At 38.2% G+C, this 60,985-nt stretch overlaps 6 protein-coding genes across 7 annotated transcripts in view; 3 read left to right on the forward strand and 3 right to left on the reverse strand.

Moving 5' to 3' along the window:
* Positions 1–14,830, reverse strand: part of LOC108668137 — a 21,037-nt gene extending 6,207 nt beyond the window's left edge. Inside the window, exons 1-2 of the mRNA XM_018155293.2 lie at positions 14,575–14,830; positions 185–3,039 (exon numbers count right to left, since the gene is read on the reverse strand). Coding sequence (XP_018010782.1) covers positions 185–3,025 — 2,841 coding nt within the window. The 5' untranslated portion in view covers positions 3,026–3,039; positions 14,575–14,830. The remainder of the gene's footprint in view (positions 1–184; positions 3,040–14,574) is intronic.
* Positions 14,831–23,489: 8,659 nt separating this feature from the next.
* LOC108668143 (probable glucuronokinase 2) lies at positions 23,490–30,965 on the forward strand. Its single transcript, XM_018155299.2, has 14 exons — positions 23,490–23,689; positions 24,269–24,331; positions 24,932–25,038; positions 25,247–25,472; positions 25,759–25,898; positions 26,145–26,325; positions 26,842–26,996; positions 27,305–27,445; positions 28,185–28,298; positions 28,574–28,802; positions 29,058–29,241; positions 29,564–29,656; positions 30,080–30,249; positions 30,610–30,965. The coding sequence occupies exons 1-14, from the start codon at positions 23,687–23,689 to the stop codon at positions 30,700–30,702; spliced, it is 1,899 nt and encodes a 632-aa protein (XP_018010788.1). The 5' UTR covers positions 23,490–23,686; the 3' UTR covers positions 30,703–30,965.
* A 1,606-nt stretch (positions 30,966–32,571) lies between these two features.
* Positions 32,572–46,326, forward strand: LOC108668136 (acylamino-acid-releasing enzyme-like). The gene is made up of 14 exons (XM_047880296.1): positions 32,572–32,585; positions 33,243–33,399; positions 33,756–33,877; positions 34,417–34,480; positions 35,146–35,371; positions 36,000–36,154; positions 36,496–36,673; positions 37,397–37,529; positions 38,031–38,040; positions 38,265–38,421; positions 39,874–40,102; positions 41,680–41,770; positions 42,210–42,289; positions 43,552–46,326. Exons 1-14 carry the CDS (start codon positions 32,572–32,574, stop codon positions 43,658–43,660), a joined length of 1,725 nt encoding a protein of 574 aa, XP_047736252.1. The 3' UTR covers positions 43,661–46,326.
* Positions 43,700–47,961, reverse strand: LOC108668138. Its single transcript, XM_047880328.1, has 3 exons — positions 47,896–47,961; positions 46,740–46,838; positions 43,700–45,745 (listed from the first exon to the last, which is right to left on the reverse strand). Exons 1-3 carry the CDS (start codon positions 47,959–47,961, stop codon positions 43,913–43,915), a joined length of 1,998 nt encoding a protein of 665 aa, XP_047736284.1. The 3' UTR covers positions 43,700–43,912.
* A 227-nt stretch (positions 47,962–48,188) lies between these two features.
* Positions 48,189–51,556, reverse strand: LOC108668141 (DDRGK domain-containing protein 1). 2 transcript variants are annotated; one of them, XM_018155296.2, is made up of 6 exons: positions 51,358–51,556; positions 50,955–51,059; positions 50,244–50,545; positions 49,821–50,003; positions 49,438–49,543; positions 48,189–49,158 (listed from the first exon to the last, which is right to left on the reverse strand). In XM_018155296.2, the coding sequence occupies exons 1-6, from the start codon at positions 51,449–51,451 to the stop codon at positions 48,992–48,994; spliced, it is 957 nt and encodes a 318-aa protein (XP_018010785.1). In that variant the 5' UTR covers positions 51,452–51,556; the 3' UTR covers positions 48,189–48,991. The 2 variants fall into 2 exon arrangements, with proteins under 2 accessions (XP_018010785.1, XP_018010784.1); XM_018155295.2 differs by having other exon boundaries at positions 50,955–51,068.
* A 1,382-nt stretch (positions 51,557–52,938) lies between these two features.
* Positions 52,939–59,769, forward strand: LOC108668142 (transmembrane emp24 domain-containing protein eca). The gene is made up of 5 exons (XM_018155297.2): positions 52,939–53,236; positions 57,156–57,271; positions 57,594–57,698; positions 57,974–58,120; positions 58,364–59,769. The coding sequence occupies exons 1-5, from the start codon at positions 53,107–53,109 to the stop codon at positions 58,511–58,513; spliced, it is 648 nt and encodes a 215-aa protein (XP_018010786.1). The 5' UTR covers positions 52,939–53,106; the 3' UTR covers positions 58,514–59,769.
* The last annotated feature ends 1,216 nt before the right edge of the window (positions 59,770–60,985 follow it).

A 60,985-nucleotide genomic window follows, 5' to 3' on the forward strand; every position in this document is an offset into this window, starting at 1 on the left:
AGGAACGGGATCTAAATAATCTAGATACAGTGCAGTTATAGTAAAATAAAATTAAAATAAAATTGTCATGGTCTACAAAGTGAACTAAAACGATGGTTATTTTTTGCATTGGTATATGAAAGAGGCGTGTCAACAAATTTTTTCCTCGTGAATAATGCACTTAAAAAAGTAGCATCGAACTCACCTCATGAAAATTCCTCCAGCCATCGAAAGTATACCTCACAACGACATGCTTGTGGAAGTCCAAGTTCAAGACGCGAACGTATCCCCTTACACTCATATCGTCACCAACACTGATTGTTTCCAGAGAAACTTTATTGGCACGAACTCTGTCCAAGAATCCAGGTAGCACACATGGTTGCTGAAACAGTGGCATTAGCATTTTTTTCTGGGCTATAGCAGTATATCTGTTGGAGTTACAGCTGCTAAGGAACAGTTGTGAAGAGCTTGGTGAATTTTCGCTTTCGTCCTCTGCTTTTGCAATTCGCAAGTCTCCGAATGCGGATTTGGGAACATTAGGAACACCCTCCAAGAATGTCCGGCATTCCGCCAAATCAAGGCCGAGTGAATCGGCAAATCGGACAATTTTCTTGGTGCCAGGAGTTCCCGGGGGCGTTTTGCCACATTTCAAAGATGAAGATCTCTTAATACGAAGACTAAGATCTTCCTCCACGGGGTCTGCAGACGAATCCCGTGAAGATTCATCACTCGGCTGTTGAACATTCATTTCAGGCGTTTCAATTTGTAGACGATTCAATTTTTCATCTAATTCGTGCTGATCGACTTCATCGTGGAGTGATACGTCTTCTTCCGGTTCAGATAACTCGTTTTCGTCTAATTGTATAACAGTGGTAATGCTAGGGTCATACGCATCTTCAGCGGCGTATGATAATTTTCTAACAGTTTCCTTATATTGAAGTAAATGCTTAAATTTTCCCTCAACGACTGCTGGAACGTCTTCCTCGTCCTGTGCGTCATCGTCAGCGTTACTAACTTTGCCAGCTTCGTCATGATTTTCGTCGACTGAAATAGGCACACTGCACGCACCAGACGCGCTAGAAGCGTTTTCTGTTTCAGCGACAGGCCAAGAATTTGGAAGATTTGTTTCTGCGTTTAACGGACTTGTCGGTTCTGAAGAATCACAATCTCTCATAGACCCTGGAGAACTAGGTTCACTAGAATGTTCACTTGCACTTAATGGTGTCCCATCGTTCACTTTTGCATTAAGAGTGTCAACATTTGAACACGAAGCGCCACTTGACTTTGATTGACCTTCTCTGACCTTGTACCGCCGTCTCCTCGAGAAACTAGGCACCGAAGGCTCGCACTCATCTCGCATTGTTGCAATTGTAGGTTCACTAATATCAGGACCCGACAACTGAGCCCTTTTCAGACTGTCGCACACAGGCTGTGATTCAGGGGATGGCCGGGAGTCGCACTCACTGCTTGAGAGACTAGCTTCGTCTCGCTGTGCCGGTTGACCACACACTGCCGCTGTTATCAGCTGAGGTTGAATAGCAGCCGCAGCAGAGGTAGCGGCGGCAGCAGCGTCAAAAGAAGCAGTCGAGGTCGTGTGCCAACTATGAGCTGTGGTGCCAAGCGTGGCATCGATGCTAGAGGAAGCTCTCAAGTCACCCATTGCTGTATGGTCATGGTGCTGCCATTCTGTTGACCACGCCTCGTGGTCTGGTGATCCTAGCATGCAGCTCGTGACACATGCCGGGCTAGACAACTCGCGCTTGTCTGATTCGGGTTCTGAAGTCACGGGCCGATTTGACTTACAAAGCTGGGTCCTGAAAGCACCGAAACCTCCGGATGAGCACACCACTTGAGATTCGTGCTTTTTAATAGGCTCTGCGACTTGGCGCTTGAATGACAATGTTTCGGTGGTAGGTGCCCTGGCAGGCAGGAGGGCCAAGCACAAGCCTCCGGGTAAAGTTAGACCTGAGCGGTAACCAGGAGGCGAGCTCCAACGCAGGGTTTGCTGCTGATATATTTTAGGAGGTAAGTCACAGCTCCTGCGGCGCTGATCTTTTGGAAAATTCTCTAAGATGGAAGGATCAAGTGCTTTGGGAGGTACATTACGAAATCCTTCGGGGGGAGTTACTTTGCCGAACTTTTCAGCATCATCAGAAGTCGAATCGCTGAACTCATGCACAGGGTTGATTTTATTGCAATTCTGCGACGACTTGTCATCTGTGTCAGGCCTCACATCCCTAGAAAAGAACTTTACGGAGTCAGGAACGGAATCAAGATCTGTGTACAATCCTGAATCTGCCCCAGATAGTTCACAATATAGACCAGAATCTACAGCTGTAAGCTCACTCAATGAATACGTCATGCCTTGGATACCTTCAACAAATGATGTAAAAGATAATATTTCTCGTACTGCCTTGAGGTCAGTGGAATTAGTGGGAGATAAAACATCATCGGACGGCGAAGAGAGAGTGCTTGACATCATATCGTCCCTGAACATCACCGGTGACGTCACAGACGTGACGCAACCACTCTCAGGTCTATCGCTAGATTCCCCTTTGCTGTCTGCCCATATTTTGCCCCTTTTCTCATGATCTGACAGTGATGATTTTTTAGAGATACTATCGCTAGATTGAGCAAACTCGACTGAAAGCCCTTGTCCGTCTTCGGGCGTAACTAAGCCAAAGTCATAGTGAAGATCAGAATCCTCCTCGGAACATTTATGGGTAGGAGAGTAATCAATATGCATGGTTGGTTCGGAAGTGACCACGTGCAACGGCTTGCTCAGCAACAATTGATCGCAAGTTGCGTCGACAGACACAGAACGACCTTCCATTCTCTGATGCAGAGGAACCATGTCATCCCTTGTGGCCGAGTACCTTATTTTCGCTGACACTGATCTAGCCAAGCCTTCTGCCCTCGCGCGGCAATTCATGTTAAGCAACGAAGTCAAGCTACACGGTAAGGGCCAGAGCGTCGATGCACTGCTGCGGCCGCTCTGTGAACTGCTGCCACATGACTTCTCCAGAGTGTCGCCGTGCCTCTCCATTCTGAGGTGTGGATCTGAAACAATGGATAAATAATTTAAAACATAACGATATATGTAAATGATTCAATCGATGGGCTATAAAAACAAAAAAAAAATGAATACAAAAATATGATAATTCGGCTCGAAGATCGAGCATACATGGATATCCGATTGCATGCCACCATTGCGTACGACGGAAAATTCAAAAAAAATCTACAGCTGAAAATAGAGATTTTAGAGACGCTCGTATGAAAATATCTCTCAAATATTTTGCGATTAACTCGATAAATATGTACGGAAATAATCTAGGGTGATTTTGGATCCAATAGAGTCAAACTATAACCATAAGAATAGGGCTAGTGAGGAAAGTATGACGAGAGCTTGGTAAATTGGCCACGACAACGCAGTTGAAAATCTGCCACGACCACGTCGTTGGAAACTTACCACGACAACGCCTTTGGCAAGCTAGCCACGACAACGCCTTCGGCAAGCTAGCCACGACAACACCTTTGGCAAGCTAGCCACGACAACGCCTTTGGCAAGCTAGCCACGACAACGCCTTTGGCAAGCTAGCCACGACAACGCTTTTGGCAAGCTAGCCACGACAACGCCTTTGGCAAGCNACTGGTAAGCTTGCCGCGACAAGTGTCGCTGTTCAACTATATTAATGGCGACGTCAGAGTTGCAGCACCGGTTGGCAGGGAAGGGCCGCGTAGCAACATGGCTCCTCCGGCCGTCATACGTGACCGGTTCTGCAGGAGCCCCTGAAGGGCATTCGGCGCCCGAATGTTAATTACCTAGACTGGGATAAGTGAAAGGTCACTGGTAACGCATTAGAGAGGATCGAATATTAGCCGCCAACATTTGGAAATTGAAGAATTATATTCTACTGACAGAAATTTAAGATTTCATTTTACGGACAATTCTAGATCCTGTTTGGGAGTCTGTTGAAATAAATGCCAACGAACACTTGAGAAGAAAAGGATAAAATTTAATGAAACGAATTCAGCTGCCTTGTAGTCATTATGCATGAAATATTCTAAGGTAAATTTTTGATCTATAGAAATAAACTTTTCACTCGCGCTCACACTCACTGCTCTCGACTAAGAAGAGCACCGCCTTCATATAGCTTCATGTTAAGAAGGTCCACGATATTTTAAATTCTTTAAACGTGCGAGTGTTTAAATGCGATGCGAAACAAGCAGAAATAATGCGAAGGACAAACAGTAGACATTTCATAACACGTGTTGCCTTGGCGCATTCGCTCGTGTGCAGGTAGCAGCGAGCAATAAAACAGGAAACTCTCCTAAAGAATGCTTTGTATGAGAACTAAGATTGCGTTGTCTCAAGTTAGTCTGACTCGTCACTCACTTGTTCGCTGCAGCAGTATACACGTGCCACTGCCATTACCCTATAAAATTGAGTGCTTTCTTGTCGCAAGATTGATAAATTTTCGATAATAAAAATTAAATACATGCAAATTACAGAAAAACAGTACATGTTTCATGCTATCAAAAATAAATAAAACTGTTTTATGTCGTGACATAAAATTGCGGTTACCCAAAGTAACAAGTGTATTTAAAGTTTCAGGTACCGAACACGTAATCCAATTTTTTTCTTCAATGCACCTATTCATTAAAATTCTACCTGACTAAAAAACGCTTCATGAAGACAAGAATAATACTTGGAAACTTCTTGTGGAATGAACCTGTCATACTATTGGAGGCAGAAATCATTTCTTGACGTATCTTTCACAGTTATTTTTTGGTAGCCCATATGATTAAGCCTTGAAGTTTCTGTCACTAAATAATACGCATGGGCGCAAGCTTTAAACCTATTAGTGTCCGATTCCCCAATCTTGTAGGGAATAACATTAATAATAAAAGCACAGATAATTTCGCACTAGCAATGAATAGGAGATAAAACTGACTCGAGTCTACGCTTTCATTCGTTAATGCGCACGCTGAGTCTAAATTCAGTCAGCACATTACTTGCACGGCGCATCACCCACATTGATAATCAAATGCTACACAACATAAAAAAGGGACTCAGTTGCTCTCGCCTTGGCAACAACGACCCGCCTCACGAAGCAACCAAGATATTTGAAAGAAATACTAATTAAGCGGAGATTTATCCACTAACTTAAGCTAAACCAGTCAAATACAAATAGATCTTAGTACTCCGTATTCAGTGTTGAAGAGTTGGGACGGAAGTAAAAAATCGTAACACAAATCAGAACACGACAACCAGGAGATGTTTATCATACCTTTATTGATTTGCACAAGCGGACTATAAATGCTCGAAAATTATAAATGCTCTGATTCACGAGGTTGTAATCGATATTAGAAGAGCGTGTAAAGGAGTGAAGAATACAGTTCAAGCAGATCCATTGCAGCCAAGTGCTAGCTTTACTGACGTTTTGACGAGTTCTGCCGTAGCAATAACGTACAAAAACGAGCGAAGGCTGCATTGCTAGTCTGTTGCAGCAGCTAGTGCTGTCAAGTCAAGGAATGATAAGAGCGTGTGGTGTGGTTCATGGTTCAGTGGTAGTAGCTGGGTCAGGTTCAGTGGTAGTAGCTGGGTAAATGAATAGAAGATAAAACTGACTCGAGTCTACGCTTTCATTCGTTAATGCGCACGCTGAGTCTAAATTCAGTCAGCACATTACTTGCACGGCGCATCACCCACATTGATAATCAAATGCTACACAACATAAAAAAAGGGACTCAGTTGATCTCGCCTTGGCAACAACGACCCGCCTCACGAAGCAACCAATATATTTGAAAGAAATACTAATTAAGCGGAGATTTATCCACTAACTTAAGCCAAACCAGTCAAATACAAATAGATCTTAGTACTCCGTATTCAGTGTTGAAGAGTTGGGACGGAAGTAAAAAATCGTAACACAAATCAGAACACGACAACCAGTAGATGTTTATCATACCTTTATTGATTTGCACAAGCGGACTATAAATGCTCGAAAATTATAAATGCTCTGATTCACGATGTTGTAATCGATATTAAAGAGCGCGTATAGGAGCGAAGAATACAGTTCAAGCAGATCCATTGCAGCCAAGTGCTAGCTTTACTGACGCTTTGACGAGTTTTGTCGTAGCAATAACGTACAAAAACGAGCGAAGGCTGCATTGCTAGTCTGTTGCAGCAGCTAGTGCTGTCAAGTCAAGGAATGATAAGAGCGTGTGGTGTGGTTCATGGTTCAGTGGTAGTAGCTGGGTCAGGTTCAGTGGTAGTAGCTGGGTCATGGGTCAGGGGTGAAACATGGTTCATGCTTCGATGGTAATAGCTGAGCACATGGTTCAATGGTAAAGCAATGTTCACGGTTCTGTGGTAAGTACACGGTTCGTGGGTAAGTGGTAAAAGCATGGTTCATGGTTCCGTATTAAGAACCTGGTTCAATGGTAAGGGCATGGTTCGTGGTTCAATGGCAATAGAATTATACAAAGTTCAGTGGTTCACATGCCATTTATTTCGGACCATTTATTGGTATTATCACGGAACCATACTTGAACCATGGAACCTTCAATATTGTGAATGGATGAATCAAACCATTGCAGAAAGTTGGACCATACATCAAAGTTAAAGAAAAAGCTTACACAAGATAAAGTCTCAATCAGCAATTTATTTTTGCATTAGGAGTTCAACCAATCAACAAGTTTAACTTGTGACGTTAAGTGCACGGCAAATAAAAATAAAAACTCGTGATCGAGCAGCCTGAATACCTAGCCTCGAGCTCTATATTTCCTGGCACAGATAAAACTTCTATCCATATTCTAGCAGTTTGTTTCAGCGTAGATATACGGTATATAAACTTATTTAACGAGTCATGTAGTATTTATATTACAAGACGGATTATTGTTTTCTCATCGCCTAGACCGCGATCGGCAAAAGTGTGCACAAGTAAAACAAATACACTAAACGTAAACCGTGCAAATATAAATAAGGAAAAATGTCTTGAATTTGCAATTAAAACCTGTAATGCCTAGGAAATGAAAAAAATGTCGTTTTTACACTCAGAAATGTAACATGCACGTGCTGTTTGGGACAATTTCATTTTTTTTATAAACAACAAAAGTCTTGAATCGTGAAAGAATGAAGACATAAATGCCTGCAAGCATATTTACAAGTTCCTGATAATATACGGTATATAAACTTATTTAACGAGTCATGTAGTATTTATATTACAAGACGGATTATTGTTTTCTCATCGCCTAGACCGCGATCGGCAAAAGTGTGCACAAGTAAAACAAATGCATTAAACGTAAACCGTGCAAATGTAAATAAGGAAAAATTTCTTGAATTTGCAATTAAAATCTGTAATGCCTAGGAAATTAAATAAATGTCGTTTTTACACTCAGAAATGTAACATGCACGTGCTGTTTGGGACAATTTCATTTTTTTTATAAACAACAAAAGTCTTGAATCGTGAAAGAATGAAGACATAAATGCCTGCAAGCATATTTACAAGTTCCTGATGACTGTGAAAATAAACACGAAAAGCTTGCCAAGCCTTGCAACGATCGCCTATGCGAAAGCGGCTCAGGCCCTCTCTTTAGATTCTGTATACATTGAAATATATTAAGCAAATTATAGATACCAAACTAAATAAACTGTAGTATTCACTCATTTCAACTTGCTTTAGGAACAATCATGTTTATTTGCCAATACTTGCACTTAACATACACAGCTTCAAGTGTATGCGCTCTAAATACATACATTAATACATCCATCAACTTTTGAGCTCTAAATACATACATCAAAATTGATGGAGTTATGAGCGGTATACTTTTTGATTGATTGATTTTTTATTCAAAAAAAATCAATCTTGATCAATCAATAAATTTTGATTTTTTATTCAAAATTGATGAAGTTATGAACGGTATACACAGCAATACGATAAGTATGAAAGGTATATTGTATACAAAAAATGTATATTGTATACAAAATTCGATAAGAATGAACGGTATATTTTTCATACCAATAAAATTAGTATGAACGGTATTTTGCTGACAAAACACGGTGAGTATGAAGGGTAGAAAGATCATAACAATACCGTAAGAATATACGGTATACTGTTCAAGAGTTCATAGCAAAACGATCTGTATGAACATTAATCTGCGCAAAATACGGTAGGTACGAAAGGTGTGTGTTCATTCTACGGTAGATATGGAAGGTGCAAAATTCATAAACTATACAATAGTATAAACTTCAATCGATTATTAACAGCAACAGAGCATGACTAGAAACAGATTTTGAACGAATAGTGTATCAATGACAATATAGAAAGAACAGCGATAATCATGGTTGATAAAATTTAAAGGAAAAATGACTCCATAAAAAGATTTAAAGGATAATTGAGTCCAATTAACATAAACTCCATAAGAGAATAAACACCTATTTATTATCGATAACCAAGAAAAACATCCAGTTTTCACGACACCGGTTAAGTATATAGGTACTAAAGTATTTTTGTTGACTTACAAATATGATCAAATGTGTTTTTAAAGATCATAGTACGCTTCGTTGAACAAGAAAGCGGCCGTTACCGAGAGATGTATAGAGAAGGGAACAATATGCATGAAGGACCAGTCTGAACGTTTCGTTGGATACCACTTTTTATAATCAGAAGGTTGGCGAATTTTAATTGCACACTTTCTTTGCTTAAAAATTTATTTCAAATAATTCGTTTTGATGGTTGAAAACTTAGTCGTCTTGATAAATGACACCGATATCAATAAGGATAGCAATGACGCACTTTCAACACAAGTGAGAAAGTCTCGTAAATAAGCGCTGATGTATACGCACACAGCTCCACTATCACTCGAAAACCTAACAAACTAAGCTATATCACATAAGGCACTAATCCTAAGAAGTTTATTCGTAACTCGTGTTCTCATTTCCGCATAATTCATCAATAAATTATTCATTACAGTTACAATTACGAACTCATTTCCGCATAACCAACAACGAGGACGCGTCGGATATGCTGTGCTACATCAGCACACTCCGCGGCTGACGCTGCCTGAGACGCGCGCTTCCTGAGGTTGGCGGTAGCACGTGATCACGCCTCGGGCAGACCCCGCGCCCGACGCGTGCGTGGACGAGATCACCACACACGCTTCTCGTGCTCGACCGAAATAGAGACACCCGCCGCGATAGCGACACGTGACTACGGAAGAGAAGTCGCAGCGACGACGCGGTGTATTTCAGTGAGTCATTGGGACGCTACATCGAAATGAAAACGACTGCTGAAATAGTAACTTATTTGGCACAAATTAGATGGTCGCGGTATTAAAAAAACGGTGAGGACGATTGCACGTGACTGGGTATTGGGTCACAGCGACGCGATGTATTTAACCGCGAGTGGCGGAGTCCTGATAATATACTGCGAAATAACTAGGACTACGGGGAACGCGATATGTGACTATACGCTCACGCACGGTTACGTTGCGGCTTGCGTCGTGACCGCGAGGGACGCTGATCAATAATCAAGTAGGTACTGTCAATCCAATGCAAATGTAAACCAGATTTTTCTTTGAAAAGTGCTGAAATTTACTAAATGATAATTTATCAGAAAAGTTAGAAAATTTCTACTTTTTTCCTACCTTCTATGATGCAGCTTTGATATTGGCAGCTAGTGGGAGTGCAACTACTTACAATCGGTGCCAAGCGTGAATGGAGGTATTGTTGAATGGAAGCGGAGACTGCTGATACTGCGTGTGCAATCGAGATGTAAAACCCAATGATGCGGTGAAGTGAATATGGGAGTTGCAGCCTGATGATCAATGTGTTTGGATGAGGGGAGTGAGGCTAATGGCAACGTGGATGAGAGGTGAGAGGCTGATGCCAATGTGGATGTGGGGCAAGAGGCTGATGGCATTGTGGATGAGAGGTGAGAGGCTGATGACAATGTGGATGTGGGGCGAGAGGCTGATGGCATTGTGGATGAGAGGTGAGAGGCTGATGGCAATGTGGATGTAGGGCGAGAGGCTGATGGCATTGTGGATGAGAGGTGAGAGGCTGATGGCAATGTGGATGTGGGGCGAGAGGCTGATGGCATTGTGGATGAGAGGTGAGAGGCTGATGGCATTGTGGATGAGGTGAAAGGCTGATGGCAATGTGGATGAGAAAATTGGATTAATGGGTTGAATTTTTAGAGGATTGTGAGGGCGAGTAACTCCTGGTATAATATAGAGTAAAAACGACCATGGAAGAATGAGATTGAAGGAAAAACAGGTGAGAATGGACACCTAGCTGGAGGTTCAAAACAACTTCATTTCGAAAACTGTATTAACCAAAGGTAAAACCTACCCAAGTAGAAGTAGTAACACCGTATATACGTGTTCACAGCACCAACGCAATATAGTACCTACTAACCAGACACCTGACGCTATAACTCAATCTTTAATTAAACGATGTTCCTATGTCATTTGTTTGGTGGGTGTAGGTACAAACCTAGCAATGAAATGAAGCCAAATAAATTTTAGCAAATAGGCAAGTTCTACAAACCCCTTACTAAATAATTACCTGAATCACCACTCTTATATTATAAAAGATTATTCCCGACAAAGGTCGTTCGACTTGGCGCGCTTTGGTTTCATTGATCGCAGGCAGCTGTAGCACAGATGCGGGATGGCGCTATATGCACTCACAGAAATGACGCGAATTTGTCCAAATATCGATGCACTTTTGGCCCTGGTATAGATAAGATCATCCTGAACCAGTTTCCCCCCGGCAAATTAGCGTATCAGTGCTACGTGCAGCAAGTGTCACTATTTAGACAATATGACATATTCATTATTTTGGGCATTTCCATGATTGTTATACTATACGAAATTCATAACAACCGCTATTAATAGAGTCCGCCATCTTTTGTATATAGAATAGAAAAAAATATGCGTCATTCTTTGCAGCAATTAACTGCTCCCACAAACAATATTACCCACCTATGGTCATCACAAAATTGTATGTAACACTTAAAATGAATTAAACAGAAAAATCGTGCCTTGAGCTAATGCCGCTGACTGAAAATTAAATTGGTTTACTTAAAAAAGATAATCTGCTAAGCTGAAAGTAATAAGACTGCAGGTAAGAAAGGTTCGTCTGAGCAGTGAAAGGGTGGTACTCCAGCGTGATGCAATCGCACTGTAAAAGGACCATATAATACAGTTCGTTTTATGGTATCGATTGCATGAAGAAACTCGAAATGAGCAGAATAACACACACCACCGTTGTCTAACTCGCGTGGAAAATTCCCAATCGTTTAATGACATGATAGTATCATTTCCACGACGAATGCCTTACTCTCACAAATGATTATATGTAATGTTATTCCTACTACAGTCGAATAATCAATCGTGCAGTAGAGGGCCGTGTTATCAACAATCGATTACATGTTACTAGGCGGAGCGACAGACGCGTTCACGTTCGTGACGTCAGGTGCTGCCTGTGACGTCACGTGAGCGTCATGAACGTTAGCAAGGTGAAGCCAAGGTCACACGTTTTCCAGTGCATGATTCGTGTCACGTACGCACCTAAGCATATTTAATTTTTACAGCATAAATATTTTATTTCATTAAAAGTAAATTCCATGTCAAATCTGCCCGGGGAACAGTCTCAGGCTACAACAAATCAGTAGATAAAATCGGAACAGTTGTCGCCCCCAATCTTGGGGGAAGCAAGAAGAGGGGGTCAATATGGGGGTTCGTTCACGCGGGGCATCGATCCCAGCGACTTGGTAGTAAGTCAGCACTGGTGTTTATATTCCTATACTTCTCTGTGTACTACTGTAAAACTTGCACAATCTGGGTTGCAGTTTACTGATGTTTAAGAAGACCTAATTCTTTTATTCTGGTAGAAGACCTAATTCTGGTAGCATCGTGAAAAAAGGAAGATTCGCTGATCGAAAAGTAAACGATTTGGTAATAATATGCAGGTACCTATCCTAATGGAGAACGGAATAGTAATATTCCATATATATGAATACTATTACAATTAAATCGAATTACTGGTGTAACGAATGACTAGAAAAGAGGCCGGATTCCCAAAAAAATTCAAAAATATTGTGAAATCTACGCTAATTAGAACCATGCTTACAGCGAACGAATGCATTCTTTTTAGCATGGATCTCCTGCCACAAAACGCGTCAACAGCGAACTTCGTACCATACCAGGGATGCTGAACGCAAGTTCGTCATAGGCGGCCAAGAGAAATACGGGCTACACGCGACGTCGGGTCATTAGTCAGACAGGCACCTGAGCAGAGATTAATGGTTTCAACAGGTGTTTGGTTCCCCTTTTCCGTTTTCTTGTACCCCAGCTGTTGGCTAGACCAGAGGAAGTTCGATATTTGACATGGACGGCGACTTCCTCCTTGAGAGACTTGTTTTGTAGCGAATAATTGATACGAGTTCCTTCCAAAAAAGAAGTAGACGAGACAATGGTAACACATTATTTAATACAAAGAATGAAAGAAGTGATATGAAGAAGGCAGATTTTAAAAGCGACGTTTCGGAAGGAAACAAAGACAATTAACAAAACTGTCTACAATACGGACGGCATGCCGCTCACGACGAAAAGAAGTGCAGTTTAAAATGAAACCTTAAATTGCATTCAGTTTTAATGTGATTAAACATACCAATTCAATATGAATAATACAGTACGATTGAGTACTGATGCAATCAAGTATATATAATGGCGATCAACTTGAAGCAGGGTTATCGAGGCAGCAAATTACGAGAGTCGCTGACTACAAAGTCTCGAACACTCAAGTTATCACCCACAATTTTATCTCTGATCAATTGTGTGATAAACCAGACAGCAACAGCGTAAAGCAACGATCAATTGCCATGCAATCTAAGTAATATCATAAAGTTGGCAGAATATAATCGCAATATGAAAATGACGTTATTATCTCCCGTATCAACGTTCTGTAGTTAGATAAGAAACGTTTGCGCGTTCAGATAAGAGCGCATAAAACACACTTGACCATGAAAATAATTGCTTTCTTCTCCTGACAAGTTTTCTTTACCACTAATAGTAATAGCCAATTGAAAAAATTAAGGTTTTGCAATAAATTTGACCTCAATCTAATTAGAGCTTTAGAATTATGTAAAATCAGCCTCCCTCGTTCCATAGTCACATGCGAAGTTGGCGCAACTCTTTGCTCCTGACTTGATACGTGTCGGGGAGGTGTGGAGGTAGAGCAATGCCAGGGTTGCCAATACATGTCATGCCAAAGTTTGACCGACAAGACGGATGACTGACGAGCGTCCACACGTTTCAAACTTTCCTTCAGTCTTTTGCGCTCGCGGCAATAGGGGGAGCTCGTGCTGCTTGCTGCAGTAATCGCAGTTAGTGCCACAAAAATTAGGTTAAACGTTCAAGCGATGCAAACGTAGGGTACGCACACAGTGAAAGCAGGTTTGCCCGCGCGGGCAACCTGCTCCAACCTGCCACAAGAATGAACATAGGATAATAATGCAGGTGTTCACAGTGAAAACCTGTACGAATAGGCATCTGTATTCTATGGTTTCAGGCACCAGCCTGAGCAGGTAACCAGCACGCTGGCAACCTGCTTTCACTGTGTGCGTACCCGTACGCGTTGGTCCCGAAAATGGTTAAAAAATACCACAATGAGCGTTGATAGACAGCATTCCTATCAGCACCAGACAGCATTGACGTCTTCATTTTGGCACATTATTTTCAATGAAATTTTCGTTGCAGCCTTTGTTTGCTGTAGGATCGACTTCTTTGCACTAAGCAATCAATGCCGCATAGGCCAGTGCTCTCTTGTTCTTGTCACTTTAGCTTTTTGACTGAATTTTCCACAAACAATAGAAACTACGATATAATTCGATAAACTCACCAAAATAAATCGTGAAACCAGTGTCGAATATCTTGAGATATGAAAAACTAGAGCTAGGGAGAAACAATGTCACAGCTCCCAACATCAATATAGACAGAGATTGAGTCAAAGTTTGACCAATTAGTCGGTTGCCCGTCCACACAATGAGCATTGGGATTGGGACAGTTCGAAGAATTGATCGATAGACTAGGTATCAATCCTGATTTAAGTATTTATTTTGCTTCTATCCAGCTCAATTTATAAAATATACAACGCATAGAGCAAAACATTCATAGGTAAAATAGTTTTGTACTCGGCTAAAAAAACAGCAACATTAATACACTCGGAAGTCTCTCGCCGCAAATTCTCTGTACGAGAGTTCGGTTGAGGTCTTGAGGATTCACACCTGGTGTGAACTGCTCGAACGAAGAAATCGCTTGATTGTTTTGATTTGACGTCGTCAGAAACTCAGCACGACTGATGAATCCACCTAATTTGACCCTAAGTTGCTATAGTTTCTAACAGAAGCATTAATACTCAAGATACAAGATTTATTATTCTCTTACGAATTAGAACGTAATTCACAAAGATTGACGTGGCCAGTGGCAACATGAACATCCTCCTGACGACCTAGGTAGGCCTACGAATGTCATTGCAGAAGTCGAAGAAACGTTCTGCAACTCAAGGTCAGTCATTCATTTACTCACCCGGGTTTCCAACGAAAAATCTATTAGTATGTTGGAAGCATGTTCTTCTGAGAGATTTTGGAATACAAGCCTGATAAACAACACGTTCCGTAAATAGTAAAAAATAATTTTAACCCCGCGCACGCACCTCACCAACGTTTACTAAGCCTGCTAGCGGCTGACTGAGCTTTTCGTTCCATGTCCATGCAACACCAACTTTTCTCCCAATGCTCCCATACCCCTGGAATTTCACTACAACTAATGAAAATTGCTTTAACTTGAGTACCTAAAAAAACAAAATAAAAAAATATTGCTGGACATATGTTTGCTTTGTGAAAATACGTGTATAAAGTAAGAAATGGAACGAGATAATGGTGAGAAGCGGCGCGTCTCAGCTGCGCATGGAAGTTGCCGCGATGTGGTAGGGGACGTTTAGAGGACGGTCGTAACCAAATCGATCGTTTCTGCTGCCATGTGTTTTCTCCTACATCTCATTCCGAGAGATGATCCCCTATAACTAATATTCAGTTAGACGACGTTTAGCAGGAATACATTGTCCAGTGCGTATAGAAGAGTGTTTTATCATGATTTTAATTTTATCAGCTACCTACATACTTTGCGACGAGATGATCAGTATAATACTGCAGTTTCTAGCGGTGATTTTTCTCTCCTTTAATTAAGGTAATTATTACCAGCAGGTTAGATCGGCATTGACCTAGATAAAAAATCTCAGCAGTCCTAAAATCCTGTTAATAATAATTAATATTTTATGTTCTTTTTTGCGAATGGCCCGCGCAAACCCACATTCTTACAACACTTCTCTTTAATTCACTTCTTGTTGTTTGTTTGTTTATTTGTCTGCCACAAATCATATAATCGATATTTAACACACTTCTACCTGTCCAATCGATCTGAAATTTTGCACACTTGCGTAAAGTCGGAGACAATGCATGATTCTATTGACAGAATAATTAATTTTGAAAATTACAATTTTTTTCAATATTAAAAAAAATTGGCAAAATAATTTTGTCAGCTACAAATCTTATAAATGATATTTGACACATTTTTACCTGTCCAATTGATCTGAAATTTTGCATACTCGTGTGAAGTCGGAGGCAATGCATGAATAAATTGACAGAATAAATAATTTTGAAAAAATTTTATATATTAAAAAAGTTTGAAAAATTAAATTTTTCAATTTTTGAAAATAAAATGAGAAATTCATTGTACATCTTTAACATTGACACTGGATTCTTTAGAAGTGTTATCTTTAAAAAGTAATTTTTAAACGTATATTATTGTTTGTTTGTTTGTTTGTTTGTCTGCTACAAATCTTATAACCGATATTTGACACACTTCAACCTCTATAATCGATCTGAAATTGTGCACACTTGCGTAAAGTCGGAAACAATGCATGAATCAATTAACAATAATTATTGTCAATTGTAAAATTGTCAATTGTTATTGTCGGAATAATTGTAAAAATTATTTTTTTATTCAATGTAAAAAATTGAAAAAATAATTTTGTATGCTACAAATCTTATAATCGATATTTAGCACACTTCTATCTGTCCAATCGATCTGAAATTTTGAACACTTATAGTTAAATGTGTGTTGAAAATCCCGAAGATTTTCCTGCATTATCTGCGATGAAAGATTCTCATCATAAAGACTATAATTATTATCAGTGTCTTTTGTTGTAAAATTTTAAATTTCTGAGCTTGTTAAAACTACTATTCAATATATCTCTTAGTTGTTGCTTCGAAGAAATAGTACATATGATATGAAGAACTTGCCAACATGTACATAAAGAATATTAAAAATTTTCTGCACAGAAGGTTGCAGACTTCTTCATTATTTGAGCTACATTGGAGTATTTGGAGTAACTACTACGACATTGAGCATCTGTATATCCTGCCACCTAAGACAAGCTCGCAACCATACCAGGTCTCAAAGTATTAATGGTTGAACTATAGTTAGTTAGTTCAACCATGGGATGGACCCATCAGTATTGTCATCTTTCGGTGGCCAGACATCATCCGACCGACAATAACTGAAGCCCTTGTCTCTACGCACTAGACTCCAGCTATCCATAACACAAGTCATGGATTTTCTGAGCTTTGTGATTGTTCTGGAGTAATTTTCACGGTTCCAAAATTTTGTCTTGCATCCTATTAATGTGTATCATGTACATATTACCACCGAAATTTCTGTATCCAATGCTTCCTAGATTTGAAAATGAATGTTGTCGCATTCGAAGCGTCGTTAATAAATTCATATTACTTCTTTGGAACAGCATTTTGATCAACCAACATTATCTGAACAATATTGTTCGATCCTGAAATTTTAAATCAAAATCAATGGATTCTCTGGCCATTACTCGTTAACCACCCATGTTTGAACAAAGAATGTTTTATGCAGGTTTCATCGAAGACCAGAGCGTGTTTTTTATTGACAATTTCTTATTATATTTTTTTTTTCAATACGCGGAGCAAAGTATCTTGCTGGTGCTGGGAGATTGAAGAGCAGGTTACCAAAATGACATTAAACTGAAATAACTATGTTTCGAATATTCTATATTCATTCTCCAGTAGGTGAAGAGTTTCACAACACTTGAAATTTGAAAATGATAAAATAAATAAGTAAGTACAAAATATATCGTGGATGCGGTTCGAAATCAAAACTTAAATCAGCCCGAGAACAAGTTCAGCGTCCTGAAAAATCCAGTTGGTTGCAACTTGATTGCTAGGGACTCATATCTGATGATGACTGATGAGAACCTCTGCTATAGCCAGTCTTGTAGTATCGACAGCACGATGATGCTGGTGCAGGTCTCCAATGTCGCGGGGGTGATTGTTTCGTTGTGAGCCTCCCGCATATGGTTCTTTGCCAGGTCATCCAGTTTTCAGGTGGTATTTGAGTCGGAGGCTCAGGGTCGTACTGGTCAAACCGATGTGCATTCTGGAGAAGTCCACGGCCTTCTTTGGTGCAGAAGAATTTGTAAATGACATTGGTATATCTTGCAGTGTTCCTGACTTTTGGGTCACACTTGAAAGCTGAAGACGCTGACAACGCTGAAGTGCAGAACACGTGGTGAACAATGGATTAATCGAATGCGGCGGTGAATCGGGTGATTCCGTAATTTTTGGAGCTAACTTTGTAACAGGATATCACTTTATATAACTGCCGTCAAAGTAACCAAATTCTTTCTTATAATATTGTATCTAGAAACTTGATGCATAGTGTTTGAAACAGATCTACCCGTTGTCTGCTTAAACATATTCAACGATCTTATCTTCTGTCATTTCTACCTAGTGAAACCTGACGATCACTTGAGGCTCCACAAGTTCAACGCTTGTAACTCAGAAAATATTCAAGAAAGAGAGTGCTGAGCGGTGAAATAAGGAGAATCTAGCATTTATTATATGTGAATCAGCACTCGGCAATAGCATAAATCACACGATAATATATAGTGCTTAGAGCAGCAATGGCCGCGTCTGGTTTAAGAGATTCAAAGCTTATATCTCAGACAATATTCAACCCAGAGTGTGGGGTGGTGAAATAGGCCGATGGTCTGTTGCTGATTCTTGTACTTTTCGTGACTTGATTCCATAAAAGGTTATCCGGCCTTCTGAACCCGGTCTTTCCATAACTGAGGATTGTTTGTGATAGCTGTTAGACTTATTGCCTGCTGGGCAGCGATTAACGAAACTTTGCTAAGTACACGTAACTTTTCGTACTTACGTTCAAAAAGTTACGTATTGCGTAAGTCAGTAAAAATTTGGCATTAACAAAACTGTCTTTCGCAAGACCCATCTGAAAGGGTATTATCGAAACCATCCAACTAACTGACCAATCAGAGGCTTCGAATTTGCCATTCCTAGCTCCTGTAGACTCAGTGCGCAGTGCGCGTGGATGTAAGGAGGTTGTATTGTGTCAGCGTCATCTGCGTTGACTGACTAGGGAGCATATGGAGAAATGAGTGAGACGCTGTCTAAATAGCAATCACAACGCCTTGATTGTAATTTTTTGCAATCATGGCAAAAAATTACATTTTTCCCATTCAAATTTTGAGGACTTTTTAGAGAGCTACCTAGAATTTAGAACATTTTGTGAGTTGGAGTTCTTGTGAGTTGGAGTTTAACTAATCAGTGGAGAAAGAAAGGAACTTGTGTACGTAGCTAGAAAAATGGTTGGCTTGTCAAACTCCACTTAGTTTTGAATCAAAAAGTCATGAAGATATTATTTAGTGAATGATAATAAAACTCTTAGATACGAATATCAAGATTTGCTTGCAAATTTTAGCACAAAAGGAAAAGAAATTAGCTGAAATAACTTAATTGAAATTTTTTCTCAAAAAGCACCGTTTAGCACGATCACATATTATGCCTATGTTGAATTATTGACAAAATTCTATCACAATTCACCGTGTTGCAAGTAAATCAATAGTTTTATATTGCTTCGGCACACTCATAACGTCTACGTAACTCCATTTACGACACCTCCGAGCAGGCGTAGAGCTACGTACGGCTTCTTGTACGTAGCTTCCCGCGCAAATATTTTGATAATACCACCGCTAGAGTTACTTCTTTATATCAGCAGTTACGCCACACGTAAGTCGCTACGTGTACTTATCGATGTTTTGATAATCCGGCCCCTGTAAAGCATGCAGCTTTCACACTGGGCGACAAATACCGCGCGCGTCAAAAATACCGTCGGACGCTGGCAGTATTTACTGCCCTGTGGGAGACGGGCTTAAATTAAGGCCTCCTTCTCACAAGGCGGTTAATACCACCATCGTCCGAACGTATTTTCTGCCGAACCTTAACGGACATATAAAATGTGCACTGCTGTTCACACACGACGGCTTTTAACGCGGCGTACAATTTGACGCCTGACGCCCGCGTGTGTCTAGCTAAATCTGCGGCGGTAGATTTGCCGCGACAGTTTAGCTTGCAATGGTATTCAATTTAATCTTTCGCACAAGGCGGTTTTTCACGCCAACGCCATTACCTAGTAAGGTACAGACAGTGGGTCAGTGAGGGTGTATGCAGCTCCAGCTACTAAAAGTGGTAAGGATAATTAAACTCATTTCTTCTTGTTGATGAATGCAATGAGTAATGAATTAATTTTGTAATGAAAAGTTTGTAAACGTTGTCTTCCAAACAGTGTGGCAAATTCTCCTTCTTGTGGCCTTAAATTTACTATATTGTGAACCCAGCACCGCCTTCTTTTCTTCCTTTGCTGTCTTTGATACAGCAAGTATAAAAGGAGAGCCTTCTTTTCTTTACTCTGAGCAGCCATTAATAGACACAGTCAGGACCACTTGCAGAGAACAGCACCTGTCTCTTATACACATCTAGATGTGTATAAGAGACAGAATATATCTGGTTCGCAATATCATGAGTATTTTGTGAGTCTTGGGAGATCAGTAACGATTCCCGAATATTTAATTTCCAAATGACCATTTAACTGATAATTTTGCTTAAACGCTCAATAGACTTGTAACTATTTTTCTTGTGCGATGTTGTATTTATAACACGTAGCAACGTTCATGTGTGAATACACATGACGAGCGTTAATAGTCAGAGGCTGATTTTTTTTTGCTTCGAATGGAGGTATACGTACCGCGATGCTTGATCACCATCGCGTGTACGTCAGTGGGCACTGATCACGTTCACTGAGGAGAATGTTGCCTGTCGATGTAATTAAATTATGTACTGATGAAGAACATAAAGGTTCTAAAGCAAAAAGGTCATTGACTCATAAAAATATGAGTCGGAAGTATAAATCCTGTGAGGTTAGAGGCCGATGTTAAATTAATAATTTAACACGACGAGTCGCTCAAACTATATAAAGCCAATTCTCACTAATGAACTTCATATGCTGTTACAGCCTTAATTACAGAATTGATAAATTCTGCTAGATATCCGGCATTAACGCCGTTGATACTACTGAATAATGAGCTGTGAATACCTGAGATTTTAATAATCCGGTTATATAAAATGATGTTGATACCTTTTTTTGGAGTATATGTACTCGCTCTTCTCAAATTATAAATGCTAGCAGTAAACACTGACGCCATAAAATATTTTGGCATATGTTCTAACCATACGGTGGCACGTAAGCAGTTTTCATGTCTTAAAGCATGATAGGCGGTCAGAATTTGTTACTGAGAACGTCATCTATGGCCATTCATTGACTTCTATGGTGATAACGCAATGTACGTACACCAATTTACCTAGCATAATTTGAAGAATTTGATGATGATGATGTGATAATTCCTAGAGACAAACTGTGATGTTTAAATTAAAATTTAGCATGGCTAAAAACGTTGTTATCAACGGGCTGGTTTTATAACTAACGTCAATGCAAGTCTCTGAATCGTGTGACGAGATCGTACACTCTATATGCGACTTAGATACAAAGTTATCAAGTTAGTTCCTGAACTAATCGTTCATTCAATTATGATCGTCATTCTTAATCACTGAAGCTTTTAATGAACTTTGAGAATGTTCAATTACTCTGTTCAATTGTTGATATGTCAAAATCGAATGATGATTTACGTGCAAACGAAATCTCATCAACGCTGTCATCATATAAATTGCATCATATAAAATCAGTATTCAATTCATGAGAGATTCAAAGTTTATATCTCAGACAATATTCAACCCAGAGAGTGTGGGGTGGTGAAATAAGATGAATCAATCACTTATTCAATGTAAGTCACCGCTCCGCCTTCGGCAATAGCATTAACCACTCGCTAACTCGCTAATAGAGCTTGAAACAACAATGACCGCGAACGGTTTTCAAGGTTCATCGCTTACATCTTAGAAAATGTTCACCCCAGAGAGTGCGGAATAATGAAATAAGGTGAATAAATCCATTTAAATGTAAATCACCACTCAACACTCGTCAATAAAACTTAGCACTGGCCAATAGTGCTTAAACTAAAGCAGGAATAACCGCGTACTGATTAACAGGTTCAACGCTTATATGTCAGACAATATCCACCCCAGAGAGTGCAGGGTGATGAAATAAAATAAATCAATCACTTATTCAATTTAAATCACTACTCCGCACCTGAGAAAACACTTTGCACTCGCTTGTAGAGCTTTCAGCTGTATCGACTGTAAACGTGGTTAACCTTTTAAACCGTATATATATATACACGGTCGTTTCGCTGGTAGCACTATCGGCGAGTGCTAAGTTTTATTAACGCAAGAGATGAGTGACGATTTACATTTAATAAGTGATTGATTCTCCTTATTTCATCACACCGCAATCTATGGGTTGAATATTTTCCGCATTATAAGCGTTGAACCTTTTAAACCTAACTCGGTCGTTTTGCTCTAAGCATTAATGGCAAGTGCTAACTGTTATTATCCAGTGCAAAGATGGTATTTACATTGAATAATTGCTTGATTCACCTTATTTCATCACTCCGCACTCTCTGGGTTTATATTTTCTGATATATAAACGTTGAACCTGTTATTCCGTACTCTGTCATTCCTGCTTTAAGCACTATTAGCGAGTGCTAAGTTTTATTGACGAGTGATGAGTGGTGATTTACATTAAAAAGTGATAGATTAACACTATTTCAACACTCCGCACTTTCTATATTAGATGCTTTTGTAGTCATAAGATTCGAACCTTCAAATCAAGATAGAATGAAATTGTCGGCATTAAAGAAATAGGCCGATGGTCTGTTGCCGATTCTTGTACTTTTCGTGACTTGATTCCATAGAAGGTTATCCGGCCTTCTAAACCCGGTCTTTACATAACTGAGGATTGTTTGAGATAGCTATTAGACCTGTGCTAAAGCTGCTTAATAAGGTGCTATGCATTTAAAGACTGAACATATGCTCCTGCATAGCTTCGTCTAGTCTGTTCTTGGAGGCGTTCGTACTTGGAGCGTCAACGATGCTGTCAGGGAGGCTGTTCCACCTGTCGGTGACTTAAAGCGAGAAGGAATGTTGTCGCATGAATGTGCTACAACGCATTTTTTTAGTTTATTGCCGCGCCCCTGTTGTTTGTTCTTGTTTCAAATTCTAGGACTCCTGGGACCTTGTATAAACCGTGGGTATACTTGTGTGTATACTTCATTGAGGTCACCACATAAACGTCGATAACAGAGGCTTGGAAGCTTCATAATCTTTAACCTTTCTTCATAAGGCTTGCCTCTTAATCCCATAATTATCCTTGTTGCACGTCTTTGAACACCATCGACTAAATTTTTTTCCTTGTTTAGCTTTGGTGTCCACTCCAAATGAGGCTAAGTTTAAATGGTGATGAGGTTCTAAGTTTTATTATGTGAGAAATGAGCATAGTCTCATTTCACTTATGGCATTTTCATTTACCATATTTTTCATTTTTCTAGAAAGTAGAAAAGAGATATGCAGTGCTTAATTTTTCAACACAGGAAAATCAAAACCATTACTTTACTCCTTGCTAAATTTGCGGAATTCATTCGGCATTCTCATGGTTGAACTCTACTAGTTCAACCATGCGGCATTCCATTCCATTGATCTTTCGTTCGCCACTTCAGTGACTTTTTTTGATGTCGCGGAATTTGCGGAATTCATTCAGCCGCGGCATTCCATTGATCATTCGTTCGCCACTTCAGTGACTTTGACGTCTAGTCCAGCTGTCTGCTGTGCGACGGGCGTAATTAGGGCTTCAAAATATTGTTTTTGCATTTGATTTTTCCCCAATGGCAACAAGAGTCTTCTTGTATATTCTTGCTATAAACTTGGCTAGTTAGCTCAGTCATGTTTAATCAGTGTAGCTTTCAAAATTAGGTCATTTTTAATTTTTTTATTTTGAGTTATATTATTCCCTGTTGTTCTGCAAGCAAAACATTTCTCTAACTTCAGTGTAAGTTATGATAGCATTGACAAAAATTTGACATCTGCCACATAAGATTAAGTTCCTCGTTTACCAATTAAACCATTACTTGATCAGTTTTTCAGTACTGATGATTTATTTCATGTGCTGCTTAAAAAATCTCTAAACTAGAAAAAAGAAAAAAAGATGTCTACTAATTATGTAGTGATTTAGCAAATTGATTTACTAAATCATTTATATATGTTGCCTATTTACTGTTCTATTTTATTTGTTTGAATTAAACACTATGGTAAGTGGTAATCATTAAAGTGAAAATGTAAAACATTTTAAATACACTTGCATAACAATTCCAGTCTTTAAAGGCAATGATAAACATTGAACTTTCAAATTAATTTTGAGCATTGCATTGCCCAGATCAGGCCTAAAACTTTGCCAGTGTTAAAAGGATTGGTTGTCCAGAGTATTTACAAAAAAGACATTTAGATGCATTGTTGAAACTGTTAGAACCATGAATCCCTTTTAACAGCCTTGACAAATAGGTAATTGTTGAACTTCAATCTTGTATGCCAAGCTAGGCTTATTCTTCACTCTATTGGCAATTTAGTAAATAACTTATTCTTATTGTCTTTGTCACAGACATTTTTGTCATTTTTGTGTTATACTTACAGAACAAGTTTACCAACATCTTGGCACTGGAAATTTCAGCAAAAATGCAGAACTAAACAAATTTTGAACTTTCTTGAAATATTTTAGATTTGAGCTGCTAGATTTGTGAACCATTAACTTGGTATGAAAAAACTTTGAGGGCATCTGAAAAAGATGCTTTGAACATATAATTTCCTATTACAAGCAATGAGTTTATTTACAGGGTCCAGTTACTTGTATTCTGCTGGTGGCTGGTCATGCATCTCGTTTGGCTTTTGACGTTCAGGTAAGCTTATTGTTGATTTTAATTTGAATATAAGTAATAATCATAGTTTTCTATAACTCATATGGATGCAAATACCATAAGTACATTACCTATTCATACATACTCCATGTATTTTGATTCTGAATTATGGAATTCTCAAAAAATTCCTACACTTCAATCATTTAAGTTGGTAGTATGCTGGTCAGAGTTTCTTTGACCAAAATATGAAAGTTACACTCTGAGGAATCATAGTATTGCAATAATAGTAGGTGGAAATGTTGTGATAACATTGCTTTTATTAAAAAATATATTAGAGAACCAAGGATACATTCTTAACTGAACAAAATTACTGGTACAATGCTTGGACACTGAGATGGTTTCCATTCATTACTTGAAAACTTTAAATATTGTTATTTAAAATAATATTTATTTTCATTAATTACATAACAAGATTTTTCATATCACAATTAATTTCTATTACAATTTTCTAACTTTATTTCCAATAACAGTGCTATGCTTATTAATCTTATATCATGTAGACACTGTTCACCCCATGTGCAATTGGAATTTAATGTGAAGAATATTAAATGTTTGATTATTTATAACTTGTAATTGCCACAGAAAGATGTTTCTGGCTGCCTTTCCAGCCTACAAGGGATTCCTAAAGCTCTACTCCCAGGACCAAATAGAAAAACTATTTTGGACCTCTGGTGGCAAGCTTTGAACCAGTAAGTTTTATTTTGAAAATGTTTTTGCTACTATAGTGTGGAGAGTTTTTTTGAATAATATAATTGTATATTCACTTTGTAATTGTATTTTTCAATAAGATATAGAAACTATAATTGCACTGTGTAATCTATTACTATTCATGAAAATGTGGTACCTATGTACCAAAGTATTTAATTGACTAGATTTTAATAATTTGTCTGCATCCAGGTGTGAAGACGTATCACAAGTCATACTTGTGACCAATGCTGACAAGTACAAGCATTTTGAGCGGTGGGCAAGTGCTTCAGGATTTCCTCTGACAAACATAGTCAATGATGGATCAACCTTGCCCAGTAAAGCTCTTGGAGCTGTTGGGGATCTGGAGCTGGTGGTCCGAACTCGTCAGCTGCTGGACTCTGACGTTTTGGTTATTGCTGGTGACATGATGTTTCAGGTGGTACACATATAATTTTATTAATTCTACTATGTTTATTTTTTGAAAATTTAAGCAAAATAGAATTATAATCAACAATAATCTATGAGACACATAACCAAAAAAATGTTAGAAAATTTGAGAATAATTTTTATCTTTTTTTGGCTATGTGTAATAGTTTTATTAAGTTGCATCTCATGATATCACTTCAAAAATAAACCTTTTATAACAAAAGCCATTTTGAATACAATTTTGAAAGGAGTATTTTATATTTATCATTAAATGAATAATTAAATCTTTTGACAAGGCGGGGAAGTTGAAAATTAAAGATGTTGTGGATTTTTGGCGGGAACATCCAGATGGGGATGTGGCTGTGTGCTACAGCTTGCAGTCGTCTGAGCTGACCACCAGTCGAGGCATCCTTGAAGTTGATGACCTCTCAAAAAGGTTTGTTTACAGCTGGACTTTTATATCATTTTTCTTTAATTCAACATTAAATAGTGTAGAGTTGAAATTTTATGCGATAGCCATGAAGAATAATTCCAGGCCCTCAAATTTCAGTGGTTCAAGTCACATAACTGTTTAATTCTGCTCATTATCATGTTCGTGTACTTTTTATTTATATATTTTTCATGTTGAAGGATGTATGACGATTCTATGTGAAGAAAATTGTAAATTTTTTATGTATTCCAGAGTGACAAAATTTTTGGAGAAGCCGCTGCCAACCGCTACAAGTTCTCGTTTCGGAAGCGTGGTATTTTATGGCTTCAGAGGAGCAACTTTGCAGCAGCTGCAGCCTTATTTGAAAAGCAATGTTTCTCAACATTACCGCACTATGGGCAGCTTCATTGGCTACATTGTGAATGAGCTGAAGGTATATTTTTATGGGTTAAATGTTTCATGATAAATGTTCACTTCTTTGCGTTTAAACTATATTTATCAACGATTCTTTGCTTTTAAATTCTTCAAATGAATTTTGCCAAGAAATCTTTAAGTATGTCCTCTATATTTTTTGTGCTTTTAAATTCTTGAGTAATTTGCAATGTTTGCAATTAAGTTATATTAATATTCCTTTTGTAATTTCGTTTTGTCGGTATCTTTATAAACTTTTTATTTGCAACTAATCCATTGAAAAATATTTTCAATTTAAAAAAAAAACACTCCGAAATTTTAATATAGTTTTTGTGTGTGATGTTATCTGTCCAAATTTTGCAACAGAAATTTTTGTGGAAACTGCAACAAATATTAGCTCTGAAATTTCTAAATCAATTTCGATTCAGTTGGTTTGAGCTCAGAGTAAAAATGTTTCCTTCTAACTTTATTTCTCCAAAAATTATTATGTGCAAAAATTATCCTCGAGCTACTTTTGACTTGGTGTGACTGTTTTCAGCTGCCAATGTACGGCTACCTAGTGAGCTCAGACTTCCAGTTGATCGGGGACGTATCACTTCAAGACTACCTGAGTTGGCTGCGACTGTACACCAACAACGCTCCCCTCACAACCTTCACTCCCAACAGAGGCTTCAAGGCCAGAGCTTTTGCAAGGTATTGTGTCTTGTGTATTTTCTGTCATCTTTGAGTAGAGAAGTATTTTATGTATTACGTCTTTTTTTATTTTAGTAAGTAAATTTTATGTCCTTTCCTTACTGCTTCATAGAATTGATTCTTACTTGAGAAAGTTGTAAATTGTTTTATATGTTCGTATTTTAGTTGTATTTTTCATGGTAAAGAGGAATGATGTTATGAATTTCAAGTTCAAGGTATTTCTGGCTGGTAATTTCCATGTTTTAGGAATTTCAAAATTAGTTTTTAGTTGATTTTCGCACCTAATCGGAATTCCGTATCTCTGACAGAGTTGGCATCGTTGGCAACCCTTCTGATGGCTTCTATGGTAAAACCATCGCCATGACCATAGGCAACTTTTGGTCTGATGTTACGATAGAGGAGAGCCCTACTTTGCGACTCCTGCCACATCCACTCAATGATCCTACAGAGTAAGTCATTAGAATCTTTAGCAGTGGCATATGTTGAGCATTTATTTAGTGCCATTTATCTTTTATCGGCATATGTTTCTATTGGTTAAAGCGAAACCTTGTGACTCCTGCCACATCCACTCAAGGATCCTACGGAGTAAGTCATTAGAATCTTCAGCAGTGGCATATATTGTGACATTTATTTAGTGCCATTTATCGGCATATGTGACATTTAGTGACATTTATCGGCATATGTTTTGATTGAGGAACGTGCAACTTTGCGACTCCTGCCACATTGACTCAATGATCCAACGGAGTGAGTCATGAGAATCTTTGTGAGTCAGTGCTAGCAATACTACAGATATAGATGCATCAATTGATTAAATAACTTTTTGAGTTAGCATATGTATAATTAATCCAATAGTGGAGTGCTGACGCTAGCTAGCGGCTAGAAAATGTGGCAACAGAGAACGTATCTTGAGAACAGATGGTTCATGGTTAGCGTCTGGCGAGGATCAAATGTATCATGACGTGTCGTGTGAATTGTACACAAGATGTTCATTAGAGGCAATAAGGCTTGAAAGAAGCTTGTTTAGGTCAACACGACCCTACAAGAGCTGTCGGTATTCTATTGTTAAATAGGATATTAATTTATGTATTAATTACCAATTATTAGAGATTTTAACCAACAAAAGTGGTATAATCACAAATTGTTTGAAATATATTATTTATTCATCATTTAAGAATTTATTGCGTGCAGATTTGGCTCGCTAAACGACCTGCATGGCATCAGTACAAGGGAAGGATACTTGGGTGGCCTGCGACTGCTGCAGGCGACTTGCAAAATGTTCTTGCATTACTGCACGCAACACAAGTAAGATGGCTGCAAGATTTTCAGAAAGTGCACTTCTAGCTAGTTCATTAATTTTTTAGCACAATTAGTGCGCCTTTTCAATCATAGGATGTTTAAAATAAATACCGTCTGCAATGGTGAATAATTTAACTTGTATCTTAAGAATAATCAAAATTGTTCAGTTAGCGACGTTTTTCTGCTCACAGTGTGATCATTACATCTCAGATATATGGAAACTGCACCCTCTTACCAGCGGATGTTGTACGTGTGCCCCAATTGATGGCTTGTTTTAACAGCATCGTCTTGAGCGGTCGCAACTTCACTCTGAGCTACGACACCAACATCCCCCGGCAGGTCGGGCTTGCAGGAAGCTCTGCCATCGTCACGGCTGCCCTGCACGCGCTCATGGCCTTCTATGAGATCTCGGACGACCAGCTGCCCAAGACCTTACGTCCGCAGCTCGTGCTCGACGTCGAGAAGCAGGAACTGAGCATCAATGCTGGTCTCCAGGATCGTGTTGTTCAGGTTTGTTTTCTACAATTTATCCTTTATAACCTATTGAAAACGTCGGCAACTGAGTGTAGGTTTTGTGTTTATATTGGTGTGTGTCACATTAACATAAGTGGTGGTGGCAATTAGCTTCAGGCGTACAAAGGCTTAGTGTGCATTGACTTCACCCGCGAAATAAAAAAAATTGACTTTTCTCGCGAAAATATTTGAAAGTGATGAATTAAACAAGAGTGTTACAAGCAGTGACATGGTAAATTCGATATTCTACAGGTGTACCAAGGCTTAGTGTACATGGACTTTTCCCACGAAATCCTGAAAAGACAAGGGCACGGCCACTACAAACACATCACGCTGCCTGAGGGCACCAAATTGCCATCCTTCTTCCTCGCCTACAGGCCTGACCCTTCTGACTCTGGCAAGATACATTCGGACGTGCGAGAACGCTTCGACAAAGGTGGTTAGAGTGTGAAATATGTTAAGAAAAGTGCTGTGTGTGCTGTGACAGATATTGATGAAATATTTGCTTTGAGAATATTAGGAAAATGCGTGCCTGTTATCTGAAAAAAGTTGGTGAAATCATATAGCCATGGTCTCATATATACGGGCTCTCGAATAGAGTAGGTCTCTAATAGGCAATTTCTGTATTATACAAGATCTGTAATGGAATAAATATATAAAAGGCCGGATCTTTTTCCAGGTTCTCACATTCTTGTTTTGGACAAAGTCGCTGCTAAATAACAAATATTAAAAACAGCTTTGCTCATTGTTATTGCCAGGTGACGCTCTTGTACAAGAGGGAATGTCGCAGCTTGCGAGCATCACTGACATGGCGCTCGCCGCCATCATGCGGGCTGACTGGCACAGCCTGGGTAATTTGTTCTCTTAAGAATCGGTCACAACTATTACACTGTTACGTAGTTTGCTGAAAAAATCGCTATTTAATCCTTGCTCTATTTTGCGATGCTATACCGGTATGTCCAACAATTGTGTAAAACTATCAACATGTAATTGTTTGCAAAACAAGGTTTCTAGTCATGGTTTCTAACATTGTTTTCTTTTCATAGTTTATAGTTATGGTCTATACTTTATAGTCACTGTTTCTAGTCATTATTCCTGGTCACAGTTTCTAGTCATTTTTTTCCGGCAGTGGTTTTTATTGACTGTTCCTGGTCCTGGTTTCTAGTCATAGTTCTTGGTCATGGTTTGTGTAAAAAGTAAAAAAAGACAGTGCTATAAAGTACTTAAACATAAAAATTTGTAATTCTTGCTTAATTTTTGAGTTATCATTTCAGGTGGCTTGATGCGCCAAAACTTTGGTATTCGGAAGCGACTGTACGGACGCGAGGCTCTCGGTGAGCAGAACCTGCGCATGGTGGAGGTCGGGGAGGCGGCTGGGGCGAGTGTCAAGTTCCCCGGGAGCGGAGGAGCCGTGCTTGGTCTCGTCTCCCCCAACACTGATATGGTGAATTATACTTTCGGTATACTACTAGTTACTAGTAGTTGATATGGTACTAGAGTAGTTAGTATAACAATAATTACCATACTAACAAATGGTCTGTTAATATTTTTGATCAGAAAGATTGCAGCAATACGGTATGAGTGTTAAATCCTAACCAACGTTTCGAAAAGTGCTGCACGTTTTCTATGCATTTGCATTGAAATCGCCTGAATCTATCGTGCGTGATAAAAAATTCAAATTTGGTGTGATTTTATCTTTAATTCATCGAATGTCATACCGCGTATTGAATCATATAACGTTGAAGTGGTTCAGATATACAAATTTTATTTTGCTCAGGTGTTGATTTATCCTTTAATCCTGCAGGACTCCCTGCGATGTCAGTACCAGTCGGAGGGCTGCGTTGTTGTCGACGTCATCCCTCAACTCGACTCCAGCCGTACTCTTCTCCCCCTTTAATGAGGACTGTCATGCATTCACTACATGCAATTGACGGCAATCTGACAACGAATATCAGACTCCAGCAATATTTATTGCACTTTAATGAGTAACGTATCAGATTTGCATACGATTAAAATATCGCTTCGAAATTCCCATGATCGCTCTTGTTTATTATGAGGAATGTTTGAACACCAAACAACTTGTGTACGTCCGCGGGTGTGGTGAAATATGTTACGTGCCAACAAAAAGAATAATCATGATCTTTATAAGAATAATCATGATCTTTATAAGAATAATCATGATCTTTATAAGAATAATCATGATCTTTTACTTCTAAGTTATAAAAAAAGCAAATTTAGTTTTACGCTTGGCAACTTCACAGATCTTGCTGATGCACGCGCAATAGCTCTGTGTGGGCAGAAAGCTTTTTGAAACTTTTACAATTAAACTACCAACTTTTCAGTCAGTCATCATGCTAAATTTTCTTGATCCGAATCAAGAAATTTAGATCGGTCAAGGAATGACTTAGCTGACCAGCCTGTTAAATTTGTAGTAGATAAATCAGGCTGATTAAGTATAGGGCATTTTCTCCCCACGTTATGTGATGGTGTGATTAAAGTTATTGCATCCAACTCAAGATATAACAATCCTTCTGACAAAATAAATTTTGCTTTGGTCAACAAGCAACTATTATTAAATCATTTTTACCTAATCAAGGCCATTTGAACTTATATTTTGTGATGCCGTTAATATAGAGTACTTCTAGAGTGTGTCAAGCATTGTATTTGTTATCCGATGGTGTTTCTATTGTTATTGTGGATTTTGTAATGTAGTTTGCAATGTAATGCATATTGTATTGTAGAAAATTTTTACGCAATTTTATACCAGAAAATTTGTACACAATTTATACCAATATATATAATAAATATAATATTAATAAAAAAATATTAAGAGATATTTACGGTCTCTTAATGTTTTATTTTTATATCCATTTGAGGCTTGCGACTATTTTCCAGGATTTTTTATGCGAGCTGTTAGTTATATATTTTAATTTTAACCATTGAACGATTTATCATAATTTTTAACTCTATTAAATGATCCAAACTCTTCTGTAACGCATCAGTTTACTTTAATTTGGCGCATAAATTATTTGCATAAGTCTACTTTAATGTCATTTAGGTCCAAAAAAGAAGTGTACACAATGAAAGTTTTCTTCTCTGGCGATCGTTTATTCAACTCCATGTTCTGATCTACCGCAAGGAACAACTTTCCCTGGTCATTTCTCTATCTTGTGTTATATTTTTCTTCCCAAGTCGATATCAAAATTTCAATAACACTTGTTCATTGTTGTGTTCTTTCATAAATTATTTAAATAATTAATAAATTAATTAAATAATAAATTTTCTCTTTGGCTTAGAATTTTACCGAATTCTCTCAATTGCTATGATTTGATCTCACGTTAAATTATGATACAATTGTAAATCTTGCCAAGTTTATTTCGAATTTTGGTTTTAATTTAGAACTCATCATTGCCATTCAGGTTTTTAGCGCATTTTCTCATTTATGGGAAAAATGCACTATTGTGGTCGCCATGTCCGTCTGTCTGCCTGCCTGCCTGTCTGTCCGTCTGTCCGTCCGTGACCTCAAGTTTTCGTCGACGAGAAAATGCGCTCTCTGTCACTCACTGCAGTGAGTACTGAGTTATATTTTTAGTGAATGCATTGCTTACCTATGTGTTGATATCGTTCTAAAGTGTTAACGCTGTTTAATATTGAATAACATCGCATTAAAAGCGTGGTCTTGCTTGGTATGATTAATGAAAAAATTACTGAGTATGCAGCAGCATAAAATATATACAAAGGCGATGGAAATAAGCAACAAATCAATATGCATGATGAAAGGTAAACCTGATAAGAATAAGGCGTTGTACGCGATACTGAACTGAACACTTACGGACGAACTGAAGCATTTTAAGTGTGCCAAATGACGGCACTTAGCAGTGTTTTTGTGTGCGAGTTTGCAATGATTATAATTTCTTAAGTAATTGGTGCTTTCGATGTCACTTTTCACAGACCCATAAAAAACTCAGCAATTTGTACGAGTACTCAGGAGGTCTCAACCGTTATTTTTAGGTCCAATAAAATATTTTGTTTGGATTTCACAGGATTAGCATAAATTGATTCTAAATTTTAATTAGGAAGCAAAAAATCAAATGACTTGGCGGTACTGATTGCATTTCAGAATATTTTGTGATCAGTTCCGTGTTTTTAGCGCAACTTCTCATTTATGGAAAAAAGGGCGCTATTGTGCTCGCCATGTCCGTCTGTCTGTCTGTCCGTCTGGCTGTCCGTCTCTCTGTCCGTCTGTCTGTCTATCTGTCCGTCTGTCCGTTTCTCTGTCTGTCTGTCTGTCTGTCTGTATCTGCCTGTCTGTCCGTCTGTCTGTCTGTCAGTCTGTCCGTCCATGACTTCACGTTTTCGTCGACGAGACGGAAACGACGCTCTCTGTCACTCACAGTGACTCACTGCAGTGAGTACTGAGTTATATTTTGTTCACAGGCAGCTCATAGCGCGTCATGGATACAGCAGAGCTTGGCTGGTACAGAGCGACGCCAGCTTCAGCGCTGAGCAGAAGCCAGTGAAGTACATGCTTGTACAGCGTCCTGACCTGCCTCCATGTACTATTGACCTCAGCAGTACTAAACTACACGGCAAAGTTAGTAAACGTTTCCGAGACCGTCATTGATACTACAATATATTTTTATGGCGTGTTCTTCAAAGTACTTTAACGCCCAAGGAATGCGTTTCCAGTAGCGCTGTTCTAGCAAGATTGGCGCTGGAACTACGAATTTGAGTCATCGTTTGGTGGTTTGAGTTCCAGTGTTTTGGATCAATGATTGTAGGTCTTGAATAACGAGCAATTATTTCTAATACTGATTTTAGTACACGTTTCGTGTGCCACACAAGTTTTTATTCTAATGCCATGTCCTATCAAGGTTATAATTACATTCCTAACCTATTTCTAAGAATATCTTACTGATATTACTGATTATACTGCTCGGTAATCATCAGGTTTACTCTGACGGGGAGTTTGGGTGCCTGAAGTTCTCCCCAGATGGGTCGCATCTCGCCTTCGTCGCCGAGCAATACCGACCGAAACCGAAAAGTTTTCTCGATACTTCCGACGATGCAGAGTATGATTTTTACTGCTGTTTACTGTAGATTATATAAAATTAAAAATGTACTCGTGTAGTTACGCAGTTCATGTTGTTATATGCGTACACATTTATTTTAGCACTGTTACTCAACTGCACCACTCGATAATTCGATTGTTACTCGTCATTAAATACTGAAATTCAGCAAGGTTTATTTAGGTTCTTATAGTGCTTAATGTCAGTGAAGAATTAAGATAATAAATAAAATCGATGTTACTCGCCCATGGCCAAATCGGCTACAACTTACACGATCTGCAATCCGACAATTGCGCGTGTAGTTATACACTATTACGCATGCTATAATATACTATTGTTTTTGTATTAAAAGACTAATGTGAGTGTATTAACACATTATTTTGCGTATAATAGCACACTATTGTGCGTATTTAACATGTTAGTTTGCGTATAGCAGCACACTATTGTGCGTGTAGTAACACGTTTTTGTGCGTGTAGTAACACGTTATTGGTCGTCTAGTAACACGTTATTGTGCGTATTTACCGCCGAAATTTACGTGCAGAGGGCGCGGTGACCAGTTCCTCTCTCTCCCTGACTGGGGCGAGCAGCTCACAGGCAAGCACAAGGTTATTACTTACTCAGAAATTTCCGTCGAATATTTTTTTAAATCTAGAAAATATTCTTTAGGTATTTCATCAAATGAAATTTTAGAGAAAGTATGATTGCAATATGCAGCAATACAAGTGGTAAAGACTGAACTTATTTTGTCAAACAAACTGTTGTAAATCTCGCTCCGTCTCGTATTTATTACAAAGCATTTAGTTTCAACAGTATTCTATAACCTAATTTGAATTTTATTTCAAATGAGCATTTAGTGTAAACATTAACCTATAGCTTTATTTAAATCAAGAACCATCACGCTATATTGTACAAATTAGAGTGCTGCAGTTAATCCTGTTTGTTCAGAGCGTGGTGGTTGTGATGGTGGATGTTGAGTGCCGCTACTTTTGTTTTCCCAGAGCGTGATGGTGGTGATGGTGGATGGTGAAAGCAGGTACTTTTGTTTTATCAGAGCTTGGTGGTGGTTGTGGTAGTGAATGGTGACTGCAGTTAATCATTTTTTCCCAGAGCGTGGTGGTGGTAGGTGGTAGTGAATAGTGACTGCAGTTAATCTTATATCCCCAGAGTGTGGTGATGGTGATGGTGGATGGCGAAAGCAGCTACTTTTGTTTTCCCAGAGCGTGATGGTGGTGATGGTGGATGGCGAAAGCAGCTACTTTTGTTTTCCCAGAGCGTGGTGGTGGTGGTGCCCGTGGATGGTGACGGGACTAAGGACAGTGATCGTGTGATGATGACACCACCTGAATGGTGTGCGGGCATAGGCCAGCTGCAGTGGACGGGGCCCCAGGAGCTGGTGGCCGTGGCCTACGTGGACGCAAGTCCCCGACTTGGTCTGATTTATTGTCCCATCAGGGAGGCTGTTTTGCTCCACGTGTCGCTCACTGAAAAAAAATTCAGTAAGCCTTATTTGACGTATGACTATTGAATTCGTATGACCTTTTTCTATTTTATATCAATTACACTCCATAATAGTTTCATGTCACGTGTCGTTATAATTTTAGTTCATGGCATGTCATAATTTTATTCTATATCAATTTTAATACTGCAAGAATTTTTTTTAGGTTTGTACTGCTTACTCAAACATCTTTGACTGTAGGCATTTTGTGAATAATTTTTGAAATTTATGGTCAGATGTGCCAGTAAAAATAGTGGAATGCTTTCAAAATTTTCACATAAGCATCTATTACGTATATTGTTCATTGTATGTGTTATCGTCGTTGAATTTACATTATTTAAAATGAAAATAAATATAAATTGCATAATTTCTTGCGAGTGGTTCTGATTGTCATGTATTACAAAATATTTCAAATAATTATTTAATTAAATTTCCATTACATACCATGACTATTACAGAAATTATTATTTTATACAATATAATTGAAAATATAACCTATAAAATATTATTGAAAAGATAACATATACAATATAATTGAGAATGTAACATAAAAAATAATATTGAAAAAATAACTTTAAAAATATTATTGAAAAGATAACAAATACCGGTACAATATTTGTTTGCTGCAGCGGAGTTGACCCCTCGAGGGGAGTGGGTCGGGTCCCCTCGCCTGGACCCCACAGGAGAGGCCCTCGTGTACCTCAGAGGCCCCGTGGGAGGCCCGCACGTCAGGGAGGCCCAACTTGTCTCGAGACCTTGGGGGCCTCAGCCTCTACTGGATATAGTGCGTCGAAATTATACCTCTACTAGAAACTGTTCATGGAAATAATACCTCAACTAGGTGTAATGTATCATGTTAATATATATCTTAGATGTAACCTTATCATGTGGAAATTCAAGCCCAGTTCTAGCATGGGTGGAACCTTCAGGCTTGAAAATAATAAAGCTTTCCTGTTTGCTATGCAGGCAGTGCGATATGTATTGCTCCTAACATGTATAATGTATTGCTTCTAGCACCAGAAACGCCATAATTGAACCTGCTACCGTTACCAGGTACCTCCTGCAGTGGTCATTGATTACCAACGAGTCGAGAAATACCATAATTGAACCTGCTACCGTTACCAGGTACCTCCTGCAGTGGTTATTGACTACCACCAAGAGGAGCAGGTGCTGCAGGACGGGAGTTTGTTCGCCGGGTTGACGGGCGCGTCTGTCGTCCCCGAGCGCTGCTTCCTTGCGCCACATCAGCTCGTGTTCTCCACCACCGCGCGCTTTGCGACGCAAACTTACGTTGTAGACATCAGTGAGTGAAGTCAATAGTGAATACATGATTACTTCGGTGAGTGAATTGTTTGTTGTTTGTTATGTAGACGTTGTAGACATCAGTGAGTGACGTCTATAGTGAATACATGATTATTTCGGTGAGTGAATTGTTTGTTGAGTTTGTTATGTTGACGTAGACATCAGTGAGTGAAGTCAATAGTGAATACATGATTATTTCGGTGAGTGAATTGTTTGTTGAGTTTGTTATGTTGACATAGACATCAGTGAGTGACGTCAATAGTGAATACATGATTATTTCGGTGAGTGAATTGTTTGTTGAGCTTGTTATGTTGACGTTGTAGACATCAGTGAGTGAAGCCTATAGTGAATACATGATTATTTAGGTGACTGAATTGTTTGTTGAGTTTGTTATGTTGACGTTGTAGACATCAGTGAGTGACGTCAATAGTGAATACATGATTATTTCGGTGAGTGAATTGTTTGTTGAGTTTGTTATGTTGATTTATGTTTTTTAACCTTTTAAATAATCTGTTGGCATCAAGGATATTAAATTTCCAGCAGACTTTTCTTGACAACGATGAGTCTTGCCTTTTTAAAATGAATACGATTAACAACAATCAATTTTAGGGATAAAAGGTTAGCAAGGGAGCCGTACCATCTATTTTAATGTAGTTAATAGCACCATTTGTTTATGATATGAAATAATTAAAGAATTAGGTTATTAAAATAATTTACTTCACAGAGAGTAAGCTCGTGGAGGCGTTGAAGGCTCCCTTGACGGGCAGCGTGACGGCGCTGGACGTCGCGGATGGACGGGTTCTCTTGGGCCACTCTACCCTCACCGTCTCTGCCTCCCTGCACCTGCTACCGAAAATGTAAGGAACCCTGCCTACATAATAACTTAACCCCACAACTGAGACCTGCAGTCAGACACCGCGAGCTCAGCGGTGGGGCGCTCAGGAACAAACCCCTAGGAGCGCTAAATCCCATAGGACTTCTGACGAGCACAGACACCCGTCAGAAGTCCCCCCTGAGGCGGGGTAATGAGGGACGGGCGGGGTAATAAGGGACAGTACAAGGACAAGACAAGGGACGGTACATGTCACCGGGCTACAGGTATCCGCAGTATTATTTACTAAGAATACTAGGATACTTCAAAGGATACTAAATAATAAGGATACACAAAAGAATACCAAGAATACCTACTACACGTCGCCGCGCTGCAGGTATCCTTCGTCTTCTTTTGTGTATCATTATCCTTAATAAGGATGATAGGTACATAAAAGGATGATACACGTATGATACTAAGGATAATAAGGATTCCTTATTATCCTTAGTATCATACGTATCTTTATTATTCTTAGTATCCTGTGTAGGTATCCTTGTGTGGATCCTTATCCTTAGTACCCGAAGTAGTATTCTTAGTATCCTTGATATCTTTGGCATCATTTACGTACCTATATCTTTGTTATCCTTCATATCTTTAGCATTATTAGTATCATAAGGATCCTTATTAGCCTTAGTAGGTATCCTTATGTTTATCATTCTCATTTCTATCCATAGTATTGGAATAGTTATTTTATAATTATTACTGGCAATTTTTATTCTAGATATGTATTCCGCTTGTCGATGGCTGCCGCCTGGCTGAGGTGGCTGAGGACTGGCTGGACACATGGCTGTTGGCTGACCCACCCAGCCATCCTGACCCAGCGTACAACTCTGTCCCGGTCCCAGTCTTGTATTGTGGGCCCACTCAGCCCACTGCCGGTGAGTTCATCTTTAAAATAAAGGTAAATATAGATTGCGCAATTTCTTGCGAGTGGTTCTGATTGTCAAGTATTTTGAAATATTTCATATATTTACTAAATTATTATTTAAAAATAATTTAATACATGTGGTGAGCCCAATTATAGTGACACTAGACGTAGCATTAATACGCACGTTTGACTGGACAAAATAGATCAGGATGACCCAGATAACGGCAAAAGCGAGTCGCTTTTCGGACAGAATCTAATTCATATTTCTGAATATACGTTATATATTTCCTGTTCTGTTTGGCTAATGAAGGAGTAATGACTTTATTAAAATTTCTATCAAAGTTTGAAATTCGTGCTTCTTAATGTTGAAAATTTTCCATACACTGAGAGGTTTCCAATCTGTATTTGTAGAAAACTTGAAATGTAGCAAGAAAGTTTACAAAAAAGAAAAACAGGCTCTTGAAAGTTAAACAGACTCTTGAAAGTTGAACAGGCTCTTGAAAGTTAAACAGGCTCTTGAAAGTTAAACAGGCTCTTGAAAGTTAAACAGGCTCTTGAAAGTTAAACAGGCTCTTGAAAGTTAAACAGGCTCTTGAAAGTTAAACAAGATCTTGAAAGTTAAACAGGCTCTTGAAAATTAAACAGGCACTTTGAAATTAAACAGGCACTTGGAAGTTTAACAGGCTTTTGAAAGTTAAACAGGCTCTTGAAAGTTAAACAGGCTATTGAAAGTTAAACAGGCTATTGAAAGTTAAACAGGCTATTGAAAGTTAAACAGGCTCTTGAAAGTTAAACAGGCTATTGAAAGTTAAACAGGCTCTTGAAAATTTAGCATGCTCTTGAAAGTTAGACCCCCTCAGGGGGGACTTCTGACGCGTGTCTGTGCTCGTCAGAAGTCCTATGGGATTTCGCGCTCCTAGGGGGATTGTTCCTGAGCGCCCCACCGCTGAGCTCGCGGTGTCTGACTGCAGGTCTCAGTTGTGGGGTTAAGTTATTATGTATGTAGGATTACTTGCATTAACTTATTATGTAGGTAGGATCATTTACATTTCCCTTCTCTGTCTCTCTCGTGCGGGCGGCCGACGTCCCGTGTAAGCGGCCTCTTGTTCGAGTGTCTTTGTTTCTGTTGCTTTTCACCTGTCCCTCCTTGTCACTTCGTCTCTTTGAGATGCTAACGCTGCTTCTTTCGAGCCAGCTTCAGCGGGCTGGACAATTGAGACCTTCCGCCCCTTGTGGGTGATGATTAATTTGAGACTTTGAATAGTTGAGACCTTCCGCCTTGCTGGCGACGTTTTTTTTGACCTACAGTGCGAAATAGCTTGATAGCTGAAGCGCTAGTGAGCCATTATACTACTGCTACTACTACTACTACTACTACTTGAAAGTTAGATACCACGTATTGACTCTTGACAAAAATGGCCGCTGTTGGCGACATAAATGACATTGCCACAATGTAATTCAGGAGCCAAGCGGCCGCTGGTGAGTCTGCTGCACGGTGGGCCGCACTCAGCCTACACCAACAGCTTCTATATGTTGGTGGGGGCGCTGGTGGGCGCTGGGTACTCGGTGGTGATGCCCAACTACCGCGGCTCGTTGGGTGTCGGAGCTGCGGGCATCCATAGTCTGCCTGGCTATGTGGGTAGCCTGGATACTGGCGACTGCCATGCTGCTGTGCTCGAGTGTCTTAAGAGGTTCGTAAATGGAATTTTTAAATAATTTTTAAAGAGGTTCGTAAATGGTTCGTATAATTAAGAGGTTCGTAAATGGAATTTGTAAAATAAAACATAAATAAAATTTCTTTTTATTTGAATAAAAAAAATTATGGGAATATAATCTAAGATGACCGTATGTTAATGGTACAGACGAAAATCTGTCCGGATTAATTCATGGCTTTAAAGATGTCGTTTTAGGTGTTCAGGGAACAATTAGTCTGGCCGGTGAGCTAAATAGCTTGATTGTTAGTTTGGATTTGAAGCATTATGACTTGATCTGTCTTCATTACACACGCTATTGCAGTTTTACTTCTCCTTTCCCCGAAGACGAAATTTCTATCTACATGTCGCTCTTTTAAGACTATTCTGCTTGTCACTTATTCGTATTCACCAATTAGATTTTTATTTGTATTTTTACCGAAGTGATAAGCACGTATCTCTGTAGATATAACTAAGGTACTCTCTACTTTGTTCGCTTTCACTACTGGGATTGTTCATACTTCTTCACCGTATTTCCGTAGATACAACTAAGGATGTGCTCTTTAGCTCGTTTGCTTTCACTAATGTGATTTTTAATTAATTTTCGCCGCATTTCACTGTATTTAATTATTGACCATATTTAATTCTTGACCGTATTCAATTCTTGACCGTATTTAATTCTTGACCGTATTTAATTATTAACCGTATTTAATTCTGCACCGTATTTAATTATTGACCATATTTAATTATTGACCCTATTTAAGTATTGACCGTATTTAATTCTTGACTGTATTTAATTATTGACCGTAATAAATTATTTACCGTATTTAATTATTGACCATATTTAATTATTGACCCTATTTAAGTATTGACCATATTATAAGTATTGACCTTATTTAAGTATTGACCATATTTAATCATTGACCCTATTTAATTATTGACCGTATTTAATTCTTGACAGTATTCAATTCTTGACCGTATTTAATTATTGACCGTATTTAATTATTGACCGTATTTAATTATTGACCATATTTAATTATTGCCAGTATTTAATTCTTGACAGTATTTAATTTTTGACCGTAATAAATTATTAACCTCATTCAATTATTGACCATATTTAATTATTGACCGTATTGTATTATTGACCGTATTTAATTATTGACCTTATTCAATTATTGACCATATTTAATTATTGACCGTATTTAATTATTGACCTCATTCAATTATTGACCATATTTAATTATTGACCGTATTTAGTTATTGACCGTATTTAATTATTGACCTTATTCAATTATTGACCATATTTAATTATTGACCGTATTTAATTATTGACCGTATTTAGTTATTGACCTATTTAATTATTGACCATATTTAATTATTGACCGTATTTTATTATTGACATATTTAATTATTGACCTATTTAATTATTGACCTATTTAATTATTGACCTATTTAATTATTGACCTATTTAATTATTGACCTATTTAATTATTGACCATATTTAATTATTGGCCATATTTATTTCATGACCGTTTTTATCTATTGGCCGTATTTAATTCCTAACCGTATTTGCGTAGATACAACTCAGTGCTGGACGAGCGCAACGTGTTTCTCTGTGGCGGGTCGCATGGCGGCTTCCTGGTGACGTCTCTTGCTGGCCAGTATCCCGTGAGTCCTCTCTTGTTTTAATTATAATAAAAAAGTACTAGAAAATTATTTGATTGAAAAATTAATAGATTACATTTACACACAGAATATAACCTAGAAATCTGCATGAATTTTATGTCATTTATGTTTTATTTTATAAAAATGTACTCGCGCCAATTTTATTGTATTTGTGAATTATTCGTGTTGAATTGTTTTGTTTCTTTATCTGTGTAGAATAGAAATAATTATATTCTAAGGGCAATTTAGTTTTAACTTTCTCCAAATTTGGTCAAAAATTATATTTCGTGCATCAACTCTGCTCAATAAGTGTGTTCTCTAAACTATAATGTAATAATTTAATGTTTATATTTGCTTATCGCGTACATGAATCAAATTTACTTAATTTATGTAAATTTGGAAGTTTGTAACTAAAACTTGATCTCCATGGTGAATTTTTCAGGATTTTTATTGCGCCGTGAGCACACGAAATCCGGTTACGGACGTGGCAACCATGGCCAGCATTACGGATATCCCTGACTGGTGAGTCGGATATCCGTGACTGGTGAGTCGGATATCCGTGACTGGTGAGTCGGATATCCCTGACTGGTAAGTCGGATATCCCTGACTGGTGAATCGGATATCCCTGACTGGTGAGTTGGATATCCCTGACTGGTGAGTCGGATATCCCTGACTGGTGAGTCGGATATCCCTGACTGGTGAGTTGGATATCCCTGACTGGTGAGTCGGATATCCCTGACTGGTGAGTCGGATATCCCTGACTGGTGAGTAAGAGTACTGAGTTATATTTTTAGCGCATTTTCTCATTTATGGAAAAAATGCACTATTGTGCTCGCCCTGTCCGCCTGTCTGTCTGTCCGTCCGTCCGTGACCTCAAATTTTCGTCGACGAGAAAATGCGCTCTCTGTCACTCACTGCAGTGAGTACTGAGTTACATTTTTTACATTATGTACTAATATTTCGTGGAATTTTTAACTCTGGTGCCTTGATAGAACTTCTTATTTTTTGTTAATTATTACATGTTTATTTTTATGGGTAACAAATAAAAGATTCTATTTCACATTCTTTACTAATTAGTGGACTTTTTTAACTCTGATGCCTTAATAAAATGTTTTTGATAATTATTATACGTTATGTTTTATTGTTAGCATTGCTGCTACAGGTGGCTGTTGTAGCAATGAAAGATTTTTGTTCACATTCTGTACTAATATTTAATGGAATTTTTAACTCTGGTGCCTTGATATAATTTCTTATTTTTTTTATAATTATTAGATATTGATATTTTATGGTTAACATTGCTTTTCCAGGTACGTGTGGTAGCAATGAAAGATTATTTTTTATTTCTATACCCATCTTTACCAGCATTTTTAATTCTATTTTTCAAGTGGTGCCCTACTAGAATTAATATTTTTTTAATCGCCATTAAATGCATACATTTTATCAGTAAACTTGTATGTTAAATCATTGGATATTTGATAATAATAATAATGTTATTCTCACAAGGTACGTAATTTAGTTGTATATAAATCTGCATAAATTTATTTATCACACGTAATGCTGTGATATTTTTTTTGCTTCCAAATATATAGATAAAATAAATTCAATTCAAATATCAATTACAAAATAAAATAGTATGACAGTTTATCTAGTTACTTCAAAATTTTTAATCAAATGCATCAATATAAACATGAGCGACAGTTGCAAGTTATTAATTTTAGTGACAATTCTATTTGTAAATTTTACTGATAAATTACAGAATAAATTTTAAAATGTTTTTTTTTTTTTTTGCTCAGAGTGCACGTGTATCCTGACTGCCATCCTCTGAGAAAAGTGGATGTTGAAGTCGACACTCTGATCCACACCATCAATTGGTTTGAACAACACAAACGATGAGAGAAGCATGTGTTGTTTGCATATTGGCAGGTAGGACGGTTATCGTCATCGACGCGTTACTGGAATTCATTAGAAAAATATGCGGTGCGCCTGCTCGCTACCGTATATCTAAAACATTAAGCTAATATGCTGGCAAGAAAATTGAGACTTTACACCAAAATTCATTGGAAATTCTCCTGTGATTTAATTATCTTTGCTACAAGTGATGCATCTTAGTTATAGTTATTGGATATTAAATTATGGATATTTAATTCATTGGAATTTCCCTTGTGGTGCAGGTGTAGAAAACGCCCTGAAAAACGGTGACCAATCGTTGCTGAACCTTGTTTCCGAGTTCCCCTCTCTTTTGATATTTCCAATGGCTATAATTCCAAGGGAGTTCGCGGGATTGTTTTTCTGGACTTTTGCCGTTTCAAAGTGAGGCGCTACCAGGGCTACTGACAAACTTTCCGGATGAGGGAAATCTTTGAATTTCTCTAATTCAATAGTTTCCGTGGTGAAAAGTTCCATGTCTGTTTGTCGGCTACCAGTAAAGTGAGCTTCAGTGTCCAATTGTATGTTGGTGTCTTGTTCTGATTCGATCGAAACCGAATTAGATGAAGCGCTGCCACCGATCGAAGATCCATTAGTTGCTTCCGCTGCTGCCTCATCATCTTCACTAATTTGAACCTTTTCGTTTGGTGCTATCAATTCTTGTAGCCTCTCGAACGGAGTGCCAGTCAAAAGATCATGATCTCTCTCATTTTTCTGTTGGCTATTTTCGTCAAATTTGTAAGCTATGACAGAACCAGCCAAACCTGGCCACGAGGCGGGTCTCTGTGTTGTCTTTTTAAAACCCTGAATAGGATTTTCGGCTAGGTTCTCTATAAATTTTTCGTCCTTTGTGTTCAGTTCGAGGATTTCGCTTTGAGTTTCTTCATGATTTGCACTCTCATGATTTGAGATGTTCACAACATCCTCTGGAACCAGTTCGGAATCATTTCGTGATAAATTTAATGAACGTTTAAATTGTTCCCGGAACAGTTTGCCAATGGTAACAGGTTCTGATAATTGGATTTCTTTGCGAGAATCATTAGGTGACCCATCATGTTTGAAAGTTGTTAGAGAGACCGCTGTGCCTGCATGATTTTCAGCTCGCGCCCTTGCGACAGATTGTCTGATTGTTAGACGATTCCTTTGCTGTAACTGCCCCTGTAATTCTGGTTGTGGCTGTCGAGAGTTTAGATTTCTTTTAAGTGATGACTCCTCTTTCTCAGATCCCTGCTGTGAAACTTCACTTTTTGTGTGAGGTAATTTGTCCGTAGTGAAAGCGAAAATTTCTTCATCTACTTCCTCGTTCTTAATAACTTGCCAAGAGTTGATGACTTTGTCCAACAAATTTCGATCTGCTTGTAGTTCTGAAGGAGTTGTATTTCTCGGGTCTTTGTCGGAAATACTTTGCGTAGTACGATTCTTTCGCTGTGCATGTCTTCGTAATTCACGTGCCAATACAGACGGGGATAAAGTTGAAGCTTCTGGCTCTGGAGTTACGTTTGCAAGAATATCAACTGTTCCGACGATGTTGTCTGACAGTGATGTGCTTTTTGGTACCATTAACTTATCCCTTTTACTAATTTCGGGTGCCAATTCTGCGAAACTTTTTTGATTATCCTCATCAAAAGGCAATGCAACTTTATTGGCACGTCGCTGTTTTTGACTGCGTACTTCAACTTTTGAATTGCGAACGTTTGTTTTCGGAAGCTTAGTAGTTGCCGTTCTTGATTTTTGGACATTTTCGTCCAGCACTGTTACACCATTGATATTTCTCATAGCCTTGGGTTTCTTTTCATCAATAACGATGTTTCCGCCGTCGATATTCCGGAAAGTTATTTTAGGTCGGAAGCCCGTGGTCTTATTGACGGAATACAGGACGGTCATAATACGGTTGTCGGGCAGCAGTACGTTATATTGCCCGTCTACCGTCTCCCCCGAGCGTCGCTCCTCCTGTCTGTAGCGCGCTCCCTCGCCCACCTCGAACGCGAAGTTGTACGCCTCGGAATCCTGCCAGGACGAAATGAGGGCAAAGTTAAGACATAGCAATATTTTCTATAACGATCCGTATTCAATTTAACGTCCCATAACAATATATTTTAACAATTTAATAATAGCTTTAATAATAACAATTTAGGAATAATCTTGTGAAGAAAGAAATTTGAGCTATGGCTATGGTGCATAGAGAGTAGTGATTGGTTACGGTCGAGAAAAGCTCAATCTTGTAGCTAAATAGCGTGAAATGATTTATCTAAAACATCTAAAACATGTGAAATTGTGATAATTTGAGACTGCGAAATGAGAGTAAGTTTCTGTCTTTTATCATTAAGAATGAAAAATCGTGCGTATATGTGTTACCGGCAGGAAAATTTAAAAAACATTTCATCTGTATGGAATTTATTTCTCACATGCCAAAACATACTGAATCTCAAATTTGCTTGTTGTTCTTATATGACTATAAAGTTTTCACGCTTAACATATGGTTTCGACTTGAAATGGAAATAAAAGTATTACATTTTTAGTATTAATTTGTATTAATTAATTAATTTTCGTCTCTTGTTACTCTAGAAGGTATTTTTTGTATGTTGAACATTATTCTGAATAAATGAAGCCATTCAAAGCTCACCGTTTCTGGATTTGTTGTTTCACTGCCATCGCGCCTTCCATTGTCTTGGGGGAGCGGAATTCCAATCGTCACGTTTTCGGGCATCAACAATCGACTCTCGGGTATCAACATTCGATTTCTTTCGGATATCACCATTAGATTTTTGGGCATCACTGTTCGACTCTCGGGTATTACCATTCGACTACTGGGCATCACTGTTCGACTCTCAGGTATCACCATTCGACTTTTGGGCATCACTGTTCGATTCGCTGGCATCAGAGTTCGACTCTTAGATGTTGACATCAGACTTTCAGGAATCAAAACCTGACTTTGGGGACTCGCTCTTCGTCTATCAGGCCATAGCCTATGACTTCCGGGGTTTGATAGACCCTTGTTATTTAGATTCGGTAACTTTATCAAATCCATGGGTGACGATGAACTGACATGAGCGGCCACGGCTGTTGGCAGAGAATGTCTCGCTATTCTTCTTTTACGCACGACCACGCGACGCCTGATGCTGGAGTTATAGGCCAGCGCCACTGCCTGCAAAATATACGAATTTTGACAGGAACGTGATAATAATTTCGAAAAAGAAGACGAAAAATCACAGTACTAGGGTAATGGAGAGATTTTTTATAACGGATCTAGTAATTGGGCTTTCTGGGGAATCAAGAAGCACTTTTATAAGTTTGGTCGTATTTGAATACGATTCAGTATAAAGATTTTGTAAAACTTAGGCGTCTTGACGAGTACCGAAACCCGGGTCAATGATTCCTCGGTTTCAGCTTGGTCTCTTTTAAGTGTCTATTGTTTACTGAGGTATGAAATTTTTATATCGATTCTACCTTCTATGTTTTTCTTTACGCGGTGACTTATTTAGCTATCTGAGCACCATGTAACTGTTACATGGTACACGTACGTAAAGTTTACCGTAGATGTGAAAGAACTCACAGGATTCACGAGGAAACGAGCGAAGGTTTCAAATAATTATGGCTAGTTTGTGGACACTGGACGACGTATGTGGAATATACATCGTATAACTTTCGACCTTCTCAGTCATTTCCCCATTCCTAAAACAATGCTCGGTTCAACTTTAAATTTATTTAATTTTCCAATTTAAATTATATTGACCATCATTGTGAATTTGGATGATACAAATCAACAATACGATCGAATTTCAATAGGTGAATGAGTTCATGTTTGTCTATTGCAATTCTATTTAATTTTTATTTTTTTCCTGCAGTATTATGGCTATACACTAGAAAAATTACGTTGCAACTCATCGTCGCGCCAGCACATTTTCTCGCTTCAAGTCGCCTACTCGAATTTGCTAAAAAAGTTGTAGCAAATTTGACTGGGTAAACTGACCGTGAGACTGCAGAGAACCATGGTTGAACTATATAAATTTTTTATCGTTATCTTGTCGCTCTGCGCACGTAAAGAAATTCACGAAAATTTTTTTTAATTGCGTTTGGATGGTCAAAGCATAATCTTATTGAGGGATCAGACCAAACATGATCTTTTCTTCATTGCCGATAATACTTTATTATCACACCTACCACGAGACAGCAGAGCAGCAGTAGGGTTGTCACCCTCATACCGGTAAGCCCGTCACCACCACACTGAGGGAACACACGTACAACAGCTGCCCATCGTTAACGGTCATTACCGACACTCGCTTACCTACTCGTTACTCTCACTTTCTGGCAACTGCTATTGCCTTGTGTATGATCTATATGGAGTCAAGCCAATACGTCTAATTCAAAATAATGTCTAGTTTTAAAATTACAGATAAGTATTCAAACAATGTACTTATGTCGAACTACCATTTCAAACCCTACATGTCAAAATGATGAGTTATGATATGCAGTTGAAGGACAATAAAATTTAACATTATTTCCGTTTATATTCTGGTTAACAGTTATCTACCCCATATAAATAACAAACGATTTGCAACGGTTGAATGTTTCCTTCTCTTCGCGCCGTGCTTTGTTGGTGCATCTAATAACGCAATAAGTAATTTGAAATAAACATCTCAAGTATTTTATACAAAATAAACCATTTGGCGTCCTACTACAGAAAAAATAAACAGCATTAATGACTTGGTTATTACATGAGAGTTTGGCCACAAAACAACTGTTATTCATACGTTTAAATAAGCAGAGAAGGCCAGCCGATGCGTTAATCTGAGACTTTAATTAAAGTAATTTTCTGATGAAATAGTATCATCTCCTGGCATGGTTGGTGAGTGCATTAGATGGTATTTCAAGTTGAATCGAGAACATGAGATCCAAAATATGCCATCAACGAGTGCCAACAATTGCAAAAAAAAAACTATAAATTGCAAACTTAAAAGAACGCCTAAAGGGGCAGTTGCCAGTTGTCATCATTTTTCAAAAAATGGTACATTACAACTTGAACTCCGAAAAAAATCTTGGCAACGTTCTCGACATTATTGTCACGGAATACAGTATTTTATATTATGTTGCATCCAGAATCTTTAGTCTTTTCATCCACGATCTTTTTGCTCATTTAGATACGTTTAATCGAGAAAATACTTCAATATTTCAAAGGACACGTTTCGCCCACTATCTTTACCTCTCCAGCACCTTTAGTAAGCACGTTGTATGTACTCTCTGCACCCACGATCTTACTTCCAATTCCGATATTTTTTCTAAAGACAAGCCTTCAAAATTTTAACTAGCAGCGACGACAGGTTGGTCAGGTGACAAGCTGATGAGGGTTCCTGAAGCCTCTGCCAACTCGCTTAGGGTGACGCGCCCGCGCTGCCTGATGAACTTAGCGATGCCCTCCAGTTCATCCATGCTGATGTAGATGAATTTTCCTCGCTCGTCTAGGACGCCTGGTCAGCAGTAGAGGAACATCGAGTATTTCCATGTAAGAAAAGAATATGAAAAGATTTTTTTTGTGTAGAAGGTTCCAGGAAGTAGGCTGTTCTCAATTGCACTGTTACTGAAGGAACAGATATTTTTACCTAGGTTGAGCTCCTGTAAACTTTCATACCTAAGACATTATCTTCTTGTATCCAGTGAACCAATCTTTTTGACTCAAGATGTTAATATTTAAATCTTACTTATCCAAACATAGATAACGGGATTCTATTTTACCATAAAATACTGACCTGTTAAAGTGCCTTGAGACTGTAAATCTTGAACGCGGTTGATGACAGCCTGAGTCTTGAGACGAAATCTGGCCGCCAATTCCTCCAGCACCACAACTTTTTCTTGCTGCGAAACAGCTCCAATTATTTGAGGTAACAAATGGATTAGTCAGATATTGACTTTCACTATATTTAGTCTTAACAATATCAGATTATGATGACATGGCTCCAAAGAGCAATAATACATTAGAATCATGTGAACAGATTTTGAACTTAGTTGGAAAGAGCATTGATTTCTCTTCAATTTCTCATTTGAACCATTCCAACGCGAATATCCAATTGTTTATCACTGAAGATAAATAACATTAGAATGAAATTTTTTATACAACCTAGAGAAAACTTGCCTTTATGAATGTCACGAATTCATGCAACAAGTCTTCCTCGTTTTTGTCATCAACATTCTGATCAAAACCAGACTCTTCAATGGTGAAAGCAGCCTTCATTTTCTCATATTCTTCTTGTTCTTTGCGTTCTCGCTCTTCTTGCCTTCTCTTCTCTTCTTCAAGTCTTTTGGCCTCTTCAGCTGCCTAGAAAATAAAAATTTCACATGAGTGCATGTTTATATACATCCAAAATCAATAAATTTCCAGTTACAGCAATCATTTTAATATTCATTGCAAGGATAGGAATAAGCTATAAAATATCATGCAGTACCAAAAGTTACCAATTCTAAAATCATTGTAAAAATAAAAATTACAACTTCAAAATGTTGAAGACAATTACTATGGAAAACATGAACTAAAGTTAGAAGTAAATCATCAATGTACTTCTTCCTCTTTCTTCAGCTTCTCTTCTTCTTCTCGTTGTGCATCTTTGATTCTTTGTTCCTCTCTTTCCCTTTCTTCAGCTTCACGCTGGGCCTTTTTCTCAGCTTTTAGCTGAAGTTTTGCAGCCTTTTTCTTGCCAATCTTGCCACCTTTGTGGGCCATTACTGTGCCGGCCTCGTCGTCATCACCCTCCTCCTCATCGCTGCTGTGGTGCTGCACTGGCATTGCCGCTGCAGCCGCGGCCATGTGAGGTGGGGGGGTTGGTGGCTCCTCAACCTCTACTTCTCCCCTGCGCTCTGCCACTGAGATGGAAAACAAGAATTAGTGTGATTAAAATATTTGATGGAGCTAACATGAGGAGAGACACTGAAGGAAGTACATGAAATTTTAGCATATAATTTTTTTTTATTGTTTTAATATGAGGAGCAACACTTTGATAGTAAATAAAAAGTAAAGCAATTAAAATAAATTTGATGGGGATCCATCATGAGGAGAGAATAGGCAAAAATAAAAAATTTGTTGATATTCAATTGTGCCCCCCCCTCCAAAAAAAGTTAATATGAATGCAGAATGAGTGCAGTTGAATATAATCAGCTATGATGAATCTCAGCCAACCTAGCTTTTCTATTTTTAAGATAAACATTGTAAACTAAACACTAGGTACTCATTTAACCAACATAAAAATTTCACATTTCACTAAACTTGACTTACAGACAGCTTGCAGCCTGGCTCTTGTATTGCGCTGCTGTGCCCCTCTGTTGTTCCCAGCAGCTCTTCTTACAGTTGTCTCTGCATGCAGCTGTGTTTCTGCAGGCTCTACAGGACCTTTTTTAAAATAAATTACTCTGCTTTACTAATATTACGATTGTGTAACAATTACAAACAATATGATTAAAAGGGCCCAGGGTTACAGTAGTAATTTTCATACTTTTTTGTTTTTTTCAAACTATAAACATAGATAAATTTATGATGTAAAAATGCATTTTGAATTTTTATGACAAATATAATTTCAAAACTATAACCATTTCATCAGTTTCTAATATGATCATTCAACTCAGCAACTGAATAAATTATATTCTAGATTAAGAATGATTTCCAAAATTCCAATACATACCTTCTTTCAATTTTGTTTTTAGGTAAAAAATTACTCCTAAAATAATACTAATAATAGTAGCAATAATAGCATATGCAACAACTGGATCACTCATTTTGTACAAAGTTAAATAACTATTTGAATGGCTAATATGAACTTTTGAGAAAGAACACTGAGCTCAAAGCCTCAAGCCTCAAGGTGACCAATTCATGCTGAAAACCTGAAATTAATGTCATGAAATTAGTTTAAAAAAGGTAACAAAATAATTGCAATACATATTCACTGAGAAAAAAGTTTCAAACTGAGTTAAATTGAAGGTTAACATTCAATCAAATTCATATCTTAGACTTGCAGCCTTCAGTTCCATGCCAGCCTGACCAGTTGCAACTGCAACCTAGATTTTCTTCAAGACAACTAACAACTAACAAGGACTATACAGACACTGTGACACAGTATACTATTCCTATTACAATATACTCCAGTAACTTCACTATTACTATTTACTATACTGTCCACTCACAGAGTCAGTCACAGTCAGTCAGTCATGGCTGTCCATAATGATGGCAGCTGTCACTGCCTGTCAGTCAACAGTCTCACCAGTCACCACTCTGCACTACTGCTGTCAAAGCCATTATAATTCTTTCATCTTTGAAATATCCATATCATATTCTAATATCCATCCGATCAGCCCATTAAATTATTGATCACCCTTGCTCCAGTCCAGGCTCTTCTCAATGTCATTCATGAAATAGTCCATGATCGATGATCTCTAATACCCTATCCTCCTAGTTCCATTTCCTTCAACTAACATGAACACACGAATTCTCTTTTCAAATCCTATCATGATAGGTCCTAATCCCATCACCTAGCCTATTGACCCAATGCTGTGCTGCCTGTGCAATTGCACACTGTTTACCCGTCTTTAGCCATTTATCACTTCGTCTGTCATCGTCAATGACAATTGAGTGGCTGCCTGTGGTATAACAATAATGGTATTCCCTCATTTCGTTGACATGGTCATGTCACACTTGCCTCCTTGCGTATTATCAAGTTAACCATAAAGTTGCCATGGAAAGATCGGGTTCCTAAGGCCGGATCGCTCGTGAATAAAGTCACGAAAAGTTCAAGAATCAGCAACACTCCAACGGCAACAGGCGATGGGCCTATTTCTTCAATGTCGGGCCGACACTTCTCTTAACTAAACCTTATGTTTAAAAATCATTTGCCAAACATTCATTCTAAACGAATACACATTTTATCTAAATTCTGCTTTCATCCTTGCCTCCCTGAACTTGTTCATGCCTAATCTTCCTATAGGCTATATCTACCCTCAGTTCCTCAACGAGTGAGAATGAAGAGTATGTAAAATTTGTAAATCACAACATCGTCCAAGTCGCCCAGACTGCAGCAGCGCAACCAAAGCATTTTAAAATGCTCCAATTGAGTGCAATGCGGAAAAATTTGAACTTAGAATGAATTTTGATGTAAATCCTGCAAAAAAATGTAAAGAAATATTTTTGTTCCCAAATCTCAATTTGTAATGCGAGGACCTAGATATTTTACTATTCGATATTTAGGTATACATGATTATTACTATTTTCAGTTTCATGTTGACATGGAATTTGTGGTGAAGTCTTCAAGACATTCCACGTCGGTTGACAGGGAGCTCCTGAGGTGGCTAGTCTAAATATTTGTATATCTTGAGAAGGAAAACTAGTAATTCCTTTAAATTTGTATATTTCGGAGCAAACAATTTTGGTACCATTAAAAATGCGTTATTTATTCACGTATAGTTTATTTGTTCTATGGGGAATCACTGTTCATGGTCTATATTTCCACATCGGAGAAACTGAAAGGAAATGTTTCATAGAAGAGATACCCGATGAAACTATGGTTACAGGTGAGTGACTGAGTGAGTGTGAGTGATGACACTCATGACAGTTTATTTTGGAATTAATGCCTAAGGATGTGAATTTCGTACATACAACCCTGTTGCTTTTTCCTTCAATATTGAAAATTCATGTTTTTTCTCCTTAAGTTTTTGGTTTCCTTGGTGCTTTGTCATACCTACTCATATCAGTCATATTTTTTGTTAATAGGCTATGAACTAATAATGAAATCTTGCATAGGGTAAACGCGGTATATTCCGTCATTGTGGGTAATTCCGTCACCTCTCTAGTTTTTCCTTTATATTAAGCTTTGTTTTAGTTCCATGTGTTCATTGATGGTTGAAATGGTGACATCATACATTTGCGCGTTGAACCATAGTGGCAAAGCAGAGAGTTTTTTAGACTCTCCCTCAAGTTCATTTTTGAGTCCTATAGGTAGACCAGTAAAGTATCCTGGATACTAGTATTATCATGCTTAGGAAATTGGTTTAANATATGGTGACGTTTCGTTGTTGCTGGCGCGTAGTACGGTGTTTTGCGAGTCAAATAAAGCAAACAGAACTCGAGTAATGCATACGGTTATTTTTTATAATTTTTCATTTCTCGATGCGTCCTTAATGTGACGGAATATACCATTTACCCTACTCATATCAGTCATATTTTTTGTTAATAGGCTATGAACTAATAATGAAATCTTGCATATTTTGCTGTAACATGCCACTGTGCAAAAAGTGGGTGAATATTGCAGGATCTTTGCTTCTTTAGTGACGCACCAGCTGCAAAATTCACATCTTGAGAAGTTCTTGCCATTTGCCAACTTATTTGGATTGAAATTATTGCATTCTAGAATCTAGATATTTGACAGTCTTTGGCCAACTATTTGTTAAATACTAGTTGAAAATTTGAAAGATTGCAAGTGGCAGATGCAATGAAAATGAGTGAATAATGAGAACAATAATAATTCTAGAACTAAGCAATGGTTGCTCTAGGATGTAGGGTTTATTATAGCTTTGTTAAATTGTTGATAATGATACAAGCACAGCACCATCTTTTGGTGCTCTGGGCAACAGAATTGTGTGTTTTTGTGTATGCTGCCCAGACACAATTCTGAGCAAGACGAGCCTAACTCTGCTTTGCTGCTCTCTCAATAGATGGCACCACATGTCTGGCTGTCAGATATCTGATGCATTATATGTGTTGATTTATAAGTGTTGCAGTGCTTGGAGACTGGAGAGTAAGGGATATAATCATATACTATCAAAGTTGTTAGCAGCATTTTCTTATTAAAATTACCCATCTTGAAAATGGCTGGCGATGCTTTGGGCTATAAATCCATATATATTGGTGACGCTGCTTGCCCCTTCTGCCGTCTGCGCCCTGGATAACATGAAGCCTTGCACCAATTGACCTAATTAGCAATGAATCTAATAAATAATTTGCAATACACTCCTGCTGGCTGCTGCCCTGCAATCGTCTGAATTTTTATTGTCCTCTATATTTTTGGTATAGAATTCAGCTACCTTTCATTTCAAGCTTTAACTAGAAGTTTCCTACAACTTTTGGAACTGCAAGATTCTTGCTAGATTAATTCAAGATCTAACTATTAATAACAGTACACAATTGAGCTGCAAGATTCCTAATGTAGCTAAAATTTGTCACTTCAAAGCTCCTAAATTTCAGTAATAAGTTCAAGAATCCCATTAAATTTTTTAATTGGGGTTAAGACTTGTGGCGACATAGGCGCCTACCAGCCTGATCTCTGTCTGAAAAAGAAAGCAAAGCAGCAGACTCAGAGCTCTGCTAGACTAGGTTGCTGCCCCTGCACACTATGGATCAATGCAGTCTGTCTGTGTGAGCACACACTTGCTGTCGGTCTCACAGCCAAAAGCTGCTTGTATCTGGAGATGATCCTGTTGCAAGGTAGATATTCTGGAAAGGTACAAGTTTCCTATATATTTACATGCTTAAATTGCTCCCCATCATAGTAGATTCACCATGCCAGTCTGCAACAAAAATTGTGATAGATAAAAGAATACTAAAGGGCATTGAGCTGCAGAGATCTTGGCTCTTAAGACTGTGTTCAGGTTCCAAGGGACTCCAATGCTAGCCAATGCAGTGGTAAAGGCTGCTCTAGGACCTGCAAATCTAACACAGGCAAGCATGAAATGCAAGATGGTGTCATCCTGGTGACAAATAGAGCAGGTTGAGTCCTGTGCCATCCCAAAGCACAGGAAGCACCCCCAAAGGTGTGCACCAAGGCCTGCGTGGCCAAGGCGCAAACCGGCCACTGCACACTGCATTCTCCGACTGAGGCAGCTGTATTCAATGTGATCAATAGAGTTTTCAAGAATCTGTCGAAAATGGCCACTGTTAGTCTCCGCAACCTGGCTGCTCCAGTGTTCCTTCCATTGGGTGAGGAATGACTGTTTCAACCGGCACATTAACTCCTCAAAGCACAAAACAGAACAAAAAGATCTGTCAGCGCCGTGAGAAAGGTTAGCAACTCGGTCAGCAATCTCATTGCCTCTCACTCCACTGTGGCTCTTCACCCAGCAGAGGGAGACTGAAGTTAGACCTTTCTGTATAAGCAGCATGTGAATTCTAAAGACTATTGAAGCATAAGTGGGGCGCCGAGTGCTCCTGATGAGATACAAGGAGGATTTTGAGTCTGTAAATATAACCACTGGGTGGCTTTGCAGATCTCACGACTTGGGACTAATTCCAGTTCCTTGTAGATGGCAAACAACTCTGCTCCCATTATTGTATGGGTTAGTGAGAGTAGCCACCCTGTTGCCAGTGACAGTGAGGGAACATATACACCAGCTGAAACAGAGCTCCCTGCTGAGTGTGAACCATCTGTGTAGATCTGAACATGGTCAGGGTAAGTAAATTCTAGCCTATGCGCTAGTAGAGCAGAGGAAGAGCCAGGATGAAGAGACACAGAGAGCCCTGCTCCTGGGTCCAGACAAATGTTCCCACACAGAGAGATGTTTGGTGGGATAGGAGAGAAGGCAGGGGTGACCACTCTTTGTGGAAGTGAGAGTCTATGATCATTAAACAAAGATTGCGCCTGCACTGCAAATGGCTGTTGATTTATAGGATCCCATTCAATGGCCATTGCTATTACTGTTAGCTTTACCAGCTCAATTAGGGGCTTTAGGGCACTACTTGAATTTGTGAAATGCTTTCACATAATGGCCTATTTGCTGAGTTTGGCCCCTTTTCAGTCCTAATTAACTTGGTGTTTTGGGGTACTATACATTATACATACATATGAAAACAAATCAGACCTGAAGAATTCTAACAACAAATGCAGAACAGCAGGACTTGGGGTCAGGAGTGTATCATAAATAAGTTGCTTCTCTGTCAGTTAGCTCAAAATCAGTTTTAATTTGACAAACTTGTGCATGGAAAACCTGCTCTGAAATTTGTCTCAAAAGTATTGATGCTGTCTTGATTGTTTGGTTTTCAAAAAATTTTTAAGATAATTCATGTAGTGATTATTTTTTGGCTCTGTCTTTATGAATGTTGGGGAAAGTTTGAGTTACAGTTCATCAAAAAGATGTCTTGCACTCATGCATATATTAAATTTGAAGACCTGAACAATTTATCATTCCATTTACCTAAAATTATGGTTTATATTATGGCAGTGACCTAGCTTAGGTAATATTTACTATAACTTACTTACTTATACTAGGCATGTACTTATACTTGTACTACTATACTTACTTGTACTTATACTATGTACAAATATAATTGTCTTAAATTCCACTAAAGTGGAAACATTATGAAAAGAAAAATAACTATAGTAATTGGTACTAACAATATTTATTTATAAGCTAGAAATGACACCTATTAATGTAAAAACTTTTACTGTCCATGTGATGAAAATATTTGTATTTGTTGTTGTCACTCATGAAATACTTCCAGGCAACTACAAACTGCAGTTGTATGACCCCAGCACTGGTGGAACAATGGCCTCCTCAGCTGGTTTAGGAATGCACGTTGAAGTACATGATCCAGATGACAAGATGGTTTTGTCTAGAGTGAGTACTTCTACATTAATTTGATCTTGATTTCAATTATTGTTAATTATTAAAAAAAATTGTCATTGAAGTATCTTTTTTATTTACTCTCACCTTGAATTAAAAGTCTGTCAGTGATACTTTTCTTTCTGTAAATTAATTGTACAGGCTAAAAAAACAGAGGTTAAATACATCTCATACCTTACATGATGTAATCTGTGATACCTTTCTGCCTAGTATAGTTAAAAATGATCTCATTTTCATAAATAAAAAAGTATTTTTGTTGTTATCCTGTTGAGTTGTTCTTCAGTGCATTGATAATACTATAATGTTTTGATGGCAGATGTACAGCAGTGAAGGCAGGTTCACATTCACATCACACTCTCCAGGTGAACATGTCATTTGTCTCTACTCTAACTCAACCAAGTGGTTTTCTAGATCACAGCTGGTAAGTTAATGCTGTCATGTGTCAGATGTTTTCAATTATTTGAATTTGAGATATTTTTATTTATTTATTGCACCTATTTTTAATCTTCTCTTATGTGCCTCTGATATTCTCAGAAGTCAGTTGATAAAGTCTTTAATTTGTGATTGATTGATATATGCATGATCTGTTATGGAAATTTAATTGGTGCATTTTACTACAATTAATTTGTGTGTTAATTTCATACAAATTTACTCTTATTTGACATAAAATGTTTGTAACCTCTTTGCTGTGTGCAGCGCGTGCATTTCGACATCCAGGTGGGAGAGCATGCCATTGATTACGCCAATGTTGCTCAAAAAGAGAAGCTCACAGAGCTTCAGTTGCGTGTCAGGCAGTTGCTCGATCAAGTAGAACAGATCACCAAAGAACAAAATTATCAGAGGGTGAGTTTGGTGGATTCAATTGTTTAGGAAAAATGAGCTCTGTGGAATTGGTTGCAGTTTTTATTAATTTATAATGACAATATTTTCCTTCTTCCTTCCTTGGGATGATTTCTGAACATGGAATAAGTTTATCTTGAAGGATCACTTGTTACACTTTTGAACTATTTTAGTTTTTTTTTTGTATCGTAAAGAAGCGTTGGGTAGCTGACAAATTTTACATGATTTTTCCCCTACTTTCTGCAGTACCGTGAGGAACGCTTCCGCATGACGTCTGAGAGCACCAACCAGCGCGTGCTGTGGTGGAGTATTGGTCAGGTCGCCATCTTGGTCATCATGGGCTTCTGGCAGATGAGGCATCTCAAGAGCTTCTTTGAAGCCAAAAAACTTGTCTAAATGACCTCACTCGATTAATTTCAAGTTAAAAATGCCGGATATGGCTAATCAGCAGTCTAACAGGTCTTTTTAGAGCCGGTTTGACAAACTGCATCGCTGAAGTATATGTTGATAGTCAGTCAACATAACATGCGGTGATGTCTTGTTGACAACACAACTTATCACCGCATTTTTTGCAACCTATGTAGACAACCACTTTTTCTCTTCCATCTTTAGTATTGTAGACAATAAGACGATTTAGTGTGATTTTCATTTGCTATATTTTGATAATTTTCAAGCTGTAAATGGTGTTGAACCATATTAGCAAAATTTTTTCGTGAACTTCAAGGCAGCAATTCGGTGCGTGATGTTCACGATTTTTATTGTTCTTTAGCGTGCTTCATGTGTGATGATATCGCTGCTTTTGGCGTTTTTATTAATTTTTTGTCAATATAATTTATGGAGTGTATTTATCGATCTCAATTAAAGCAAAATTTTACCAACATTTGCAGTAAAGTCACGTACTTGATTAGAGTGTGAACATCTCTTATTAACTTGGCCACTGGGACAGCTCTGTGCTTCCTGGAGGTCAGAACGACTTGCGACTTTAACAAGCTTATGCAATTGTAATTTTTTGTGAGTTATAGTTCCCCGGGTATACGTATGCAATATTATACATTTGAAATTGTTACCCTACCAATCTGTGCATGTGAATAAATTCCAACTAACTTGGTAACCTGTTAGGATAGTCAAAGCATCAACTTAGTGACGTCTGCTAAAACTCTATGAATTTGGTGTTTCTTAATATTCTTTATCAACTTCGGAATACGTTCGCGCGGCATAAACCAATAATAAAATTAGGTTTAGGGTTTGATCATGTTTATTTAACTACAATGAAATGGAATAGAATAAAACATGATTCAGAATTGTCCAATTTCATAAGCATCCGCATGACGGCAAGATTGTAGCCTGCCCTGCTTAAATTTTTTTCATCACTATTTTTTTTTACAGCGTAAAGATGTGTTTTTAGATCTGTATAAATTGAACCTGATCAAACGTCCACGCTTGATATTCCTGACTAGTGTATCGAGCTTATGTAACGCACGATCGTAGAATAGCAAGGTTTTAAGTTAGGAGCACCTGCTATTTTCGAAATGCATGGCCGGATTTTAAAGGCGTTAACATAATTTCAGTGGTACCTTTCCAACACGGGTTCGAAAATTTTGGTGTAGTGGCCGTTTAGAGGTTTTTCAATATTAAACTGTGCTCAAGTGTCACACTTCATTGCATCCTCAAATTGAAAGAAAATTCAAATTCATTCGAGCCCACAAGTTAAGATTTCGTTCACTTCTTCAATCATCCCGTTTAAAAGAGCATTTGTAGGAGATCGAGAGTTCGAGACAAAGTGAATGCAAACAATTTTAAGGGAAGCAATTGGAGTTTCCACGTCGTACCCAAGATGTCGCTCATGAATGTATGTAACGAATTGGCTATTCAATTATCGGGGACAAAAACAAGGTATGATTACATAAGTTTTATGAGACAAAGCCAAGACCACTAAGAACGCAAGAAAATCATCAACTTCATTTGTTACATGCAATTTCACTGAGCTCCAGAATTAGAATTCTCTCTTCCCTGCTCAAGTTAACTTTTACAATATTATTCGCTTTTATTCATTTTGATCTCAACATGGTTGCACTAGCTTAAAATTTTGGTTCTGTGAGTAATATTGAACGAACACATTTAACGATTTCATTCCTAACTACACAATAATTTATAGAATAAATACTGCTATTATTTGAAGATAGACTAGATGTAAGTATTCATTAATTGCAATCACTTGACCATAACACAACATCAATTATGATCAACACTTAAGCAATGGAGGTCTTAATGTGGGCTAACAACTTTCAGTTTATATCACGCACGACTATCTAAGGTTCTACGCAAGTCAATAAATAAATGGAACCAAAATGAAAGTGCATTAGAATTATTTCAAGGATTCTGTATCTACTATGGTACTATGCACGTACTCCGAGATGAGAATTTTGGCCAACTCAAAAACATCACTGATAGGATGTTCTGCTTTTCTACCAACTATCTTCAATGATCACGGCACGGACTAAAGAAATTTTGCTTCCTTCAAGACGATTATCGAACCTTTAACTCAACAAAAAGTACTATAACAGAGAATACATGTTTATAGACTCATTCCGTCTATCTCCTACACATCGTCAGTGAATCCAATAACTTTCGAATGCGCTTAAACCAAATTCTCCTCTTTAACGACATCAACCAACAGAAATGATATACTACAGAGAAAAGATCTAATCAGTCACGCTTATTGGCCACAAATATGCGCCTCGTAGGCATTTTACTCGACAAAGATAACCCTCATGGTATTGGTAGAGCCCGCGCCCTTCTTCCATCCGGTGACGACCACGACGGGATCGCCGGCCTTGATGAACTGACGCTCCTTGCCGATCTCGACTG

The sequence above is a fragment of the Hyalella azteca genome, unplaced genomic scaffold (genome assembly GCF_000764305.2).
Source record: "Hyalella azteca isolate HAZT.00-mixed unplaced genomic scaffold, Hazt_2.0.2 contig59, whole genome shotgun sequence".
Classification (NCBI taxonomy): domain Eukaryota; kingdom Metazoa; phylum Arthropoda; class Malacostraca; order Amphipoda; family Hyalellidae; genus Hyalella; species Hyalella azteca.

Excerpts from the sequence above, each read along its gene's own strand:
- LOC108668143 (XM_018155299.2), top strand. Across the intron at positions 27,446-28,184 it reads CCACTCAATGATCCTACAGA|ATTTGGCTCGCTAAACGACC; the intron begins GTAAGTCATTAG and ends TATTGCGTGCAG. Across the intron at positions 28,299-28,573 it reads CATTACTGCACGCAACACAA|CATCGTCTTGAGCGGTCGCA; the intron begins GTAAGATGGCTG and ends TTGTTTTAACAG.
- LOC108668136 (XM_047880296.1), top strand. Across the intron at positions 33,400-33,755 it reads GTACTAAACTACACGGCAAA|GTTTACTCTGACGGGGAGTT; the intron begins GTTAGTAAACGT and ends GGTAATCATCAG. Across the intron at positions 41,771-42,209 it reads CTCTTGCTGGCCAGTATCCC|GATTTTTATTGCGCCGTGAG; the intron begins GTGAGTCCTCTC and ends TGAATTTTTCAG.
- LOC108668138 (XM_047880328.1), bottom strand. The coding sequence starts at position 47,961 with ATGACCGTTAACGATGGGCAGCTGTTGTACGTGTGTTCCCTCAGTGTG. Across the intron at positions 46,839-47,895 it reads TGGTGGTGACGGGCTTACCG|GCAGTGGCGCTGGCCTATAA; the intron begins GTATGAGGGTGA and ends TATATTTTGCAG. Across the intron at positions 45,746-46,739 it reads CAACAGCCGTGGCCGCTCAT|AAAATATTGCTATGTCTTAA; the intron begins GTCAGTTCATCG and ends GGATCGTTATAG.
- LOC108668141 (XM_018155295.2), bottom strand. The coding sequence starts at position 51,451 with ATGAGTGATCCAGTTGTTGCATATGCTATTATTGCTACTATTATTAGT. Across the intron at positions 50,546-50,954 it reads AGCCAGGCTGCAAGCTGTCT|TGGCAGAGCGCAGGGGAGAA; the intron begins GTAAGTCAAGTT and ends TTTCCATCTCAG. Across the intron at positions 49,159-49,437 it reads GTCTCAAGGCACTTTAACAG|GCGTCCTAGACGAGCGAGGA; the intron begins GTCAGTATTTTA and ends ACTGCTGACCAG.
- LOC108668142 (XM_018155297.2), top strand. The coding sequence starts at position 53,107 with ATGCGTTATTTATTCACGTATAGTTTATTTGTTCTATGGGGAATCACT. Across the intron at positions 53,237-57,155 it reads CGATGAAACTATGGTTACAG|GCAACTACAAACTGCAGTTG; the intron begins GTGAGTGACTGA and ends AAATACTTCCAG. Across the intron at positions 57,272-57,593 it reads ACAAGATGGTTTTGTCTAGA|ATGTACAGCAGTGAAGGCAG; the intron begins GTGAGTACTTCT and ends TTTTGATGGCAG.